A 70,045-nucleotide genomic window follows, 5' to 3' on the forward strand; every position below is an offset into this window, starting at 1 on the left:
TAGAAAGCACTGGTGTCTTCCTTCTAGGCTCCCTGACTTGGCTTTCTCCAGGGGGAGTGTACCAAAATGCCAGTGCAGCCCCAGCTTAAAATCTGTCCACGTGGCAGAAGGACAGACAAGTAGATCAATGGCACAGCACTGAGTCCAAAACTAGACGGGCAAATGATGTTCGACGGGGACGCTCCTAAGGATTGAATTGTGCTCCCCCAAAAGAGAGATGTTGAAATCCTATGCCCCAGTACCTGTCAATGGGACCTTATTTGAAAATAAGGTCTTTGCAGATGAGATCAAGTTACGATCAAGTTACGATGCGGTCACACCGAATTACAAGGGGGTGCTGATCCAATATGGCTGTGTCCTTATAAAACAGGGGTTCTTAACCCTTTCTGTTCCAGGGACCCCTTTGCCATCAGGTGAAAACGACGGACCCCGTCTCAGAATGTAGGAGCAGACAGTTTACGACAACTACTGGGTCTAACAACTACCGCAATTTCGAGGCATGGAGGAATGTAAGAGATTTTTTGAGATATGCAACAACCGTAAAGTGATATGAAATGAATACTACTGTAATTTATTGCATACATTCATAAGCGAAGGAAATGCTGGATTTCACTTAGAGGTCAGAGAAAATAAAGATAATAGCTGTTTTTTTTCAATTCAAGCTCACAGACCCCCCTGAAATCTTTCCACGGACACTTTGGGGGTCCCTGGACCTGTTATTAAGAGGAGGAAAGACCCAGACACAGGGGTGGGAACCCTGCGAAGGCAGAGGCAGAAGCTGGAGTTACGCAGCCACAAGTCACAGAGTACCAAGAATTCCCAGCCATCCCCAGAAGCTGGGAAGAGGCAAAGAAGGATTCCTTCCCTAGAGCTTTCAGAGAGGCCGAGGCCCACCTGGCATCTCCATTCAGACTTCTGGCTTCCAGAACTGTGACACAAGACATTTCTGTTGTTTCAAGCCACATGGTTTGGGTAATTTGTTAAAGCAGCCCCGGGAAACTAGTACAGATGCCAAAGCAATCCCACGGGGAAAAGCAAATCACTTCACCATGCATCCCAGATACACGGGAAATAAGGACTCTTACCCTGGCCTCATACTATATATGAAGTTAAATCAAATTGTATCTGAGTAGTACACCTGATGCAGAGTATGGACTATAGTTAATGGCAATATTTTAATATTCTTTCATCATTTGTAACAAAAGTACCACACCAAGCTAAGCATCAATAATTGGGGGGGAGGAGGCAGTATATATGGGGGATAGGCTTTTGGTTTCTTTTTTTTTTTTTTGGAGCAATGAAAATGTTCTAAAATTGATTGTGGCCATGAATGCACAACTCTGTAATTATAGTGAGAGCCATTGTACATTTTGGATGGATTGTATGGTACATGAATAAAACAACTTAAATAAATATGCAGCCGTTTTCTTACAAACACACACACAAAATGCGTATTGTAATTTAAAAGTTAAAACCATAAAGCTGATAGAAGGAAGCATGACCTTAGAGATGAAACAGACAGCACTTAGCATTAAAAAAAAAAAATCACCTTGGCACAATGGACTTCATGGAATTTTAAATCCTTGGTGCTTCAAAAGGTACCAAGAAGGAAAGCCACCAACAAGGAAAAAATATTTGCAACATATGTCTGTCATATTTGTCAATAATAAAAAGACAAGCAACACAATAAAAACTTGAGCAAAAGGTTTGAACAGACATTTCACCAAAGAAGATCCACAGGTAGCAAATAAGCACATGAAAAAGATACTCAACATCATTTGGGAAATAGAAATTAAAACCACAATGAGAGCTCACTGCACACGCACTAGAATGGCTACAGTTAAAAGGCAGACAGTGCCAAGTGTTGGTGAGGATGTGAAGGAACTGGAATTCTCACACACTGCTGCTAGGAGGGCAAAGTGGTACAACCACTTTGGAAAATAGTTTGATAGTTTCCTAAGCAGTTGTACTAGTCAACCAAAGGGGTGCCGATGCAAAATACCAGAAATGTGTTGGCTTTTTTTAATGAAAGGTATGTATTTGGGGTGGACGCTTACAGTTACCAGGCCATAAAGCCAAAGCGACCTCCCTCACGAAAGTCTGTTGCCACATGTTGGAGCAAGATGGCCACCAACATTCAGCCTCCCTCTTCCTCTTAAGACTCTGTGGTCCCAGCTTCTTCCAATATCAGCTGTAGGCTGGGATAAGTCTTGTCGCTCTCCCAGGGCTCATTCCTCTCCAGGCTCAGCTGCTCGGGTGTCTCCACGAGGTTGGCTGTAGACTATCAGGCTCTCTTCCCGGGGCCTCTGCCGTGTCTGTGGAGCCATCGCTATTCCTCCATGCTCTTCTCCTGGGTGCTTACTTCCCAGGCTTCTGGACCAAAACTGTCTCCTCCGCCTTGTCGTTTTCTCTGAGTTCCCGCCCACCAGGACTCTCTGGTGTATCCACACAATGAAATACTACTCAGCGATAAGATGGAAAGAACTGCTGACACGGGCAAACTTGAAAGCATCGTAGAGGGCGAAAGAAGCCAGATGGAGTAAATCCATGCTCTGTGATTCCGTTTAGAAAACATTCAAGATTCAAGAGCAGGAAAAAAGTAACCAATGGTAATAGAAATCCAAGCAGTGATTGCTTTGGGGGTAGAGGAGTTGACACTGAAGGGCAGGAGGGAATTCTGGGCGGAGCTGGTTGTGTTCTATATCTTGATAGGATTTGGGTTACACAGGTGTATATATTTGTGAAAGCAGATCAAAATACACTTAAGGCCTGGGCATTTCACCAAACATAAATTACACCTCAGTTTTTAAAACGCAGAAAAGGAAGGTGATGCTAGGATAAGTAAATAAATAAAAAACATCCTCCCAAGGCTCTTGGGGTACCTCATCGGGCTGTGTTAGAATTGCAGCATTAGGATCTTTCTCCTGCCCCATGACACCGTGTCATAATTGCAGGATTTGGTGTTCACCCCAATCACTTCCAGGTCAGGCCAGTGTGCTCTGTCTCCTCTACAACTTGATTGAAGTGCCCTAGAGTGGAGTCCTCCAGGACTCCATAGGAGCTGTGGCAACCTATGGTTCACTTTGGACTTGGGATCCTTTTCTAATCTTTTTAAAATGAAAGAGTGATGTGAACAGACATTTGCACACCAATGTTCATAGCAGCATTATTGCCAAAAGATGGAAACAACCCAAGTATCCATCAAACAATGACTGGATAAACAAAATGTGGTATATACATGTGATGGAACACTATGCTGCTGTAAGAAGAAATGAAATTGGGACACATGTGATAACATGGATGAATCTTGGGGACATTATGCTGAGTGAAATAAGTCAGACACAAAAGGACAAATACTGTATAGTCTCACCAACATGACCTAGAAATGAAATTAGTGGAGATAAACCCTAGAGTATAGGTTACTAGGAGATAGGATAAGGAAGTCAGTTAGCTTGACTTTGAAGTGTGGAAACAAAAGAGTTAGTGGTAACACATTAGAGTAAGGTTCACTAACACAGCTGGTTTATAAATGGGATTGTGGCTGAAGGGGGTAGTCTAAGGATGTAACTGTCAATTGAGAGAAAGCTAGAGAAGAATCTAGGGACTGAATAACTCAGGAGCCAGAGGTGGATCAGGATTGTAGTTAACAGTACAAATACAAGAATGTTCTTCTTTGAACTAGATCAAATGTACGTCACTCTCACAAGGTGATGGACTATAGTGATGCATGGGCAAAAGACAGCTAATGGACTTATGGACTATAGTGACCAGCCATAGTGTAATATTCTTGCCTCAATGTCCAAGAAATTACTACATCAACACTAAGAGTCAGTAATAGGGGGAAGGAGATTTTTTTTCTTTTGGACAAAGAAAAACATTGACCGGTTTTCTGGGGCAATGACTGTACAATTCTAATGATGAAAGTGAGCGCCACTGACTGGACACGCTGGCTAGAATGTCCACGGCGTGGGGCTGTATAACACAGCGGCCCACGGCGCGGAAGACGGGCTGTGGCTAACAGGGCAAATGTGAGTGTTCTCCGTGAACCCTGACAAATGGACAGTACTAATGCGCGGTGTTAATAATGGGGGTGTGTGGGAAAATACCCCAAGCGTACACCACAGACCACAGTTAGTGGTGATAGTCTGATCGTGTTCTCTCCTAACGTGTCACAAACGTTCCACAACAATATGGAGTGTTGGTGGGGGGTGATGTTTGGGAATTCTGCACATTACGCATTATGGTTTTGTAAGCTCACAACGTCCCTAAAGAAAAAGGAAAGAGGGGTGGTGTGCCCTTTCCTGCTCTCCCCCTCCCCCAGCTCTCCAAGAGGGGCCACCCACCCCCGCCTCCATCCCCTCCCCGGGGACTCTGGGGCCCTGCTAAGGTGACCTCCTTTGCCGCTTTCCTCTCCTTTAGCTGCAGAACATCCTTCCCTCTTCGGTGGGCTGTGGCCGTGGGCCCTCTGGGCAGCCCCTACCTGCCCACACCCAGCCCAAGGCACCCAGAACGCAGCCACCGACAGTGATTTAAGGAAATCATGTGGTCCGACTGCTTCATTTTACAGATGGGGAAACTGAGGCCCAGAGGGGTAAGTGCTTTGGCTCCACAGCAGTGAGTGGCAGAGCTAGGCTTCAAGTCAGTTTGACAGGTTGAAATCAATAATAGTCATAATACTCACCATTTATTGCACATCTACTGAGTGCCAGGCATTGGGTTAAGAAACACTTTTATGACCGTTATCTCTTCCAGTCCTTCAGGAGGGAAGTGCTGCCATCCCCAACTCAGAGTTGAGGGAACAGAGGTTCAGAGAGGTGCAGTGACTTCCCTATGGACATACAGCAGTTACCCAAAGCCCCACACTCATATCCATTCTGATCTTCCTCTTCAGTCAAAAGAGGAGTAGCCCTCAGGGCACGATTCAGAAGTCTCTAGACCAGTGCTGTCCAACAGAAATAAAATAAAGATGCAGGCAACATACGTAATTAAGATTTTTCTAGCAACCACATATGTGGACACACCCCAAGGTGACCGCCCATGAGTCACACTCTAGTATAACCCCCTCCCCTTCAGTGTGGCTTGACGCTGGCACTTGCTTCTAATGAACAGAATATTATATAATATATTAGTCAGGGTTCTCTTGGGAAACAAAATCAACAGGAGAGATCTGTCCACAGTGTGAGATGTGTAAGAGTCTCTCACGTGACTGTGGGGCTGCACAGGTCCAGTTCCGCAGGCAGGCTGCAACCAGGGGCTCCGAGGAAAGTCCAGTGAAGCTCCTCGACGAGTTTCCGGGAGACGTTGGCTGTGCAAAGATGAGCTGGGAAATTGTCTCTGAATGCTGAAATCACTTCCCCTTGTAAGGCACTCAACTGACTGGAATAAAGCGTCACTCGAGCTGCCGGCAGTCTCCCTGGTGGATGTAGATGTGATCAGCAGTAAACTCACCCGTGACTAGAGCCCGTAATCGTCCTCCTATTACAGTTAGCCCGGGGCCGGCTTGACCAAACAGCTGGGCACAGCTACCTGGCCGAGTGTTCCCATTAGCCTCAGCATCCCAGGCGAGATGCCACCCCTTTGAATATGTTTTGCACCATGACAGAGGTGACGGGTGCCACCCCAGGGTTACATGACGTTTATAAAACTCACCTTGGCAGACCAGGGCGAGAGGCTGCCGTGCCGGCCTTGGAGAAGCAAACGGCGTGCCATGAGCTGCCCACGGAGGAGGTCCCGAGGCAGGGAGCTGGGGGCGTCTCAGGGAGCTGGGGGTGTCCCAGGGAGCTGGGGGCGTCTCAGGGAGCTGGGGCGTCTCGGGGAGCTGGGGGCGTCCCTGGGAGCTGGGGGCGTCTCAGGGAGCTGGGGGCGTCCCGGGGAGCTGGGGGTGTCCCGGGGAGCTGGGGACGTCCCAGGGGGCTGGGAGCGTCCCGGGGAGCTGGGGGCGTCTCGGGGAGCTGGGAGCGTCCCGGGGAGCTGGGGGCGTCCCGGGGAGCTGGGGGCGTCTCAGGGAGCTGGGGCCGCCCCTTGCAAAAGCCAGTAAGAGCTGGAGCCCCGCCCATTCAGCCCCAAGGAGGTGAATTCCGCCAACGACCTCAATGAGCTTGGGAGCAGAGCACTCCCCAGTCAGGCCTCCAGGTGAGAACGCGGCCAGGCCAACCCCTCGGCGGCAACCTCGGCAACCTCGTGCATCCCTGAACAGAGAACGCAGTTAAGCCGGGCTGAATTCCCGGACCACAGAGACTATATGAGAAATAAACGTGCATTTTAAGCTTCTAAGTTTGTGCTCATCTGTTATGCAGCCGTAGAAAATTAACATACCCTATTTAAAAAGTTAGGAAAAATCAGTGAAATTAATTTTGTTAACATATTCAAGGTATTTGCAAAACATCATTTCAACAGGGAATCAATATATGAAACTTTACTTTTAATGACTGAGATACTTCACATTGCTTCTTTTCCCCATTGTCTTTGAAGTCTGGTATCTTCCATACTCAGGCCATCTGAATTTGGACCAGCCACATTTCAAGGGCCCAAAAGCCACGTGTAGCTTGGCGGTGACGTATCGGACAGCACAGGTGTAGACACTTAGTGGGCTCTTACTGTATGCCTGCATCACCCGCTCCGTGTTCTCAGCGTCCAGCCCATGCTAGGAAGTGCCCGGGAATCTAGGACTGCCGACGTTACAAACGGCTAATCGCCACTAGCTGAGGCCTCTCTGAGCCAGAAGTTGTGGGAAGCCCTCATCTGAGCCTCATAATGTCCCTATGAAGAGGTCAGGACTCTGGCTCTCCTCCCCAATTTACAGTCCAGGAAACAGAGGTGCAAAGAGGCCCCAGGGTCTGTGATCCACTCGCTGTCTTAGTTTGCCAGAGCTGCTATGACAAATACTACCCAATAGGTTAGCTTAGCAAGCGTTTTATTTTCTCATGGATTTGAAGACTATAAATCCAAACTCCTGATGTCGGCAAGGCCATGCTTCCTCCCAAAGTAGCAGCGCTCTGGCGCTGGCGGTCCTCTGTCCTACAGCAAACTCTCTGGCTTCTATTCTGGCTTCCAGTTTCTTCTTTCATGCCCAGTTTCCTTTTCTTATAAGGACTTTGGTCATGGGGATTAAGGCACACCTGATCTAACTTGGGCTCATCTAATTAGGCTCTTCAAATATCCTGATGCACAAATGAGTCCCCACCTTGACTCGCCTTAATTTAGTCGAGATCCTATTTACAAGGGGGTTCACACCCGTGGAACGTGGATTAAGACTTGAAACTGTCTTCTGTGGGAGACGTGATTCAGACTCCCAAACCTGCCCGCCCCTTACCCCAGGGATCTGAGGCCCACTCTGGCCAGAGCTTCCCAAATCCCAAAGCCCTCCTGCTACTTGCCCAGTATCTCCCACCCCACCCCCCCCATGACCCCCAACCCCGTCCCCAATCCCCAACCAAACTCACCTTTGCTGGCGGTAAAGATGCTGCTCTATCCCCACCTCCTTCTCTAACCTCTCCTGAGCACTGACCCATCTCCACCTGGAGACTTGGCTCTAAATACCTTTAAAAGACAATGTGATAAAAGGGACCTCATCGAAACCAAAAACATGTGCTCTTCGAAGGACTTTATCCTGAAAGTAAAAAAGCAACCTACACAATGGGAGAAAATATTTGGAAACCACATATCTGATAAAGGATTAAAATCCAGTATATATAGAGAAATCCTTCAATTTATCGACAAAAAGACAAACAACCCAATTAAAAATGGGCAAATGACTTGAACAGACATCTCTCCAAAGGAGATGCAGAAATGGCCAGAAAGTACAAGATGCTCAATATCATTAGCCATCCGATATGCAAATAAAAACCACAACTCAGGAAACAGATGTGGCTTGAGCAGTTGAGCACTTGCTTCCCATATGGGAAGGTCCCGGGTTCAGTTTCCAGTGCCTCCTAAAAACAAAACAGCAAACAACAAGGAAACAAGCAAAGAAACCAACGCAGGGGAGCCGATGTGACTCAGTGGTTAAGTGCTGGCTTCCCACATATGAGGTCCCAGGCTCAGTCCCCAGCCCCAGTGCCTGAAAAACAAATAAACAAACAAAGCCCACAATGAGACTCTACTTCACACTCATTAGAATGGCTGCTATTTTAAAAATGGAAAACAAATGTCGGAGAAGATGCAGAGGCACAGGAATAGTCATTCTTGCTGATGGCAATGTGAAATGGTAGAGCCACTGTGGAAGGCAGTTTGGTGGTACCTCAAAAAGCTAAGTATAGACTTTAACCGTATAACCTGGCAATTCCACTACTTTTAATATACTCAAAAGAACTAAAAGCAGGGGTTCAATCGGATATTTGCACAGAGATATGTCTAGAAGCATTATTCACAGTTGCCAAAAGATGGAAGCAACAAAGTGTCCATCAACTGATGAATGATAAACAAAATGTGGTATATCCATACATGGAATAGTATTCAGCCATGATAAAGAGTGAAGTCCTGATACACGCGACAACATGGCTAAACCTTGAAACAACATGTTGAGTAAGATAAGCCAGACACAAAAGGAGAAATATTGTATTATCTCACTTATTTGAAACAAGTAGAATAAGCAAACTCAGAGAGCCCGAATCTAGAATATAGGCTACCAGGAGACCAGACGAGGACAGGAAAAAGGAAGTTAAAGCTTAAAGTGTACAGGGTTCCTATGTGAATGATGGACATGCTTTGGTAACGGATGATGGTGACACAACATTGTGAATGAAATTAGCAGCACTGAAGTATATATCTGTATGTGATTAAAGGGGGAAATGTTAGATCGTATATATGGTAACAGAATAAAATAAATCCATGGAACTACTACACAGTGAACCCTAGGTTAAACCATGGACTTTAATTAATAGTGTCATCACAAAAAATGTGCTCTCATCAGTTGTAACAAATGTCCCACACCCACGCGAGGTGTTGGGGTGGGGTGGTGTACAGGAATCCTGTATTTTATGCATGATTGCTCTGTAAGCCCACAACTTCTTTCAAAAAGAGGGGAGAAAACCACAGTGTGATCCTGGCATGAGGCTTCTGAAACTTGCAGTTGAAGCTGGAGGAGGATGGGTCAGAAACCTGGGACTCAGGGGAGCCGGTGGAGCTCCGTGGTGAGCACGTGCCTCACACCTACGAGGTCCCGGGTTCAATCCCCAGTACCTCCTCCAAAAAAAAACTTTTTTTTAAACCCTTGAGACTCAAGGCTTAAGGACATAGAATCACAGATGCCAGAGGTCACAGGGACCTTGCTCGCCACGTCTCACCCACTGGGGGGCCTTCCTGATGTGGCCCACTGCAGAGAAGGAAAAGCCGAGGCCCAAACCAACCTCTTCCCAGGTGGACATTTCCTACCTTATTCAGTCCAGAATCTTCCTGCCGAGTGCGCGGCCCCCTCTGAAGCTGCAACATGGAAACTCATTCACCACCAGCCAGGACAGATCAAGGGCACGCCTCCCGGGCGCCGGGCTCAGTGCGTGGGGCTGGGTCGGCCGCCCTGTCCGGGTAGGAGCCGGGTCAGAGGCCCCAGCCTGCTTCGCCCCTCAACCCGAGATGGTCAAGGGTGGAGGGGGACGTGGCCCTGCTGAGGCTGTGTGGCACGAAGTCTGGTTAGGATGGTACTTCTCTCCCTGGTGCCGGACCCCAGACCTGGCCCTCCTGGAGCCAGCAGGCATCCCTGGTGCTGCGGCTCTCACATCCCATGTCCCACTCAGACCCCAGAATCTTCCCATCTGTGTTCCTTTTGGTGCTTGGGCCCTCTGCGGCACAAATGCAGTGCACGCCCTCATCCGCTCATTCCTCTCCAGTCTGAAGTCTCCCAAATGCCCAAACCCAATACCCATCATTCTTTCACCTTTCTTCCTTTCACTGAGTCCTGACCGGAATCGATCATATACCACTGTCAGTTTGAGCGGGAGACCTTTAAAGGTTAAAGAGAATTTTAAGCTCTTCCAAATTAAGATCAATCTGGAGACCTCATCCTTAAAACTTTATATTCTGATAAATATGTCACTGCATTATATAAAGAAAACTTTTTTAAAAGTTCTGCTAAATCAGAATCAATTAATATGTGCAATACAACCACCTGGGGCACTCCTATTCATCCTTCAAAACCCCATCTGGGGAGCAGATGTAGCTTAGTGGTTGAGCACCTCCTCCCATGTACGAGGTCCCAGATTCAATCCCTGGTACCACCAAAAAATCAAAAATAAGCAAAAAAATCAAAATCATCTGCTCAAGGAAGCCTTCCCCATGTCTCCCAAACAGGGTTCATGGATTTCTCAACATGACATCCATCCCTGTACCATCGTGGACTATTGCTATATTCCCCTCATTTTTAATTGTCAATTTACTTATCTCTTCCACTTGTAGACTGGGAGGATTTTAAGGGCGAGATGAGCCTTGATTTCAGACAGCTGGGCTGGGAGTGTTTTCTAACTGCACACCCCTGTACACATCCCTGAGCCTGCTCCCAGTGGCCGGTTCTGTCCTCCTCCCAAGGTTGCTGTGAGAATTAAATATTAAATATTAGTCTCCAAAGGGCCAAGCACAGAGTCTGCAACACAATGTCCTCAACTCACAGCAACTCTATTACTTGGATCCTTGGTACCTGGCACGTAATAAGAACTCAGCAAATTTGTGGGGTTGAAGTGAAATCGTTTGAATTACTGGTGCTTGCACGTGTCCTTTGGTGACTGGTGAGAGACGGGACCCCAGGACTCTAAGATGGTCCCAGGGGGGCAAATCCCCTCCATGGTCGTTCACGGCAAGTAGGCTGTGGGAAGTACTGGCAGCAGAGCACTGACCCTAACTCAGGAGAGCCTCGATGCCAAGGGGAAGGGGTCCCCGGAGGCGGGGAGGGGCCTGGCACTGAACGCTCGACAAAACAGCCCAGGGGGCCAGGTGGGTGCTTAGACCCCCGTCACCGCCGTGGAAACTGAGGCCTGGGGAGAGAAGCCTGCCTGCTCCTGGAGCCCCAGGGACTCCAAAGGCTCTTCCACTCGGGATTCCAGACCCTAAGTCAAAGCAGATGCAGGTGATCATCATCCGAAACGTGCCCTTTTCTTCTGAGATGGGGCATTTGCTGAACACCGTTCAATTCTTTTTCCCAGTTGGATGCCAGCCTGGGGGCTGCTGTTAACGTGCTACGTTAGCGGGATGCTCCTGGGGGCAGGATCTTTATAGACAAAGTGGAAAAGTGAGCGCTGTCCTCACACAGGCTGAACGCCCCGCTCCAGGTCTCGCCACTTCTGCCTGCTGAAGCGGACCCGCCCGGGGCAGGAAAGACGCATAAAACAGTGAGTAAAGCAGGAGCTCAGGGGTCTGGGGCGAGGCCCGCAGTCTGTAGTTGACAAGGGCCCTGCGGTGTCTCTGCTGCTGGCAATCTGTGGGCCACTCTTTGAGAAACACGGAGTGGTCAAGGGAAGAAGGGAGGGGGCGGGGGAAGGGCCTGCAGTGGCCTTGGCCCTGAGACGCAGGGGACGGAGCAGAGCCTCTGCCCAGAGAATAATCCAGGGCACAACCAGTACGTCCGCAGGGCCTGGAACAGGGCAGCACCACCGCCCTTCAAGCTCAATGTTATCTGCTCCCTTCAGAGACAAGGTAAGGGAGGCTGAGGTTAGACCACTAGCCCAAGCCCTGTGGCTACTGGGCAGGGAAGGTGGACACCCAACCCAGGCCAGCACGACGCCAGGGCACGGCCGGCTACCCCGGGCTGCCCGCCGGGCCTCGTGCAAGGCCTTCCGGGTGACCGTTTCCTCCAACGACCCCAGCAGCGAGGAGACCCGCTCACAGGTGAGGCGAGGGCGCGCTGGGCAGCTGCGGAACTTGTGGGCGCTGACCAAGCTGGCCGAATTGCCAGGCTGGCAGAACCCAAAAGAACAGCCAACCCCATGTTGCAGGCGCCTGGGGCCTCCTGCACTAATTAGACACCAATGGTTTTCAGCCCGGGGTCAGCTTACCACCTAGGGGACACTGCAATGTCGGGGGACATTTTGGGGTCTCATGACTGGAAGGGGGTGCTGCTGGCTTCTAATGAGGAGGGGCCAAGGATGCTGCTCAGCCTCCTGCAACGCACAGGACAGCTCCCACCCCAAAGATTAATCACCCCAGAATGTCAGTAGTACCAGCCTGAGACCCTGAGATCCCCCAACTTAGAAGAGCATCGATGCACGCACACACACACACACACACACACACACACACATGCCTGTGTCCTAATTCCCCATGGAATTTGAGGGACTTACGGAAAACGGGGGGAGGCGAGACAAAAATGTTGAAAATGGACCATAATCACCATTAACGTCATATTTATTGTTATTTAGCTGCTCAGGAAAACATATACAGGTATATACAATTTGCATGAATACAGAAGACTGCACTTTACATATTTTTTAAAAAAAGAAAGAAAAAAATAACACTCAATTTCATGAGCTATTGTCACAGTCTTCCAACCAAGCATCTCAGAAATGAATTTTTTTTTTTAAGAGTCAAAAAAGATTACAGGATTGCCTAACACACAGCAGAGTTAAGTTCTCATATTTTACATGTGCAATAACGTTTTCGTTTTCTTTCCAGAAGACTTGGTTATGCGGTACCGATTACCAGTGTTTGGAGTCGCATGTGTTGGGTGTGTTTCTAATTTGCTTTTATTCTTTCCATTAAACCAAATTTAATGAAATAACATCCTTTTGCTTAAGGCTATTTTTAAAGCTGTTCCATTCTGGGGTCGTGGGGAGTGAGAAAGTTTAAAACGTCAGGGGTTTCCGAGGTGGCCGGGACCACAAGCTGACAGCCAAATGCCGACCGACTCAGCGCCGGGCAAGTCAAGAGAGAGAAGTCGGGACACTTGGCTCCCCGGGCCTTAAGCAATGAAGGAGAAATCGTTCCTGTTTGGAAAAATAAAATGGTGACACTCTCAAACAGCTGTACATTGCAGAATCGGAGGGGGCGGCGAGCTGGCGCCCAGGGTGGGGTGCACGCTCCCGCCGGCCGCGGGGCCCTGTCCTCCCCCTTCCTCGCGCGTGGCCGCCGAGGTCCGGGCCGCGTCACAGCGGCCGCGTCACAGCACACCTTCTCGCGGGTCGATCCACGCCACCTGCTTCTGCCTGCCCTCCGCGGGGGGCGGGGGCCGCCCCTGGCCAGAGCCCCCAGGAGGACCGCAGGGCCCGGGAGCAGACTGGAGCCGAGAGGGGTCAGCCGGGGAGAGGAGGAGGGCCCGGGAAGGGGCGGGCTTTCCCTGGCCGCGCCTCTCCCTTGGCTGAAAAAGGTCTTTGAAATAAACCATGTGGGTGTCTGGATGGCCGGTCCAAAGCCTTCAGGTCACTTGCTTTAGAAATAAAAAAATAAAAAAGCCAGCTCTGAAGACTCCGGGGGCCCAGCGGGGAAGGCTCGGCCGGGAGCATTTGCTTGAGATGCACCCCGGAAGGGAAGTGGAAATAAAATCTGCTCAGAGTCGCTGGTTTGGCTGACGGGCTATCTGTCACTTCTCGGCCGGCCCACCCTGGAATCTCTGCACCCCCGCCGCACCCCCGTAAGTCATAAATGCCCTCTGCAGGCAACGATAGCGCCCAAAGGTGCCCGTCTCCGCCGACACGGGGCCGCGGGTGACAGTCCCAGGCGACCCCCCCGAACCCCACAAGGGCCCTGCTCGCCCGGCCACCCCCGCATCTCCACTCAAAGGGAGAAGTTACTCCTTTCTGAGATGCACGGGACATGGCTCCAGGTTTGCAGAGGGCACGGGAACCCTTAAAAAGTGGATGGGGTGGGGGGATTCTGAGGTTGAGTAACGAAGAGCCATTGGTTACAGCCCCTTTCTCCCTCTTCTGTGAGTATGCAAACTACTGGGAAAACACACTCCAGCTCCCAGGAGGGCGGCTCTGCAGGCTGAGCCCGGGCTCCTTTACTGAGTGAGCCCTTGGAAAAGTGCTAGCTAAGCCCGCACGCCTCCCAGGCAGGGGGAGGGCCCTATGGGTGGCCCAGGCTGGAGGCAGGTGAGAAAGTGGATGGGGCGGAACGGGAGGGGTGGGGGGGGGAGACATGTGTCCCCTCCCACCTCCTGCGGAGGCCTGGGCCTGCGTCAGCTGCCAGCTTGGCTCAGGGGCCCAGGGCTCATCCTCCTCCCATCCCAGCACTCCAGACCTGGGGGAACCGGCTACAAGGAGAGGCAGGAACCCGGAGCCCCCAGAAACTCCACAGGCTCAAGGGCACTGGCCCTGCCGCCCCCGGGCACCCCAAGGCTGCTGAGTATCGTGTGGAAATTCAGGGGGCCTGGGCGTTTTGCATAGAGGCCCGGAGAAGGAGAGGAAACCCCACTGTCAAACATTCCCGCTGCTTCCCACCGGGCCAGCAGGACGCAGCCTCACCTCCAGCCCAGAGAGGGGCAGCTGCCGGCAGGAGAGAGGAGGCCGCTGAGGGCTGCGCGTGAGTTTGCAGGAAGGGAAATATCTATCTCTATTTTCTTGGGGAGCAGACAAAACAAAATCCCAGGCGGAATACCTAAGGGGGGCATTAATTGTTTGTCGCCTGCCTGACTGATGACAGGTGGGTGTCAATATATAATATTGTGATGACAATTTGACTTTCATCCGGCAATATTCCAGAACTACTGTTCTCCAGGATTTCCATTTTAATAAGCAGTGAACAAAGCAAAAAGAAAAAAAAAAAATAGGGAGGGAGAAGAATAAAAAAAGAATAAAAAAGGAAATCAACTCTTGTCTTATTATGAAATAACAATACTTGGACATACAGCAGCATGAAAATAAAATAAGGAAAGAGGTCATCTAAAAAACGTATGCCAAGATTACGAAAAAAAAAATGGGGAATTACCTAGCAAGAAAAAGGCTTAAGCAAAAGTTTGCTAACAGCAAATGCAGAAGGGTTAACACTGGTAACATACTGTGGCAGCCTTCTTTTTTTTTTTTTAAAATAAAAAAAATTTTTTGAGGTCACCCCCCTTTAAATTAACCCTTTCCAGTCCATATGCCACTAAGCAGGTACCAACCTAGAAAAAGAAATCACCCACTCAGCACTAGTGGCCCTTTCAAATGGATGGGGGGGGCAGGAAAGGAGGGGGAGAGAGGGAGGCCTGGTGGGAGAGGGGCGATCCTTGTTGGTTCAGGTCAGGGCGGCCACGAACGTCCCGAATCTGTTGGAGATGTCGGAGTGCAGGGACCTCCAGCTGGGGACGGGGGCACGGGCCTTGGCGTCGCCCACGTCATCCGTGCAGTGGACAGACAGGCACTGCAAGTGGCTGCCGGGCTGGGAGGCCAAGGCCTTGTTCGCGGGCAGGTCGTGAGCTGCCAAGGAAGAAGGGAGAGAGGGCATTAGCGGGGCGCTTGGCCACGGGCGAGGCTCTGACGGGGGCGGAACGGCAGAGGCACGGGAAGAGAGTGGCGCCCGTGCCCGCCCTTCCCGGCCAGAGGCGGGTCCAAGGGGGTCTAGGGACGCGTGCGACGAAGTCACCTGCTGTTGCTCGGACTTGGCCAGGGGACGCGCTTGTCACTAGGTCTCGTTTTCCCCCTTGTAAAATAGGAGAGGGGGGCAGGATAAACGCGGGGTCTGCCCATCTCTGATGAACTAGGGTGCTGGGAGACAGCTCAAGGGCAAGGGGAAAAGGCTTGAAGGAGACTGTCCAGGCTTCCTGGATGATGGCAATCTAAGCTGGGCATTGAAGGGTGTGTAGGAGTTCTTCAGATGCCGTGAAGGTGTCGAGAGTAGGCTTGCCCGGTCCCCAGAATGCATTCTCATCCTCCTGACAGACATTATGTGCTGGGGACTCCCTTAAATAGTGTCAAAGCACATATCAACCCCAGAGGGAGTCGCGTTTACAGCCAGGAAAACCGAGACCCAGAGAGGGGCACTGAATTGCCCTGGGTCACACAGGACAAAGCAGGCAGCACCCTCCCCAGGGAAGCAGGGAAGCAGGGCGCGTGGGGACGGTGCCTGTGCGTGCCCAGCTCAGCACAGCTGCAGGGGCCAGGGAGTCCACAGTCTCTAACTTCTTTCAGTCCCCTCCTGGTCCCCACAGGCTCAATTGAAGCAGCTTCAAGTATAGGGGGAGCAGGGAGAGGGGGCGCCCTGGAGCACCAGCTTTTCTCCCTCTCCCTCTCTGAGCTTGGCTTTCTAGTCCCTCATTTTATAGATGAGGAGTCTGAGGCCCAGAGAGGCAAAACAACTTTCCTGAGGTCACACAGCTCCAACCTGAGGGCTGAGATTCGAGTTCTAGCCTCAGTCAAATCTGCTCCTCTGAAAATGAGTCACTAACGTGCACAAGAGTGGTTGTGTAAACTGTAAAGTGCTATCCACACAATGTGCAATCCACAGAGGGTGAAGTACACCAGGCAGTTGAAACTGAGAGTCTGGACTCCCCAACCAGACCAGTACCTTTGCCCATCCCCAAAGGCAGTGTGAAGGGACTTTTTTTTTTTTGGAGGGGAAGAGAATGTTGCTCTCCCATCCCCTCAGTGAAAATCCCCTCAATTTCTTCGTACTCAGTCACACATCATGAGCATCACAGACCACCATGGGGACGGTTACAGACTGACCCAGATGGCCCAGTGCATTGGCCATCCTGGAGGAGGAGGAAGCCTATCAGCCATTCACACCTTAGTATGAATTAGACCAGAAGCCTGTGCTAAACAAAGGCAAAAGGGAGGACCTTCTTGTACCAACCCCCCCACACACACACACATATGCTGTGAGCAAGAACTAGGAGTTCTGAAGCAGGGAAGGGATGGAGCAGTCATTTTGGAAGACTCCTAATTTGCTGCTGCTAAGCACATGCTGATTCAGCGCCGAGGCCTACTGAGTATCAGCTCGTAGTTTCCTTTCTCCCCTTTTCTGGAACCAAGGTCACACAGTCAGGAAGACGCAGAGCCAAGTTTGCAACTGGTGAGATGGTGAATTTCTCATGCAGGAGAAGGGAGGAAAACCAAAACTGGGGGTGAAGGGCCAGTTCACCCAGAAGTCTGCAGGCCCAGCCAGGGCGCTGCACCAGGCGCGAGCCAGCCCACCTGCCCTGCCTCCGGGCCTGAGCGGGAGGCCTCCCCCAGAGCCGAGCCACAGCCTGCAGAGAAAATCCTCCCGGGGGGCGGGGCCCAGGCACCGCGGCCCGGCCGTGACTACGTGGGCTTGGGGCCCCCGGAGCCCCAGGGACACCCAGACTTGGGGCCTCTCTGCTGGGAGGGGCTGGCCGGGAGCCCTTGCCTTGCTCCTGCCCTCGTCCATTCAGTGAGGCTTTGGTGAGTCTAACACGGGGGGGGGGGGGGGGGGGGGGCGGGGGGAGGAGCTAGCCCCGTAGCCCCGGCAGGGAAAGCAGAGCCCACGGTGAGGCTGGGGGCTGCGTCACGGCACAGTTACTCTGGAGTCAGTCTGGGGCTCAATCCCACTGTGCGGCCTGAGTCTGCCGAGCACCCTCTCTGAGCCTCGTTTCCCCTTTGGAGAAATGGAGGCCTCGGTGCCCTGGCCCATTGGGAACATCTGACGGGGCCGCTGAGACGGTCGTCGGAGTCGGCGGGGAGGCCCCTGAGGCCGCCGTGCAGCAGGAGGCGCCCCTCTCGGCGGCCCCTGGCCCAGGAACGAGAGCGGCCGCCCACCTAACGGAAGGAGAGCAGGCTCCGAGTCAACGTGGCAAAGCTGGTTGTGTCTCTGCTGATGCCACACCCAGGGTTTTACCCCCAAGGGCCCGGAGACGCCAGACCTGGGGCCCCCCGAGTTTGGCTAAGCAGACCCCGGGACCTTGCTTTTGAGCCCATGCCACCCCACCGCTCCGTCCCGCCGGAAAGGGACTTTATGCCAAGCATTTCAAGATCGAGATGGGAAGGATTCAGCATCTGCCGGGGGGGGGGGGGTCCTGCCTTCCCTTTCTAGGCGGGATCTCAAGGGGCCGGCGTAGCAGGGCTTGTGCCCACTTTACAGATAAGGGGAGGAGGCTCAGGGGGAGAAAGCCCTCTGCCAAGGCCACATAGCGAAAGCCAGACGAGCCTCAGGCCGGGCTGGTGGCACCTGGCTCCCTGCCCCCGCGGCCGCAAGTCCCAGGAGGGGAAGGGAAGCCGGTGTTTCCTGAGCAACACGCTGGGGCCGAGGAGGCCGGGGGCCCCATCTGGACCCCGGGGTGCTGAGTGATGGTTACGCACCCACCAAAAGGCCAAATGACTCTCAAGTCACGGGCATCGCAGAGCGACGTCGTGCACCAGACGGAGCCCTCCTCCTCGGGGGGCGGGCCGGGGAGGGCGCGCCAGAGGCCCCGCTCGACACCCCCAGGCATTACCTGACTTCACACGCAGCACCGGGACGACCCCTCTCCCCGCTTGAGAGGGCGCCCGGGGCCTCGGCGGGGGCGAGGGGCCCAGCACGGGAACGCCCGCCCGCCTGGCGTCGCGGAGAGACAATGTCGTCCCCCGGTTCTCGACAACCCCAGCATGACCGAACTCATCCCGCGCCGCATGCATTCCCGCGGGGGCACCCGCCGCGCCCCGGGACCGCGGCTCCCCCGTGCCACGGAAGCCGGGCTCGAGTCGGGGCCTGCCCGGCTCGGGGAGAGGCCCGCGGCGCCCACCCCCTCCGCTCCTCCTCCGGGTGGTGGCGGCGGGGGACCCAGCCCCCCACGCCAGGACCCGGGCCTGAAGACACCCCTCCCCCCAGCGCCCGCCGAGCTCCCGGGGTGGGGGGGCCCCGGAGTTACTCAGCACCCGGCGTCAGCAGACGCCGCGGGGCCGGTCGGGGGCTGTCACCTTTCCTGCTTGTTCGTGGCCCGCCTCCCCTGTCGGCCTGTGGCTGAGGGTGGGGGGGGGGGGTCCGGGACCCGACCTATGTAATGGGGAGACGGGGGTCCCGGGTCAAGGAGCTGTGCAGGGGCCACCCGAGGGGAGGGGACAGGTCACCCGCTGAGCGCCAGCCCTCAGCTCTCAGCTGAGGATTTCAACAGCTCGCCTCCGTCCTCAGGGCCCCGGTTCCCTCACTGGGTGGAACCGTGTCCCCCAAAAAGGTCCATCCAAGTCCTCACCCCCAGGCCTGGGAAAGTGGCCTTACCTGGAAAGAGGGTCTTTGAAGATGTGACTCCTTAAGACAAGGGCAAACTTATCCCAGTAAGACGGCTGTCCACTCTAAGAGGACGCACGGACACAGAGACAGACAGACGCGGGGCGAGTGCGCCGTGTGACGACAGGGGCAAAGACCCAGGTGCAGCAGCTGCGAGCCGGGGGACGCCAGCGCCTGCCGGCACACCCCGAGGAGACAGAAGGGGCAGGGACGGATGGGCTCCTGTCCCCTGACAATCAGCTGCTGTGGTTTCCAGCACCTGGTTGGCGGTACCTTGTCACAGCAGCTACAGAAAACGAAGACCCCTGGGGACGGTGATTCGGAGCAGCTAGGGGGACCCCACAGGACAAAGAGGCAGGGGGCATCGTTATCCCAGAACGGGAGCCCACCTGCGCCTGACCCCACTCCGGCAGGACAGGAGGCTGGGGGGGGCCTCGATCCCGGGGGCGGGGACCACAGGGCAGGTGGCAGGAGCACCCGGCCCACTGGCCGGAACCGGCCATCGCCCTGCAGCCCTCCAGCTGCACAGTGTCGGGGCGTCCCTGCCGCTCCTGCTCCGTGCTTGCAGCTCTCTGGCCCCTCAAGCCCCTTCCTCCCCACCACCCCCTCTTTGGCCGCCACGGCTCTGTCCTTCCGTCATCCCTTCGGCAGCCAACTTCCAACCATGCTAGCAGGGTCCACGCGGCCCCCTGCCTCTCCCACTGGCGAACGGGAGACCCGGGGCCAGGTTTTGTCCTCCCGCTTCTCCACCAGCAATGGGGACGATAAATGCCAGAAACAGAAGGAGAGCACCACGGGCAGGTGCCAAAAGAGTCACAGCGTGAGCAACGAAGGGAATTCCACTTCTCTCCCTGAGCTCAGCGATGAGAGCGGCTGCCATTTATGGAGCACAGGACCTTGGCCCACATTGCTTCGGCTCTCGGAACCTCAGTTCTAGGAAACGGGGGGATCATCGGGCCAGCCGGCCAGAGGCAGTGAGGAGGGTGAGGGGAAACGACCTGCACGGGTGCTCAGCGCGCAGCCCGGCCCACGGCACGCCCGGCCACGCGGCCACGCTTCCCGCCGCTCCTGGTGGCTGGCGGGTCTGCAGAGGCCGGCGCAGGGGACGTTCCAGCCTGGACCCTCAGGGCTGCCTGAGGAAGGGAGAAGGGAAAAGGCACGCCCTCGTGGACTTCGGGAAATTTCATTCTTAATTTCACTTGTGGAGATGCTGCCACGGCGGAGATGGGGTTTTCTTTTTTTTTGAAGGTCGACAAAACAAGCCTTATCACTACCCTGCTCGGCCCTAAAGTCTCCGGGACCAGCTTCCAATTTTGGACAAGTCACGTCTTCAGGGGTTGTGACCTCCATGGGGGCGGCCGCCACCCCCCAGGGCCAAGGGCTGCAGCCGCGATTCTCCCCGGCCACAGTTCTGCCCTCGCCCCTCAGGCAGGGGGCTTCCAGCCTAGCCATCTCCTGTTTCCCTGCCCACCCAGGGGTACGGAAGAGGGAGCCATGGGTGTCTGGGGGGGCTCCAATGAGCACCCAGATCAAGAGGAGTGGGCCGGATCATAAGAGGCCAGACGCTTTGCCCCGGAGCACTGGGGAGCCATGGAAGGTTCAAGCAGGGGAGGGGGCTGCTCTGGGCGGTTCAGGAAACTCCCTGAGCCCAGAGAGGAAAATGGGCTTTGGGGGGTCAGCGTGGAAGCAGAGGGAGCAGGGTGCTGACCCCGTCCCTGGCTCTGTGGCCCAGGAAGTGAACCTACCCCACGGCGACAGGGGGTAGCTGTGAGCTTATGCGGTGGAAATCCTTAGCCCAGGAGGAGCCCTCGGCAGAGCTGACTGCGCGCACGATTGTCACCACGGCCATCGTCAGCAGCCCAGGGCTCCGGGGGCAGCCAGAAGGCCCTTGCTCACCCTCGTGCCCCGGGACGGTTTCCTGGCTTCCGCGGGTGCCGGGGGCTGCGGGGCCCACCCCGTCCCTGCCGAGGCTGGGGGCCCGGGGTGCGATCCCGGGCCAAGCAGGCGAATTAGAATTCCATGCGTATTTTTAACTCAGAGCTTATGTAAGGAGCCGTGTGGGCCCAGGAACACAATAGCGAATGACTCTCGCCCCACTCGCCCTCGCTGGGTTCCCACAAAGGGGAATGTATTTTGGGTTTTCCTTTATTTGGCCCAGGCGGGGGGAGACGCCGGTTTCTGTGGCAGCTGTCACTCAGCGGCGGGGCTGGGCCGCCGGGCCTCAGAGCGGGCGCTGCAGGCTGGGCCACCCGCGCACCCAGGGGCACCCGTGTCGGCCGGTCCCCGACAGCCCCAGTTCCCCAACCCTGGGAAGGAGCTGGCCGCGGCTCCCAAGGTCCCTCCGGACACCACCAGCCGCTCCCCCCTCGCCCCAGTCCCTGCGGTCAGCCCAGGCACAAAGGAGGGCAGAGGCTGCCTCCAAAGACCCCCTGCCTCCCCCTGCCCCAGCTCACTGCCACCGTCTCCCTCCTGCAGCAGCTCCCTCCGTGCTCCTCCTGCATCCGCACTGGCCCCCAAAAGCCCATTTTTCCCCATGAGCAGGGTGAACTTCCTGAAGCACCAACCAGAGACGACCAGTGTCTTGCTTGAACCTTCCTGGCTCCCCAGTGCCCCAGGTACAGCCCCTGGCCCACCGAGCTTCCTTTCCTGTAACGTGAGCCCCGTTCCCGATCTTTCCCACCTCCATGCCTCTGCTCCTAGAAGCCCCCTATTCCTCACCCCTGCCGATTCCCACCGTCGACGTGACGCCGGCCTCGCCGTGACGCTTCGCCAATGCCCCTGCCCGGACCTATGTGACTCCTCGCAGCTGGTGGAGGCGGCCCACCCCTGGTTGTCATGACAGTGACGGGAGCGCCAGCCCACTGAGCTGGCGCAGGGAGGGGTGCCACCATCTAGGTCCACATAAGGCCACCAAAGAGGGGAAACAGGGGGCTCTTCGGAGTCAGACGCTCTGTAGCTCAGTCCCCGGGGCTCCTCCCGGCTGGGTGACCTTGGGCAAGTCACCTTCCATCTCTGAGCCTCGGCTGCGTCCTTCACCAAAGGGGAAGCGCCCAGCCCCCGGCGAGGTGGACCAAGTTACACTGCGCCTGGTATACAGCTGGTGCTCAGGAAGGGCTCTGGTTATCTAGTCCCACACAGAGGAAATGCAGGTCTCCCAGCGGCTTAGCGCAGCCCTGAAGCCTGCTTCTAAGGAGGCGGCGCTGGGATTTGGGGAGACCGACCGGAGGGGGGTGGAGCCCCAGCACCCAACTGGAATCCTGCCACAGGGCCCCCCAACCCCGAGGAGGACCCCGCCTCACTCCCTGTCCGCTTTCGACCCGTAGGCCACGTCCCCTCCTCCAGGGAGGCAACGGGGTTGGGAGGCTCCCGGGCTCTGGGCTCAGAGAGGGGGAACAGCAAATCTAGGCCAGACTTGGGGGCAGTGGGGGGGTCTGCACCCCTGCCCATCGCTCAGGAGAAGAGTAGACCCCAAACCCCACGGCGGGCTCCACTCGACTCCCGCCCCGCCGGCGGCCCGTGGGGAGCAGGTCGCTGGGGGAGGCCGGCATTCGGACCCACGGCCGCCCTTCCCCAGCTCATGACCTTGGGCGGGCGAACTTGCTGAGCCTCGGTTTCCCCTCCAGTGGAGGTTTCAGGGGAGCCCAGCCCGGAGCCCAGGGGACAGACACGGCTCCCGGCCGTCTCTCCACCCCCCCGGCAGAGCAGGCACCTGGGACGTCGTGAGAAAAGACTCACATTCACAGCCAGCTGTCACCTCCTGCTTGCTGGGTGACCCGGGTGAGTCCCCACCCTCTCGGGGTCTGCGTGCTCCTCTCTAAAAGAAGGGACACACCGCGTCCCACCCACCCGGCCCTTTGTTTGTCTGGAGGAATCAGATCTTTCATTCAACGCAGGCAGGAGGCTGGGGCAGGAGGATCCCAAAGTGGGAGACCCTCAGGCACCCCGGCCCAAGCAGGGAGCCCAAGGGAGCACCACCCACCAGCACCTAGGGACGAGGCGGTGGCCTGAGCGAGGGGCCCTGCCCGCCTGGCCTGGCCCCTCTCTGCCCTCTCGCCTCGGCCGGCTTCTAGCACGTGGTGACACATGGAAAAGGAACCGGGGAAGCTGACCACGTCCCTGTGTCTGTCGGCGCCGAGGATGGAAAGCCAACACGGACTCGTGGGCACCCTGCGAGCCAGACCACCCCCCCACCCAGGGAGGCAGAGCCCGACACTGCGGCCCCTACTACGGGGCGTGGAGGAGCCCGAGGCTCAGGAGGGCACCCCTGGCCCACGGGCACACGGCCGGCCGGCAGCAGAGCCGGGGTCGTTCCTGCATGTGGCTGTTAAATCCACATGGGAAAAGGGCAACCACATGCCTGGCCTTTCCCCTCTTTCTTGAAGACCCATGCTCTCGCTGTTTAGAAATGGACCATGAGGCTCAGAGAGGGCATGAGACCTGCCTGGGGCAACACAGCAACTGAGACAAACCCCTGCCCCATTGGATGCTTTCTCCACCAACGCTGCCGGAGGGTTTCAAGTGTGCCATGGCCCTGTCCGACGGGAGGTGGCCCACGGGGCGGCGGGGGGCTCCCAGCAGACGGGGAGGGCCTGCGCTTCCAGGCTTGGCACAGTGCCAGACATGAAGAGGCCCCCCTGGATGACTGGGGGGCTATGTGAGGATGGAGACTCACACCCACCTGGGTGCTCGCCCAGGGCCTCGGAAGCCTCGAAATTACTGTGGGTGACTCGCCCGAGGCGGCCGTCACTTGGACTGGGAAGCGGCCGAGGGAGCAGCGAGGGCAGCCCAGCCGGGGGCAGGCCCGGGGAGCGTGGGGGCACATGGATTTCCAGGGTCCCTCCTCAGCCCGGAAGGGCCCGTCTGCCGGGGTGGTTGCAGGCCGAGCCTCGGGACGGCGCCTCCGGCCGCGGGGCCAGCAGCCTGCGGCACAGGGCGCCCCCCGCCTTCTTGGCCGATGGGCTGCCCGGATGTGACGGGGCTGGGGGCCAGACCCCAGCCTGCGGTTCCTCCCGCCGGGGTCCACGGGAGCGGGGAGAGCACTGCACGGAGCGTCCAGAGAGTCACGTTTCAGCTCCGGGCAAGTCACACGACTCCTGTGCCTCAGTTTCCCCATCCGTGAGATGGGGAGGGGGCAGCATCGTTCTCCTAGGGCAGCTGGGAGGGCCCACGAGATAATGCACGCAAAGTCCGAGGATGCACCCGACAGCGTAACCCCGCTATCCGGGTTACTCTCTTCATCATCGTCACTACGTCGGAGGCCCTCGCCAGCCCCGCCGAGGGCCCAGCCTTCCCGCTCTCTAGCCCACAGTTCACCGCCACAGCACTGGACCCGACGCTGGGTGGCCCCGGGCAGGACACCGCCCCTCTCTGAGCCCCAGTAGCCTCGCCCGTCAGCCGGGTGCCGCCCGCCGACAGGACCCAGCCCCCGCCGAGCCCCCGGCCTTCCGCCTGGCTCGCCGCAAGCTGCTCCACGAAGAATCCTTTTTGTAAAATAAGACAAACACATGCGTGCGTCATCAGAACCCCGTCGCCGTCAGCTGACGGGAGCAAGGACAGGATTCAGCGACAAACCTGGACCTGGGAGCGGTGGGTGGGAGTTCTCGGGCGTCTGCCCCTCCCGCCCATCCGAGGGTCTCCGGGGGGCCCCGGGAGGCTTCTTGTCCAACAGGTGTCAGGGCAGAGGGGCCGCAGTGGCCGGCTCGCCCAGCTATGTCCCCGAGGAAGTGTTTGCTCAGGGAGCAGTCATGCACTTGGGAGCCGAGGCCTGGGTTCGAATCCCAGCCCTGCCACTGCTAGGCTGGGGCCCAGCAGGGGCCACTCTAGCCCCCAGGCCCCTTTCCTTGTCTGAAACCTGGGTTTGGCTGTTCCTGCCTTGCCGAAACGGGGCTGAAATGCCTGGCGCCCAGGGGGTCTCCACGCGCTTTTCCCAGCCCTTTCCCCAACCCTGGACCTGTTGCAGCCTTTGGGGGGGGAGCACTGCCTGGAGTCTGCCGAGTTTGGGGGAGAGAGACGGGTGGGCAGCAGAAGCTGATCTGGGCGTGGAAGGAGCTGGAGGGTCACCCCCATCAGAACGGCAAGTGTGCCCTGCACCCGGCCCGCCCGGTCTCAGCCCCCACCTCCGGAGGGTCCCAGCACGTCCAATCCTTCAGCTTTCTGGGAAGAAACAACCCCAGACTTGCTTTCCCTTCAGCCTGGGCTCTCCTCCCGCCATGCCAGGACACTGAAGCCCGACTCTGCTGAAAGCTGGCTGTGTGTCCTCGGTTGCCTTACTTGCTCTCTCTGGGCTACCGTCTCCTTCGTAAGAGGCGGGAATCCCAGCTGCCAGGACTGTGGCTCCGTGACCTGAAGAGGCCACCCGAGTAGGTGTTTCCCACCCCAAATTATCCTGTGGGCTGATGGGCAATGCTGGCTAGCCTCTACTTTGCAGTGGGAGATGGGAGAGGGGCTCGGGCGACCGCATCAGCCTGGCTCTGTGTGCTCCCATTGGGCCCACAGTGTCTGGAGTGGGTGTGAGCCTCGGTGGGGGGTGTGAGCAGAGGTGGGTGTGGTCCTAAGGGTGGGTAAGTTGACTCTGGCCCACCTTCCGTCAAATTTTTCCCAGCCAAGACACGTTTTGCAACACCCACTCCCCACCTCCAGGAAGGATTTTCTGGCTTTGGCCGGTGTCTCCAGGACAGAGAAGCAGGATTAAGATCCAGCACCTCTTGGAGTCGGTGTATACTCAGGAGACCTGAATCTCTGGACTGTCCATGTGCCAGCCGGACTCTGAGCTGCAGCAGACTTGCAACTCCTACCCTCTGGTTTCTTGGACTCACCCAGGTCAGCTCACAGGGAGGTGAAGAAGGTCAACCACCACACCAGGGAGCCAAGAGTGCCTACAATTGCAAGCAGGAGAATCGCATCCATCAACCACGTGGGTCTAAGCCCCCTCTCAATATAGAGGTAGAGAGGACATCAGCATCCCAGGGCCCACCAAATGCAGGAATAAAATATGGATTAGAGCGGACTTGCTGGTGTTCTACTATGGAACTATTGTGATTAGTAATGGAAGAAATAGTAGCACTGATGTGGAGAAAGTGGCCACGGTAGCTGCTGATGTAGGGAGATGGAAGAAGAGATATGACGTGGGGCATTTTCAGAACTTGGAGTTGTCCTGGGTGGTGCTGCAGGGACGGATGTGGGACATTGTGTGTCCTGCCATGGCCCACTGGGTGGACTGGGGGAGAGTGTAGACTACAATGTAGACCACTGTCCATGTGGTGCAGCAGTGCTCCAAAATGTATTCACCAACTGCAATCAATGTCCCATGATGATGAAAAAGGTTGTTGATGTGGGAGGAGTGGGGTGAGGGGGGTGGGGGGCATATGGGGACCCCATATTTTCTTAATGTAACATTTAAAAAAAAAAAAGAAGGAAAAATAAATAAAAATAAATAAATAATGTGTAAGAAATACTGAAAAATCAATCAATCAATCAATAAATAAATACCCAGCGCCTCGCCTCCCCGGGCAGAGGTCACAGCCCCTTGTCCCTGTGGTCTGCTGAGGAAGGCAGAACTGGGCCCTGGGAAGACCGGGCTGGCAGGTGCTACAGGTTGAGCAAACTGAGGCCAAGAGTCTGGCTATGAATCTAAGCAGCCCTAGGTCGCCCCTTCTCACTCAGGAGGCTCAACCATGAAGTTTGTGGTACGCTGTCACCAAGGGTTGGCAACGTCACTCCTGCCAGCTGCCCCTTTTTCTGGACCACTCTTGCCCCTCTCCCTTCACCTGGCTAACTCCTCCACGTCCTCCTTCCGCAGGGGTCCCGCCAAGCCCCCTCAGTGGGCTCCAGTGCCCCCATACACCTTTACCACCCCATGCTAACCCTGACTTTTCATAACTGCCCTGCTCTCTGCTGTGGCCCCTAGAATGAGCCTTCCATGCAGCCAGGGGCTTTGACTCTCCCGTACTCCACTGTGGCCCCGGCACCAGGCACATAGTAGGCCCTCAGCCAAAATGCACCGAACACACGAATTCCCGAGGGCAGGAGCAAACCCGAAATCATCGCTACAACGAGGAAAACTCAAGCCCCCTCAGCTGGGCCTCCAGGCCGAACCGAATTAGAACTTTCCCGGCTCCCTGGGCACCAAGGACGAGAGCCCCTGCCCCTGCCCCTCCTAAAACGCACCAAGAGGGGCCCCACCCCTCCACGGAGGACCCAGAGGCCCAGGGGTCCCAGCCACTCCCCTCCCCCAAAACCCAGCCCGGCCCAGCGGACGGCCTTCCCCGTGCACAGGTAGAGCTCCCCGCTGGCCTGACACTGTGCGTGACGAAGTCCCTCACTGCGGTGGGAGCAGCCCAGCAACGCAGGCGCCTTCCGGGGACAGAGACCCAGGGCGCCTTGGAGGAGGCCCTCGGCCGCCAGCCCATGAGCAGGGGCAGAGCTGGCCATTCCAGCCCCCGGGGATGACGGCCCGGGAGGGCCCTTCTCCGACACACCCCCCCACCCCTGCCAACTAACCCCCACGCCCAGCCCCGCTGGGTCAACTCTGAGAGTCTACGGGCATTGGCTAGATTACCCGCTGGTGCTCTGAAGCCACCTCTCTTTTCTCTTTCCTTCCAGAAAGGGCACCACATCCCAGACACAGTGTACAGGGCAGCATCCGGTCCTCACCCCACTCTTCAGACGGAGGGGCTGTTATTCCCTTCCAGGTTCAGAGAGGGAGGGTCACTTGCCCGGCCCCACACAGCTAAGGGAGCGGCAGAGTCTGCTTCCAAGGATGCTCCTACATTTCCCACAAGGAGAAAGGGGGGAAAAGAAGGGAAAATGATTCTCTCTCTCCTCCACGCTCTCACCCTGCCTTCCCTCTCAGCTACCCACTCTGCATCTGAGGGTGCCCCCGTTTCCTGGGGTGCCGTGGGGTGATGAGAGCTGGCCGTGCATGGGGCAGGTTGGGGCGTGGGATTCAGGCCGGGCCTCGCCCGCTTGCGGGGTCTGAGCCGTGGGCAGCCAGGGCCCCCCGGGCAGGCGTGCCCTGCAGGAAGGAAAGCGGAGCTCATCCCCCTGAACAAAACCCCCGCAGAGGCAGCCCCAGCTGCCTGGCCCCAGCTGCCTGGGTCCAAGGCTGACCAGCCCACTTTCACCCAGCGCCCACCCAGCACGCAGGGGTGCTTGGGGTATATAGCAAGTAGGCGATCTGGGGGTGGGGGGCTCCCTCCAGGATCAGGGCTCTGTGGGTCTAGATACGGTAGAGGCTTTTTAAATTTAAATCCATTAAAATTAAATGAAGTTTAAAAATCAGGGAGCGGATGTGGCTCAAGCCTGCTTCCCACACGGTAGGTCCAGGGTTCGGTTCCCGGCGCCTCCTAAAAAAAAATACAAGCAACAAGAAAAATGAAAAAACCAACTCAGGGAAGCCGATGTGGCTCGGTGATGGAGCACCAGTTTCCCACATACGAGGTCCCAGTTTCAACCAGTGTGTCACTCGCACCAGCTGCATTTCAAGGGCCCAGGAACTGCCCGTGGCTAGTGGATACCGAACTGGACGGAGCAGATGTAGGCCATCTCCAGCATCACGGGCAGTTCTAGTGGACGGCGCCGGTCTAGAATCATAATCTACGACATCTCTCCCCATCTGCGCCCAGCGGCCACCACCACAACTAGCTTTCTTACCAGAAGAGCAGGCCCCGCCATTTTCAAGCAGGAAGGTTCCACGGATTGAGGCGACTGTGGGTCACCCTTCCAGGATTATCCACCCCTGGGACTGCCACCAAAGCACATTTCCTCTTGAACCCGTGGCAGACGCTGCTAATCAATCGCATCACTCCCTCCTACAGAAACCAGATGCAGCCTCAGAATCCTTCTTAACATGATACTCCAGGCAGCCAGAACCTGGGTAAAGTGCCTTGCCGGCCAGACGGCAGATCGCGGCAAGGCCAGGACTAAAGTCTAAGGCTTCTGCCTCCTCCCTCCCCACCACGCCTCCTCCAAGCTCAGGACAGCAGGAGCCCAGAGTCCCCAGAATCCTGGGAAGTGGCTGATGATGATACCGGCAGGAATAACCGGAACGATGCCAGCTCATCGACCCAGCCTCGGGTCTCACAGGCGCCTTCCCTTTATCCTCCTGACGGTCCACAATGCACACACTACTATTCCAGCTTTCCAGATGATGAGGAGAGGGGGGTTCAAAGAGCCAGGAACCCGCCCGAGGCCACCCCGCCGCTCAGGGGCGATTACAACGCGACATCGGTGCTCGCTATCCGGGGCGTTCGGCACGGACCACGCGCGATTTCAGAGTCCTCATCGTACCCCAGCCTCAGCGGACACGACTCACCCCCAGGTCCCCCCGACCGGGGCAGGGGACAGGGCGCCACGATCCTCGGCCACAGGGAAAGCAAACATCGGTCAGTTGCAACCAGATTCTAGAGCCACCAAAAGGAGGACGGGGAGAGTCCAGCCACCTACCACGCGGAGTCGGAGACTCCAGTGGCAAGTTGGGGGTTGTAGGGCAGCCATTTCCAGGTGGAGAAACTGAGGTTCAGGGAGGGGAGAACCTTGGCTCTCAGGCCTCCAATGCACAAATCACCAGAGGGGACCCCAGAGTCCTTCCAGGGGAGCCCCAGGCCAGGCAGAGAACCACTGCAGGCTCAGGTCCTGCCTCCATGTTTTCCCAGCTGTGTGCTCTCAGGCAAGGGACTCTCCCTCTCTGGGCCTTGTTCTCCCAGCCATGAGGGTATAGGTCAAAGAGCACAAAATACGTAAAGGTGCTATGAAAACAGTCCAAACGGATCCATAGCAACTTCATCCAACTTTACAATACAAAATGATCTTTAACTTGCTCTTAAACACACCCAATAAAATTACTGAGTCCAGGAAAATGTAATCATTTAATGAGCAGTTTCTCCGTGCCAGGCTCAGTGTTAATCATTTTTTAAGTATTAACTCAGGGGTCAGCAAACTACGACCCGTGGGCCAAATCTAGCCTACGCATTTTGTTTTCTTGTGATTTGTTTTCTTTCGTTTCGTTGTGGCCTGTGAGCTAAGGATGCTTTCCACATATTTAAATGGTGGGAAAAATCAGAAGAGTCGTATTTTAAAAAGAAAATCAAATGAAATCCAAATTTCAGCATCCATAAATAAAGTTTTATCGGAGCACAGCCACGGCCAGCCGTCTGCATCTTGTCTGTGGCAGCTTTGAGGTTACAAAAGCAGAGTGGAGAAGCTGGGAGAGAAATTGCAAGGCCCGCAGAGGCCAGAATAGCTACTCTCTGACCCTTACCGGAACGAGTCTGCTACCCCTGCATGAGCGCATCGGGCGGCCCCACAGATCCCCATTTTACAGATGAGAAAAACCAAGGCTCAGGGAAGGCGGTGACTTGCCCAGGATCCTCCTGCTGGGGAGCGGTATTGCTGGGATTTGAACCCCGGGGAGAAAAAAGCTAAGCCCTGGATCCTCTCCCTCGAGGTCGAGGGTCGGGGTGTCCCGGAGAGGCCGTGGGACAAGACCCTCGTCGTCCACCTGCAGACACCAAGCCCAGGCCCATTTGCTGAGGCTCCCCGGAAAGAAAGCGAGAGAGGGAGGGGGCCGCGTCCCCTCTGCCCGGGGGCACGCTCGCTGCTGCAGGTGTAAGGCCTGCTGACGGGGTTCCGGGGTGGCGCCCACCCAGCACCAGGCAGCCCAGCTCCCCGCCGGCAGGTGCCAGCTCTGCCCTCGTCGCCCCCACTGCCTCGCCGCCTCTCAGCAGAGCGATTGCCCGGGACTAACTGCAACTAACACTTAATTTTATCAGGGATAATTACATGAAATTAGTTCGGCTTCTACCTGGAAGCACTTGGTTCCACTCACCTTTCGAGGGATCAGGGGAGAAAATCAAGGCGCGCAGGAACAACTGGGGTGCGGGGAGAAGGGAGACGTCCCGGGATTTGGACAGGCATCACGGAGGACCCAAGACGGGATCCTGGCTCGCACCTAACCGAGCGCCGACTGTTTGCCTGTGGCAGAAGCTCCCCGGCGAGATGCCATTTAACCTCGGGCTCACCCTGCGGGTGACCTTCCCCCCCACCCCCGACAAGGTCACAGGGTCCCAAAGGGTCAAGAGCAGACGTCTGCGGTTGTGGGTGGAAGCCCTGCCCGGCCGCCTCCCGGCTGCACGGCCTTGGACGAGCCGGCCTATCCCTACGGGCCTCAGTTTCCTCACCTGTCGATTGCGCATGGCAATGGGAAAGGGCTCCGGCGGCTGTGGGAAGTCGGCGGGAAGCTCAGATGACATGCTGAGCACGGAGTCTGGCCCAGCAGCCAGCCCTCGGCGGATGCTGCCTTCACCGTCAGCAGCAGCATCCAGCAGGGCCGCTGGCTGGGCCTCCCTGCCTCCCCTGGGACCCGTCTGAGGCTGGGGGTGGTCGGGGAGGAGCTGGAGGATTTGGGGAAGGCCTCTCTTGCCCCAGGCCTTTCTCGGCCCCCCCAAGGAGGCCTCACGGGCAGAGCCTCCGAGCCAAGACGCTCGAACGAGGCCCCTACAGGCCGGGTAACTGATACGGCCCCTCCCCAGGCTCCAGCCCCCAGCACGGTCCTCCAGGAGCCCCACTGGGGAGGTACGGGCTCCCCCAGGAACCACGCCTTTGAAAAGGGGGCCCCTCTCCCCCAGCTGCCGCGGCTGCCAGCCTGCCTGAGGCCCGAGGGGCCTCGAGCGGCTCTGAAAGGCGGCCGGGCGCTGGGGCCTCCATTCAGCTGGTTTTGGGTGGCTCCAATGAGTTCATTTTACCGCGGCGGAATATTAAACAGCTCCCGGGGAACAGATGCTGGGCTTTGGTTTCAGGAGGAGGGGAGACGGGAGGCCGCGGGCCTGGGGGGGATTCAAGTTCCCCTGAGGCAGCCGGGGAGGCCTGCGTGGTCGTCGCGGAGACCAGAGACCCAGCGCCTCGCTCCATGGGGTCCTCGTCCCAGGAGGCGGGGACTCTACAACACCCATTTTCCAGGCGAGGAAACTGAGGCACAAAGGAGCAACCTGACTCATTTGCAGCCATGAGAGAGAGGGAGTCAGAATTCGAACCCAGGACCCGAAACATCCTCTCGGTCCTTTCTGTCTACTTGCAAGACCTTCTACTCCCCAGCCCCAAAGCGCCTTCTCAAGGGCAAACCAAACAAACAGACCCCTGGACAGACCCAGGCTGCCCAGTGCCAGGCCTCTCCTGTGCTCAGATTTCCCTCGACTCTGCCAAGAAAGGATTCCATTTGCTCTTATCCTAATGGTAATCTGTGATGCTTGAACAGCTTTCTGGGAGGCTGCAAAAGGCGTCGGAACTTACCGCCTCTCTGAGCCTCACCACAGCTCTGTGGGGCAGGCAGGGACCCATTCCACAGATGGGGAAACTGAGGCCCAGGCAGGCCGGGTGGACTTCCAAAACCACTGCCCAGTTAAGGGCAAGTACATGATGCAGTTCCCACCGCCGCCGCCACCAGGCAGACCTGCAGGCTCCTCCCCTGCTGGCTTCAGAGAGGAGGTGACCCCCCCAGGGTCACGCAGCTCCGAGGCCCCGGGGGCTGGACTAGCGCAGCCTCCGCTCCCGGCTCTCCCTAGCTCCCACGGGGGCCCACCCACTCCTGCCTGACCTGGGGTTGCTGATCACACAGAGTGGCTTCTCTTTGCACTTCATCTGCGCTCACATCATTCTCTCTGCACCCGGAAACAAGCAATAACCGCAGCTAACGCGTTTCCGAGCCTTACACACGTGAGCCACTGCTTTAGGGGTATTCACAGGTTCAGTCCCCGCAGAACCCTATGAGGCAGACACGACCATTATCCCCGTTTTGCAGATAGGGAAACCGAGGCCCGGAGATAATAAGTTTGCAATAACCAGCCCTGGGCTCCCGTGGGCTGGGTGCAGCTCTGCTGGGCCCACTGTTCCTCTGACCACACCGCGGCCACGTGCACCCTCTCCCGAGCCCATGCCACAGACCATCCACATCGCCCAGGCCCGCGGGCAACTGACAGGGGATGGGAACCCGCAGGCAGTGAGGCTCGAGCCCTGGCTCTCTGTGCAAGTCCCGTTTCCACAAACTGGCATCGCCCCCCCAGCTCCTGGCTCACCAGGCAGAAAGAATGAGACCAGCCTGGCTGCGGCCCTCTATCAGCTGCAGCCGTGAGCAGGTCTCCTTCCCTCCCTGCCCCTCGCCCTGCTCAGCCATAAGACAGGAAAGCTTCTCGGGTCCGCGAGCCTGGCATAGGCGTCACGGAGCAGGTACCAGCATGCAGTCGGCTCTCCAAAATGGCGCCCCAGCCCTGCAAATGCGGGTGGTGGGTGGAGTTCCCAACGCCAGGCCTGAGTCGGGTCCCCTCCTCTTGCTGGCCTCGGGAGCTCTGGCACAGAGGATTCGGAGCCTCAGCCTCCCCAGCTGCAACGCGGGAGATCAGTGGCATCAAAGCAGGTGAATGTGTCCAGGTCGGTAACGGGTAACCCCATCGCCAGCATGCGGTAGGCGCTCAATGCATGCTGTTAGGACTCGAAGGCCAACTCGACATTTCCAAGTGGAGCTGGCGTGGCTGGCGTTGCTCAGCTCAAGCCCACCCCACCGCAGCAGGCGCTCCCCCGGCCAAGGCCCCCTATTCTCCAAGAGCCGGGAAGGAGGCGCCCAGTGCCACTGAACCCACGGGCAGGGGCTGGGCTCCGAAGGGTTAACCTGCGCTCTGATTTCTCCCAAATGGTAGCGACTGCAGCTGAGGCTGCCCCTGCTCCCTGCAGCCTGACCCCTGACATTTCCACTCTCAGCCTTGCTGGCGATTGAAAAAAAGGGAAGGGAAAAAATTTAACCATCCACAGGGCACAAACAGGTTGGGGAGAAGGGGGGCGGGGGGAGGCCGGGTGGGGGGGAGGCTGGGGGGGGCAGGGGGGGCAGCGGCTGTGGATTTCCTTTAGCAGAGTTCAGTTCACCCGGGAAAAAAAAAATTTTTTTTTCTCAAAGATCTTAAGAGGGGACCGGCAGACGGGGAAACAGGAGAATTAAAAGGTGGCAGACAAGTTCTCCAGAATCACCGGGCACCGTTAAATTTTCTGATTAATTAACCCTGAAAGGGGCCTCTCCCCCAGCCCTTGCTGAGGGAGGTTCTGCCTGGAGGAGCCCGTTCGCGGAGCGGCTCCTCTGGGGGGATTCACTCAGAGGTCCCCGGGGAGCTCAATCCCGTCCCGCACTGTAGTTAAACGCCGAGGATGATAAGGAATTTATCAAATGAGATTTACACAGGGAAACCCTAATTAAGAGGTTAGTCTCCAGTTTAATTGCCTTCAAACCTAGGTGGGCAGGCCCAGGCAGATGGATTTTCAGTCTGACCTCATTAAAAAATAATAATAACCCAATAGGATAGAGAGTCAAATACAAAATCCACCACGGGGCTGGGGGGGTGGGGCTGGTTCCGAAGGGGCGGGGCCTGGCGTGACCCGGAAGTCTGCCCATCCCCCTCCAGGCTGGACGTGCACCCCCACCACCGCTCGCCACCCCCCTTCTCCCTCCCGCCTCTCTCCCCCACCCCGCCTTGAAATGTGGTGGTTCTGGGCTCCCCTCTCCTTGAGGCTTTTCTCCCCTGCTCCCCTCAAAGCTGGCATGCCAGAATATAAATTGGAAGCATGCACGGCCCTTCCCCGGGCAGACACCACATACCAGACAAAACGACTGCAGGCCTGGTCATCTGGGGTTAAGAATGGTTTTTGTTTTTTGGCAGGGAATGTGCAGGAGCCCAAAGGGACTCAGGCTGGGACGATTGTTCCCGGAATGAAAGGGAGAGCAGGAAAAAAAGAGGAGGGGGAAGCGGGGGAGTCGGAATGAACACCTGGGGAGCCACAGCCGGAGATATTTTTCTGTCCCCCAGAGACTGGCGTGCACAAAGTTTTTGCAAACGGTCTTGAAAAACGCAAGGGGGGGGGAGACCTTCTCTCTGCACCACTCTGCAGATGATTCTGCTTACCCCCCCCACTCTCTTCACCACCCCCACCTTTGTTTGATTAAACCGTAAATGAATGCTCCAGGCAGAGAGTCAGGAGAGATTTCTTTCAAAGGCAACATCTAGAAGAAACCGCCACGCAAACGGCTCGCTCACTTGCCGTCGCAAGGATGTGGGGAGAGAAGAAGCAAGAGGCAAAGTCTTCTGGGCCGACTTGGTGACCCAGAGCAATGAGGAAGCAGCAGGTAGCAGCTCCTCAACAGGCAGGCGCTGTTTTCCAGGGCTCCACGTGCTTGGTTTTGTAACTGCCCAATGAGAACTCGTCACCTTCTGTGTTCAGAGAAGATAGCTGGTGTGATGAATGGTCTTTTCAGTATTATTAGCACCATGGTCATTCTTTTTAAAGTTTCCTAATACTTGCAAGGGGCTGATTTTCCAAACCCTACACAGTGTCTAACAAGTGGGTATATGGGGCCAGTCGATTAAAACTCTAGGGGCAGAAGGGTTGCAGCTCAGTGGTCGAGTGCCTGCTTTGCGTGTGTGAGGTCCCAGGTTCAATTCCTGGTACCTCCTAAAAAAAAAATTATTAGTCATTATGGGAGCGTTTATAGTTCAAGTGGTTGAGTGCCTGCTTCCCGTGTATGAGGTCCCGGCTTTGATCCCTGGTACCTCCCAAAAACAAACGAAAAAACCAACAAGATGTAGCCCAGGGGTTGAGCACCTGCTTCCCATGTGCTAGATCCTGGGTTCAATCCCCAGTACCTCCAAAAAAAAAAAAACTCTAGCACTTTCCAGAAAAATCTACAATTTTTATGCCAGGTCCATTTTCTCAAGGACTTGCCGTCTAAAAATTCTAGCCATCTGGGGAGTTTCTGCCAACTGCAGCAGTCAGCATCTCTGCCCTCCACGGCACCCAAAACCATCCTTCGAAACTTAGCAGGCAAATTTCTCCCTGCCCAAGCAGGGCCTGTCCACCCGGAAATGAGCGATCCCATACGGGGTGCCCACCTCCCGTGGGGACACCCCCGCCCCTAGTAGGTTCCCAGTTCCTCCTGTGGGAGGTGGAAATCACCTGTAAATGCCTCCCGTGCCGTGCCAGATGCTGGGCTGAGCTTTTCATGATCTGCCTCATGCCTCTCCACCATCCTGTCTAACCCAAATATCAGACAAGGACACCGAGGCCCAGGGCCGTGAAGGGGGCAGTGAAGCAGCCACGGGCAGGGGCAGGCCCTACTCTCTTCCCCAAGGCCTGGGACGTAGAAGCCGACCCCGACGGCCAGCGGCCAGGTGACCGGTGGAGGAAGTGCAGGCATCCTCTCGAAGCCCCCCCAAGGTCCAGCAGCCCCAAGGTCAGCAACAAGGAGGGGGTAGGGGAGGGGTTAGGGGGTGGGCCACTGCACCGACGTGCACGGCTCGCGGAAAGGAGGGGCTGGCCAGACTGGCGTTGAAGGTGGAGAGAGGACGTGGGCGAGGCGAGCAGAGGCGTTCCCAGGCCCGGGGCTCCCTCCCTTTCCCACTCACCTCTGCTGAAATGGGGGGCTGGGATCCCCCCCTGCCCTGAACCAGCCCCCCCCCTGCCCCTCTGGAGGAAACGCCCACCACCCCTTCTAGGTCTCGGGGGCCAGAGATGCCCGAGGTGTTGGGGTGGCCAAGCTCACTGACGTCCATGGGGGACGCTCCCCCCCAACACTGGGACCAGGATGGGGGTGCACCCCTGCAGCTGACCAAGCCCCTTTCCTCCTCCCCTCCTTCAAAACTCTTGTCTTCATTCTGGTCGCGACTCGAAAGTTAGAATGGCCCAGCCAATCCCCCTCTCCTTACTCTGGCCCATTTCCCATGATCACAGTTCTCCTTTGAACCTGTATGTTCCCGGGTTAATTCCGCCCCCTCCCGCAGCACGGTGTCTGTCTTCTTCACAGCTGGAGTCCCAGCATGGTGCTGCACACACAGAAGCATCCAGACACACAGACACCTACCTGGCTCACGGGAGTGCTAGGAGGTACGGCAATTGTCCCATTTGACAGATAAGCAGACTGAGGCTCTGCGCGTCCCCGGCACACTACTGAGCCTGACTGATCTCAGGGCGGCCGCCTCTCTGGGGCCACTTGCCCCGGGCCTGTGGCTATGTCTGCCGTCCCTTCAACCATGGGGACCGGACGGTAAGGACTCCAACAGCCAAGGACTCCAAGCCGGCAGCTGCTGGGACCCGGGGCAAGGCCGGGCGGCAGTGTCTAAGCCCCCGCCTCTGTCGGGTGGGGAGTGCGGCTTCCCAGCGCAGGATCCTGAGTGGCTCGGGGCTGAAATCCCCGAGCTCAGCCTCCCGTGTGCCCTTGGGCAGGTGGCTTCCCCCCTCTGAGCCTCAGCGCCCTCCTCTGTAAAATGGGCTTGGCATGGCTGGCACCGGGTACATGTGGCCTCTTGGGATTATTTTGCACCTCACGGAGTTGGTGAGGAAAGCAAAGGAAAAGCATCTGGAAAGTGGAGCCAGGCCTGGGTCACACGGAGGCCCCGCCCTCCCGCCCTGCCTCCTCCGCCTGGCCCGGGCCAGGCCTGCGCCTTCCTGTCGGGGTGACCTCTGTCAGGCTCGAGAACAATGGCTGGGAAAAGAAGGAAACGGAGTCTCCCTGAGCCGGGACATAAATCGGGACCTGCCAGGTTCGGGCAGAAACAAGCACCCCCCTCCAACAAGGCCCGCCCCGCCCTCGGCCTGTGGCTGCCTGCGCCCCCCCACCCCCTACTTGGGAGCTGAGCACCCTGTACTGGGGGTGCAGGGAACGCCCCTTGCCCCAGCACTGGCAAACCACTGGGAGAAAGTTTCTGGTTCCTCAGCAGGGGACACACGCAAGCGGAGGGAAAGGGACACTTTCTCACCTACTTTAGGCAGAGTCAGCGACCGTTAATTGTGTATCTATGGTGTGCTATCAAAACTCTGAATGATCCTTCTGCAAATTTACAGCTTCTCTAATTTAAAAAAACTTCTATTTCAAATATATATATACATATACATCCTTCCAGTGCTCAACACCCTATGCCGGGCTCCCGGTCGAGCTTAGAATAAAAACCAAGCTTCCGACAGGACCAACAAGCCCAGTGCGGTGAGACCCCTGCTGCCCCCGCGGCTTGCCACGCCCACTGTCCTGGACCCCTCCCTTCTCCCAGGAGGCAGCTCAGCCCTGCCTCAGGGCCCTTGCACTTGCTGTCCCCTCTTCCTGAAAAACGTTCAGGAATGCTGCAAGCTGCCTGATGGCTGAGAGCATGTTGACCCAGCTTGAAATGAGCCTTGGTAGGAGGATTAACTCACCAAGGGAACCAGGTGACACTACAAATCAGAGCCTGCCCCCCCACTCGGAGAGCCGAGGGTTCCCAGCACACCCGAACGGCTCCTTCTCGTTCAGGGCTCGGCTTAACCGTCGCCACTTCACAGGGACCTCCCTGGTGGTCCCAACTAGAAACGCACAAATTAGAAACCGCCACGCGTGTCCCCTTTTCCTCTCCCTCAGCCCAGTCCTGCTCGCTCTGTGACATTCCCCTTGTTTGCTGTCTGTCTGTCCCCGCCCCTGGAAGGAAAGCTGCACGAGGGCAGGAGGTCTGCTCTGCCTCCCTTCTGGATCCCAGCCCCGGGAACCTGTTTGCTCAATGAATGAATGTGCCAGGCATTTCTGATTTCATACTTGGCTACGTTTTCTGAGTATTACTTTGTACTTGACCTCAACCCCTCATTGTACTTGAGGGTTTCTCAACCTCGGCACCGCGGCCATCTGGGGCCGGAGAACTCTCTGTGGTGGAGGGCTGTCCTGTGCAAGAGGGGATGTTCAGCAGCGCCCAGGCCAGCAGCACATCCCTTCCCCTAGTGGCGACAACCAAAAAGGTCTCCAGGTGTTGCCAAATGTCCCACACAGGGCAAACACGGCCAGGATGAGGACCCTGCTACAACCCCGGGGGGAGCGGGCCATGTTACTCTCCCCGTTTTGCAGCCGAGGAAACTGAGGCTCAGAGAGCTGAACCAACTGGCCACCGTCACACAGCCCCCAAGTAGCAGATCCTGGAATCAAACCAGGCTCACCTGACTCCCAAACCTCTGCCCTCACCTGGGCAGGGCCACTCACAGCTCCCAAGCTCAGTCTCTCTCTCTCTCACACACACACAGTTAAGCCCAAGCCTGCCAGGTTCCCGAGGCCCCACCTGAGGCGCCAGACGCAGGGGTTTAATTTTTCTATTGCCAGCTCCCAGATTGTTTATGGCTGGCGCGGGCTCCTGCCAAAATGCTCAGAGGCCAGGGCCGGCTCATCTCATGAATTCCTTCAACGGGGAGGCTGACCGTTACTCACGCATATTGGGGAACTGTTCCTCCGGAAAGCCGGCAGAGCTGTCAGGCCGAGAGAATTACCGCGGCGCTGCCAGCCAGCCGCCGGCCACGCGGGCCCAAGCCCCGGCCGCAGCGCGCCCACCACGGTCCACGCGGGTCCCGCGGCCCGGACGAGGAGAGGGGCTGCACCCCACCTGCTCTCCAGACCCCACCCTCCGGGCACACGCGTCTGGTCCACAGTGAGGCCTGAGGCTGCCTGGGACGGGCAGCGGGTTCCGGCGGCCCCCGCCCTGCAAGCTGTAACGTTTCCTGAGCAAGTCCCAGTGCCAGACCCGGGACTGAGCATTTTCGCTCTAGCCCGCACCGCTCATGAGCTGAGCACAAGTTACACGGCCTCTCTGTGCCTCAGTTTCCTCATTCCTGAGACGGGACAGAGGAGAGCAGCACTGCCGTCATACACCTCCGAAATGGATCAAGACCCTCCCAATGGAACACTTGGCATGCAGAAGGTGCCTAATGAATGCTGGTCCTGCCCTAGTGCTCCCTCTGTGTCAGGCAGTCTTCTCAGTATTCGCTCATTTATGTATTGACTCACTGAATCTTCCCAATCCCATGAGGTAGGACCTATTATTATCCTATTTCACTAATGAAACAGAGGCACAGAGTGGTTAAGGGACCTGCTCAAGGTCACACAGCTAGGAAGTGAAGTTGAAACCAGGGAGTCTGGGTCCAGAGCCTGGTTCTTAATCACATCATGATAATACTGCCAAGCAGCATCCTATTTAGTCTTTATAATACTTCTACAAGCTAAGCAGTATTTCCTTTTTCCAACTTTAAGGATGAGGGAACCAGGCTGAGAGCAGTATAGTCACTTTTTAAGGTCACACAGCTCCTAAGACACACAGGCCTGAAATACGGATCACCCACCTGGCAGAATTCGGTGCTGCTGTGGACTTCCCTGAGGGCAAGCCTGGTCCCCTCTGTCACCTGGCTCCACCCACCTTCAAAGGAGGAAGGGGAACGAGTGCTGATATCAGGAGGATGTGCAGGTCACGGTGCTTTCTAAAAAAATCTGGAAACTTCCGGGTTTGAAAAGACCCAGACTTTAGTTCTGTGCAAAGCTTAGCCAAGTAAAACTGGATTCCTACTCCCAGGTGAGGGGGAGGGGCAGGAAGGGAAGGTCAAAGCCAAGGGCTGTGTGACCCTGGCAGAGTTGCCTGTCCTCTCTGGGCCTTAGTACACACAGCTGGAAAAAGTTGTGGGGAGGGGGTACAAAAAGAGAAGATCTTTTCTGTTGGGAAACGTTTCCCTCATCTTTCACCTTGGTGCTGTTTGGAGACTGAAAACTACAAGTATGTGCTTTGGGACCTGCAGTGACTGCAACACTGCAGTTTTGACCATCGTCACATCCGGACATCCGAGTAGCCAGTGCAAGTCCACCATCTCCACGTACACGCGCCGGGCAGGGAAAACTGGGTCAGCAGACACTGGCCCGTGGGAGCCAGTGCAACCAGCTCTCAGAGCCTTGCCCCAGTGATTCCACTCCAAGTTTCTGCTGGTGTGCCTGAAGTCAGCCTTCTAAGAAGTTCCAAATTTCCACTCCCCTCTAAAGGGCCACATAGGCTCTGGCGGAGAGCCGGCCCACGGAACACCCATGAGCGGATGGTCAGGGGCTGAGAGCCATCACTTAGAGGGGACAGGGCAGTGTGCACCTGCATCTCCCCTGCAGCACTGCAGAAGCCGGGAAGAGAGGGATGCACCAGGAGGATTGTGAAAAACTCCCTGGCACAAGAGAGGGGAGGCACCCTCCCAGCACAATGAGCTCGAATGTCTGGAGCAGCTCCTCTGCTTGTCGAAACCACCAAACACCCCCAAACCTTCCTCCAGGAACAAGGAAGGAAGGGACGGGTGTACCCAGCCGCCTGGCCTACTGTAGGTCTTAAGGTGACAGTCAAAGGGCCAGAACCGCCCTTACCAACTCCTGCACAATCTAAGTTTTTTTAAAAAGTGGATGGAGTAGGGAGGTAAAGGGCCTGCTGGAAACTGGGACACCAGTTTTGCAAGCTTAGAAATGGATCAATTTCACTCTAAAGTGTAAAATGAAAGATGCTCCTGTTTGGGAAAATAATTTCATTAGGGGAAAAATATAATATAAAAATACCCATTTAGAAAGAATGTGCTATTAATTCTTAGCACTCTGTGCAGAAGGGAAAATTGCATTTTTATCTAAATGGTTTTTCTGCATAAGCCATTTACAATATTCTTTGCCTCTCTGTAATAGGCCCTGCTACCATTAGTACTGGGACAACAGGGCTGAAAGCTGAAATCGCCCTCAAACACATTTAATACATAACCCCTGGAAATCTGTTCCAACGGGGACCTCGGCAAACAGGCCCGGCATTCCTTTTTTTTAAGGAAGAAATAAATATTGCTGTGGGAGGCTGGGGGACGGTGGGGGGTGTAGGCTTGGGAGCAGTGTGCGGATGCGCGGGGAGGGAGAGGGATGGGACAAGATGGTTTAAGTTAAAAGCAAATGCTCTGGGTCCCTTTAGCCAGCTGTAAAATTGCAACTGTTTTTGGTTGCACGATTGCAACCATTTGACCGCCTGCGTGTATAGAGAGACGTGTGAGCTGGCATCTCTCTCTCTCTCTCTCACACACACACACACACATACACACGGGTTTCCATCAAACAAGGCAAGGATAAAATTCGGGATATGAAAACAAACTATTTTTAAACACTAAAGCAAACACACCAAGATAGAAATCCTGCTATTTTCCCATTAAACGAAGTTTCTCTCCATTTGAAAAGCAAGAGTAATCTAAATAGTACTTCAAACAAACGGCACGGAATCCAAGTGTTGTGGTCTGTGCCATTCTTAACAACAGGGAGAGAAAAAAAAATTCCTCCGCGGAGGAGCGAAGAACACACAGGCAGGGAGAGGGCAGGCTGTTTTGCCACGTTCAGCCACGTCGCACCAAACGTGTCCTCCCCATCCGCCGCCGAGTCGTCTCAAACTTCAAAATGCAAGACTTTGCCTTTCCTAAAGTTAAAAAAAAAAAAAAAAAGTCTTCCAGCTTTCTAGCTCTTTTTCTCTTGGATTCCCAAAATAGCTACTTACTTAATACCAAATGTCGGGGCGCTAAATTAATTCAAAAAGAGAATGCAGGGGCTGTGGTGGGCACCGAGCGTGAGGGGCTCGTGCAGTTTCTCTCTCATGAGCCAGAAAGCCTCCGGCTGCTCTCTTCCGGCATTGCCCGGCCCGTAAATTCTTCCTTTAAAACCAGGAGTCAAGAAATGTCATAATTATAGCTGACACAGGTAACAGGTGTGCCCCCTCTCCCCCCGCCCCCTGCCTCGGTCCTCCAGACAACCCTCTGGAAGATTTAGTGCTCTGGCCTGGGCGTCGTAATTACCGGAAACGACTTTGGGTTTTCAGGGTTAGATAAAGACCCTCTCCAAATTTCAGGCCAGACACCACTGTCCATTAGACTTTAACGGGCCCACATAAAAAAAGAAATTGTATCCTCATCTCTCCAAATGCCTGTTTCCTCAGCGCCTCAAGTTCATTTCAGGCTGGCTCAGCGCCGAAAATCCTCCAGCCCCGGCTCGGCAGAGACTGATGTGCAAGGAATTAAGCGAATGGGGGATGGGGGGTGCTCAGGAAACCATTTGCTCTCAAACTGCTATGGTCAAACCCGGTTTAAAAAAAAAAAAAAAGTGGAATTTTAACCCATCATCTGGAAGGAGAGACAGAAAGGCTGTGGGGAGCCCAGAGAGAAGGGGGGCCGGGGGTGGGGGGGGATGGAGGCCCAAGCCAGGCTGTCGGGCCCGCGCACCATCAAAATGCCACGCACCCCCCTTTCGAGACGCGCTGTTGGGAAAGGCCAAGGCTGCCGGCTGCCTGGCTTTGTTTTTCCTTTGCCCGGCTTTTCAGGACCGAGGCAGACTTTTTCTTCCTTCTATGGAAGTCAAACCATGTGCGTCTCTAAAAGTTACAGGCTCCATCACCACCACGGCCGCGCGTCAAGGCCGTGGGGCAGGAGGTGCTCCAAGAACGGGTGGGGTCCCGAGCCCCCCACGGAAGGCACGGGACCGCGTCTCTGTGTTGGCACCCAGCTCCCGGTCAACTGAAGCTCGGAAACTTTCAGGGGTCCGAGCACGACGGCACCGGAAGGGACTCCAGGGTTGGGACTGCTAAAAATTCTTGGGCTTCTCCTACTTCCGCGACAAGGGACGGGGGGAAGCACCCCTCGGCCTCTCTGTCCGACCTGGGGGGTGGGGGTGTCTTTATTCCGTGGTGGGCAGGCGGACCCATCCGTGGCACATGCCCCTGCTCACACGCACACAGCTCCAAACTGCACCAGCGGAGTGTCACACACACCGAGCACAAAAGAAATGCTTATGAACCAAACTGCCCCAAAAGAGTGGAATGCCCAAGTAAATGAATCATGCCTCTCCTGGAGGCCTAGCCGGGATGACAAACTCAGCAAAAACTGACCTCGCTGAGATCAATAAGCTTCTACGTAAAACTGAAAGAGGCCAAAACTTCGAAGGAGCTTCTTCTTTGGGGGGGGAAAAATTATTTTCCCTTTTTTGTTGTTGTTGTTGTTGTTCAGACTTCTCGGGCCCGTGTGTGTGTGCGCGCGAGCGTGCGTGCGCGGCCAGCCAGAGGCGTCCAAAGCTTTATGCCCGGACAATTTAGAAATAGTCACGGCATAAGGATCGTGAAATTGCTTCTGTTTAAAAAAGCCAAATTTTGGTCCGCCAGCCTCCCTCGCCTCAAATACTAAACAACCACCAAAAGTTACATTGCAGGGAATGAAAATAGCCAACTTTGTTTTTAGCCAATTAGGCCTCGTTACAAAAGCATGAAGGGCTCCTGATGGCGGGAGCACGGGTCCCCCGAAGGGGAGGAAAGAGGAGACTCTCATTTCTCCAGCTCCTTTCCACACTTGGTTTATCTCCGGCCCGGGAAAGCTTCCTCCTAATGCATTCATTCCTTACTTTAGTTCCCTTTTTGCCTGCCATTCAGAAAAAGGAGAAAGGAAGAAAAAAAAAAAAAAATATATATATATATATACACACACACACACACACAGGGTGGGAGGTCACTGAGGGGCACTCCTGCATTTCTAGGCTGCAGGACCTGCGACGTCTGTGAAAGCAAAGATGAGCCTTGGCGGGGCTCAGCGACGGCAGGGAGTCCTGGTGGCCCCACCAGTGTCACCAGGAGAAGGGTCGCTCCCCTTCCCACCCCCACCAGCCCTCTCATGGAAAGATCTGGGTGCAGCTCCGCAATCAACGAGTCTGCGACAGGCCAGGTGGGACCGGCCCCCCGGCAGGAGAAGGTGGTCACGGGCATGCTGCGTGGCCTCGACCCCCCCTGCGCCCACAGTGGTCTCCATCCCCCGCCGCACTCTGCCACCCGCCGCTGCCGCGCGCCTCCCTCGGCCACTAATGCACCCACGACGCGGTCATCCGGTCCCGGGCGGGTCCTCCCCATAAACCTCCCAAAACATCTGTGGTCATTTGAGAGCCCCAGGCCCAGCAGGGACTGCACAGGCAAGACCTCTCCACCCTTTAGGCTGGCTGACACCCACCCCCCAACGATTGCCCAGGAGGTATCATTATAAATGACCTGCACGTTTACAAATCATTGTCCACTTCTGAGCCCCAACTATCAGTAACCATCGTTTTCGACTCATAGAGTGGCATCTCTCGTCCCCTCCAGCTAGTCTCCTACCTCCTCCCCTTCCCAAGAACGTCAACAGCACCCCAATCTCCATCCGGCCTCCCTGACTCGGGATATTTTCCTTCCAGCCACATCCAACGCGTGGGAAAGGACTCTGGCCTCAGGCCCTAAGATATTCAAGGACTTCTGCAAGCCTCGCGTGCGGCCAGGGTAGAACCAGCTTGCGGCTCAGCAGCTCTGCACCAACCCTCGTTGTCCCTGAGCGCCTCAGCTTGGGGACCTCAGAGCAGGCCGGGAGACGGCCACCTCCCCCGCCGACCATAAGCTGGGCCCTCAGAAGTATTTTCCTCCTCGTGGTCCTTGCCAATCATTCGACAAGGCTTGTGCCCCGAGATCCAAGAGCATCTGAAAACGCTGCTTCACCATGACCGGAAAGGGTCGTATCTTTTTGACACCTCACCCCGCTCTGGATGAGCAGTGAAGGATTTGCGTGTGTGTGAGAGAGAGAGAGAATGCGTGAGGATGGCTTTGCTCATTAACGGCCACCTCACGTCCCAGGAGCTCCGAACGCAACCAGGAGAACTAGACAAGGCAGGCCCCCCGGTGCCCTCAACTTTGGGGTAGACAGGTTCCCCCCGTCACGCCACGCAAAGCCAGAGGCTCCAAGGGGCCCCGAGACCTCGACGCATGGGAGACGTTTTTGTCCTGAGCTTTCAGATGGAACCAACGCTTTTTGCCCAAACGCTCTTCCACATACGATCGGCAACGAGAAGCATAAAATAATTTTCGATCCTCAGCATCGAACGCTTCTCCAGGCTACTTAGCTCTCCTAAGACAGGCTGCTCAAAGAGGGAACAGGGACGGAAAAAAAAGGCTGCTGAGGTACCTCAAGTACCGAAGTTGGGTCGCGGTTCCTCCAAAGGCCTGACAAAGGCAGCCTTTCTCTGAGTCACGGTGGGGACTGCTTTGAGGTGGCCGGGATGAAAACAAGACCTGGTTCTCCCCTCGGTGTTTTCGAAGCACCCAACTTTCCAAACCCGTCAACGGCGATGAGACCGAAATAGGCCTTCGCCAGAGAGTCTCGCCGTCTCCCCAAACCATTTCCCAACATGCCTTGCTTCACCCAAACCACCGCCAGCACAGGTAAGTCAGATTGCAACCTAGAAAACCGAGAACGCCGAGGGACCGGGATCCCAGGGCTAAAGCAGGTTGCGAGGAGTCCAAGATTTCCCACACGGAGGTCAAAGACAGTTAGTTAAGATGGAGGCTTCAGGGGAAGCAGATGTAACCCAAAAGGTTGGGCGCCTGCTTCCCACGTACAAGGTCCTGGGTTCAATTCCCAGTACCCCCTGTAAAAAAAAAGGAGGATGGAGGCTTGGGATCCCCCAGCCAATCCTCCCAGCTCCAGAGGAAATGAAGCGACCTGAGTTTACTGGAACCCCAAGTTCTAAAGAATGTAAAAACTGGCTTTTCCCATAACATCTTTAAGTTGGGATCGGGGTGTTTATCAGGTCTTTTGCCCCTGTTTTGGACTGTTCCATGTACGACGTTCCTCCGGGGACATTCAGCGAGAGCCAGCTTGTTATCATGAGCATACTAAGACCTCCAAACTGTTCAATTCAACCACCTTCTGTTTATAGGGCATCTGGGTCCCCGTGACGATGTATAAATCATGAAGGGATGCACAGAACCGCTATAAAGTTCCCGCTCTGATCCTGCTTTGCAAGGGAGAGGTGATTATGGAAACCTACCTGCTTTCTCAGTCAAGAGGGAGAGTGGGAATTTGGTCTGTACCTGGGATGCCAGTCCACTGTGGCCTTGTCAGGGCCTAGACTCTCGGTCATCAGGAACCCAAACAGACCCTGATTTCGGGACGGGGCAAGCCTGTGGGACTTGCATCCTTCTGCCCTTTCTGGGTAAGCACCATGTCGGGGGGACCAACTCGCCCGCCTGCTTCCCACACCTCCGAGGCCGCCAATTAAAATGCAGGCTGGTCAACAAAGCGGACAAGGCAGCATCCTGTAAAAATGACGCCCCAAGAGAATGAGGTCTTTCAAACGTCCCTCCCCACCCAAGTAAATTAAACTTAACTCCGTTTTTCTATCCCGGTCACAAGATAAGTTGGGGGTTTTTTCCCCACGAGAAGTTCACGTGCACAGGGCATCTTCTCATCCACACCCTACAAAGTAACTGGCTGCCGGGGGGGAGGACGTGTGCTGTTGTGTCGGCAGAGGGACCCCTCCAAAGGGTCCCAGACCCATTTCTTCCTTCAGGTTCTGTTCACGGCTTCTTGGGACCCCAGTGGCACCGACTTGGCGACTGCCAGCCAGGCTGTTGTGTGTTGGGACACAGAGGGCCCAGGGAAGGCCGGGCTGTGACTAATTCGAAAGCCTAGTGTCGTCTCAGCCACATTGTTGGTACCAAAAGATTACAATAAAGGAGAGAAATGTGAAATTTCCATAAACGAGAAGCAGCGCCGGCTTCCCACAACTGGCGGGGGGTGGGGGATGGGGGGCGGCGGGGGCGGGCTGCGGAGAGGGGGAAGAGTGGCTTATTTAAAGATTCCACTCCTGGCTGGAAACTGGCATTAGCTGAGCCCAGCAAAGAGACGCGCCACGCAGAAAACCCTAGCGTGGGGCACCGTGCGTCCGCTGCCGAAATACACCGTCTCCAAGTCACCCACAGCCCGGGAGGCCTGGGGGGGCCAAGATGTGTAATTAGGATCTTCAAAATCCTCTATTTTTAGGGCTCGCGCCCATTCAGTCCTTCACAAAATCAGAACTTGTCAGCTGAGGCCATTGAGACGGAAGGTTTAGCTCCTTTCCCCACTCGCCCTTGGAAAGCCGATGGAAGGGAAGATAAAGTTGCTCATGGGATGGAAACCCGGCCCTGTATATGTACATGTATATGAAGTGCGGATGCTGGGTGGGTGGGAGGAGAGGGGGAGAAAGTGGGGTTCCTTCACAGGCTGAACTGCACGGGGCTCTCCTCTCCTCCACGGCGGCTGTAGACTGAGGCCGGACACCCACCACGCCACAGGGCGTTCAAGCCGACCCCTGGGGCACTCCGCCTTGCTCCGGTACACGCGAAATGGCGAGGAAACTTCAAAAAATGTCCCCCAAATAGCTCTCTTCTCAATCATGCACTCATGTCTATATCAACATCTCCGCCACTAGCAATCAAATCCCACACTCAAATCTGTCCACCCAAGACGCGCCTAAAAATAGACACCGTCCTAAAACAAACACATCGCGGGCAAGTCCAAGTCCCGGCTGCAGTCAGAACGCGGAGGCTGGGCTCCTCCAGCCCCTCCACCCGGAAGACCGGGGCGGAACAAGTGGGGCGGGGGACCGCGAGGAAGGACGTAAGGTGCACCCACGGGTTTCGGGGGCCCCAAGAAACCCACATCCCCTGTGGCACGAGGAGGGTTGGCGTTTTTATCTCGTCTGTACTTGGGAAGGGCTCCCTGACCTCGCACACTCCCCCTGACACCGGATCCTATCACAGAAAGTTACAGCTTTTCAATCTCCAAAATTGACCAAACGGAGGTAAATGCAGAATGCCTTATTAGGGGTATTTATCTCCCAAATGCTCTCATCAAAGACTAGAGTCCAACGTTGTCGCTGAAATGGAGAGAAACGGGGTCACGAGCCACGGTGCTCCATTTTCCAGCATGGAGTAAATTCGGGAGATCCTGAGAAATGCCACCTATACATCCAAGCTTGCCTTTCTAGAGCAGGGAGGATTTCCCTGCTCTAATTTCACCCGGTCCTCCTAGACTGTTTATTAAAGATGTATATTTTATATCAGCAGAGGGTATCGAGTAACTTCTTGGCCAGGGAGGCCGTATTTTTGGTACCTATTAGGATTCTTTGCGGAAATTTAAATACCTCTGTCAGGCAAACAAAATCATATCAGGAATCACAGAATTTCATTGCTAGAAAGAGAAATTAGATTAACCAGCCCTCACTCCTTTCCTAGAAACCTCAATAAAATAGGAGTACATTTCAATAGCCTCTTACTTCCTGTCTGAAGGAGAAGAAATCTAAATGAATTCCTATTAAAGAAAGCTATCCTCGAGGCAAGCCCTTCCATCTAAAAAAAAAGTATATGTGTATGTATCTGAATCTATAAGTATATATATTCCAAAATAGAAGGCAAATGGCTATTTAAAGTCAAAACTGCCAGAAAAATCCAGTGGCAGAAAACCATGACAAGTTCAATACCGTTAAGCTTCAGCCCCGAAAACATGCCTGTCCTTTATTAATATTTAGTAGAAATGTATAATTGCAGATGTGTGCTAGGTTGGGGCTTTTATGTCGGGAGGCGGGCAAAGAAGACAGTTTTATTACAGTCATGAAATATTAAACAAGCACCGAAGAACAGTAGTTGTATGTCCTGGGCTTGCCAGGGAGCGCGGAGGCCCGAACTTCAGCTGCACAAAGGGGGCCCCTATCTGTTTATATTACCGCTGATTAACACCTGCAAAGTTTTGGGTTACATCTTCCGGAGGCCCCAAAGTCACAGGAAGGCATGCATCCCGTGCTGGGCGATTTCACTGGGAAATGAGGACTGCAAGGCTCCTTGCCTTCCCAAAACAAGTTGGGGTGAGCCAGAAAAAATTCTCTCCGTGGCGTGGACAAGAAGAAAGATGACTCGGAAAAAGGGCGCTTGGCTGTGAGGCTAGGACCACCTCCCCCAGCTGGCCCCATGTCTAAAGAAATTCCATGTGCACGTTGCCTGCCTAGTTGTTTCTCAGCATTGCGTACTGTGTTCCGACTGGAACATTAGGAGAAGCAAGAAATTCCAAAAATTTCTTCTGCATCACAGTAAAAATATCATACTTCCAAAAACGGTAGGATCGCAGGCAGGGTGACCCAGAGACCTCTCCCAGTCCAATGTGCCTGAAAGCGCATTTCTAGACTGCTCCGGATTTCAAGATAGAGGGCAACCAACGGAAAGGAAGTTTGGCAAGGATAAACTGATTACGGAATACTGTTAATTCAAGTTTTGAAAATTCTAAAGGGTAGGAGCAAGGAAACATACTTTTCCAGACTTGATATCCATTATCGTCTGTCATTATTTCTCTCTCTCTCTCTGCTTTCAAATTCCTCCAGAGCCGCACACCCATTACAAAGATAGGCGGCTGGTTTTGGAAACTATTTTTATATTCATGTAATCCTCATAGATTTAAATAGGCCCAAGCCGAGGCTGTTTTTTTTTAAATTTTACTTCTCTCCACAACCTCACCCTTCCCCCACCCCAACTTTGTGCAAACAGAGCCTGATGATCAGATGGGAGAATTTCATTATACAAAAGTTGTTTGTGGGGTTGATTAAGAAGTTGGGGGATGGCAATTAGGAGAAGCTCGCTATCCTGGTTTAAAAAAAAAAATCGTGATCACATGTGATTCTGGCCTGGGCTCTGCAAGAACCGCACCTTACCAGCGGAGTCCCCTCTCCTCCCAAGGACATCTAAAGCCCATAAGACAATCCGGGCACGTCCTCCTGGCTCCATGCCTTATGCATTTCTGAAGACTTATTCCTTCCCTCCAATCCCAGCACGGATCATTTTGTTAAATACCGACTAGTATTTTGTCATCGGAGCGAAGAATTTCAGAAACGGTGTTAATATTTAATCACATTAGTCCTGGCGTGTTTTACTGCGTGACAAAATAAAATATCATTACAAAAACGGGGTCTGCCTGAAAGGAAGGCAAAAAGAAGCATTTGCTGGGGCTGGAACCTCGAGAGGATAAATTCAAAGCCGCTGGACATCACTGCTCCGTGGCTGATGAGACCACGCGCTTTTGTTTTTGTTTTTAAAGGAAAAGTCGAACGTTTGGCTTTAACATTTTTTTCAACCCTATTTCGACACTTCAGTCTGATTTTCAGCCAGGGGGCTCGGGGGGCCTGGAGAAGGCTCTGTGTACCTATTTATACAACGCACGCAGATGGAACTGCAGGGTGTTATCATAAGGAAAACTTTAATCATCTTTATTTACTACCAGTGAGGGAGCAGGAATCGGATGCAGATACCATATAAAGCCTTAGCTAGCAGCCACAAGCTGCAATGTCCGTGAGTGACCTCAATTCCCGGCTTTATCTAGGAAACTGTCCTTCCCACATCACAGACTAGAAAACAAAGGAGGTCAAGTGGGTGTCCCCTGGATGCTTCTAAGGCAGCCAGTCCCGTGCCCTGCCCTGGAGGAAGTCCCTCTCCTCCCCTGTGTGCAGAGGGAGGGCTGAGTTTAGCTTGCAGGGGCAATCAACCCTAAAGTGACTAGGGTCTGTTTCCAGAATTATTTCTGATCATCTGACTGTAAAAATGAAACAAACAAAACATTTCTTTAATGACATTTCTTCATTCATAGCCTGCATCATTTAATTTTGTTTTTTTTTTTCCTGTAAAGGGAGATTAGCTGGACTAGGAAAGGGGGGTGTGAAGACACCTTAAAAAAAAAAAAACCCTCATTAAACATCACCCTATACCTTCCCACTAGCTTGCTAAGGCCCTTCAGAGGACTTGCACACGGAGCGCTACCGGTTTTTCTTATTAATTCCCCAAATCAGGTTTGATTTTTAACACTTTTCTCACCCCAATTCAGCCAATAAGTTCTAATTATTACGGGGGGGAGGGGGTCGCAGAGAAGGAAGGGGGAGGGGCAGCCAGGCCAAGCCAGGTAGAAGTGATAGAGGCTGAGATATGTGCTAACCAGCTATCGATCGGGCCGGATCGAGATGTTGTGTACAAGAAAATAAAAGAGAAGGGGGGCCAAGCAGGCAGGGTGCTGTGTCCAACTCCATTTTAAAAAGGGGGGGGAAAAAAAGGAGAAGAGGCTGAGGGTCCCAAACTAACCAATTTATGGCCTTTCCTGGGAGAAGCTTGGAGAATGCTGATACTGGCAGAGGCATCTGCTGTGCATGCTAAACACCCAGCTTCAAATGAGAGAGAGCGTCCTGAGCTGGGCAGTAGCGGCGAACAAAGAGAAAAGCAGCGGGCCGCGTTCATGAATGAGCAACCCTAAGCAGGAAAGCTACGCCCGGGGCCAGGGCGCAGGGCAAGCCCCAAGTTCTGAGCCCCCCGACTCCCGCCCCAGGCCGCCCTCCCCTCTCACCCCCGAGCTCATTCTGCTAAAACCTACCCTTCACCTTAAACCCAGGGTTAAGAGATGACGGGACATGGGGAAGGCTAGAAAAAAAGGAAGGAAGTGGAGGAAAGAACTATCTAAGAGAGGGCAAGAATCAGGGAACGCATTTTTTAAAAGGTAGGGTTAAAGCACCATGGAATATTCTGCCTAGTCAAACTAAGGGAATTCAACTAGGGTTTAAAAGAAAAAGGTAGGAAGGGGGGAGAGGAAATGATGTTGCCTAGTTTTAAGAAATCATTAGCCGAAGAAAGAGAAGGGAAAAAAGAAAGAAGGGAAGAAAGAAAGAAGGGAAGAAAGAAAGAAGGGAGGGAAGAAAGAAAGAAGGGAGGGAAGAAAGAAAAGAAAGAAAGAAAGAAAGAAAGAAGGAAAGAAAGAAAGAAAGAAAGAAAGAAAGAAAGAAAGAAAGAAAGAAAGAAAGAAAGAAAGAAAGAAAGAAAGAAGGAAAGAAAGAAAGAAAGAAAAGAAAAGAAAAGAAAAGAAAAGAAAAGAAAAGAAAAGAAGGAAGAAATCCGCCCCCCTTTAAATCAAAACAGAAACCCACTGCAGCCCAGTCATCTTTTGGTTAAAAAGAACTGTTATCACTTTAACTGGAATGGAGATCTATATACTAACCCCCATGCCCACCCCCCCACCTAAAAGGCCTCCAGGCCTGGTGGGGAGTGGATGCTGAGAATGCAAAAGAGAGCTGGGACCGGACATCTGTCACCAAAGCCAAGCAAGATATTGACAAACGTGGGTCCTTTGTGTCTTAAGAATATATATCCATATCCCTGTACACAAATGATGCCCTGGTTGAGTGGTCTGGCCTCTGTCAGACAGACCTCACCCAGCCCCCGAATGTCAAGGAGATGCACCGGGAAAAGGCTGGCTGCCTCCTACAACCCTGACAGGTCTCCAGTTTTTTTGTTTTTTTTTTTCTTCAATGAAACTCTAATAGTTAAGAAGAGACAAAACAGCTATTCATTGGGAACAAATGTCAAATTAGGCAGAGTCTCTGAGTGATGCAGCGGTCACCCAAACTAGGAACTTTTTTTCCAAAGCTGCTCCCACCTAAAAGAACTCTAGCTGGGGCGATGGCCAACGAGGAAGGGGTGAGGGGGGAATGGACACAACTTCCCAGGTGTCCTACCAGGAAGGCGGAGGGGAGCAAAACTCCTTTAAAACAAATAAAAGTGGCACGGCCTGAATTTTCCTGGTGGAGGGGGGTCTAGTTTTCTGAGTGTTACAAATGAGACAATTCGTCTGCAACTGGAAGAGCTGGGGAAGGCGGTCTGCAATGCCCCCCACCCGCACCCCCCAGCCCTACCATCTAAGTTCTTCCTGCCCGGTAGTACTTGAGGGTGCCTGGAAGCACCTGCGGGGTGGGGGAGGGATGGGGGATGACGAGGGAGGGAGGGGCGGGAGGGTCCGGCCCACACGGCTCTGAACTGGGCATTAAGAGGGCGCCCAGGTGCCCTCCCAACCCCAGGGTGCCTTGCCGCCAGCCGTCCAGGTGGAGGCCAAGGCCTGCTCTGGGGCCTGGGGCAGGTCACAGGGCGGGGAGAAGGGGGCGCGCACATATACCTTCTTTGCCGTTGGGGTTCTGGGGTTTGGCCTTCTCCCAGGGCGCCAGCGTCTTGTCGTCGTCCACGCCGTCCACCAGGGCCTTGTCGGCGGGCATGTACCAGGTGGCGCTGTGCTCCGCCATCAGCGAGTCCAGGTCGATGGTGCTCATGGCGCTCTTGACCGCCTCGGAGCAGCAGCTGCCCAGCTCGCTGTCTCCGTTCTGCGCGCCCGAGGCCCCGACGGCGCACTCGCCCTTCTTGGAGCCCTTAAGCCCCAGGGGCTGGTCCTCGGAGATGCTGAACTGCTGCCTCTGCAGCTGGATCTGCGCCTGGAGGATCTCCAGGGGGTGGATCTCATCGGGTGGCGGTGCCCCGCTGCTGCTCGTTGGGGTCCGGACCTGCTCCAGGCCGGGCGTGCCCGGGTGACCCGCGCCCCCGCCGCCGCCGTAGCTGTCAGGGGTCGAGGTAGAGGTAGACAGGATACCCAGGCCAAGCGGGGGCGGGGGCGCCTTCGGTCCGTGTTCCCCGGCGCCCACCCCACGGGGCGCGAGTTTGGGCGAGCCGGTCACCAGGGGACTCCTGCTCGCTTTGGCCAGGGCCGGGGGGTTGTCGGAGCTGGACGACACCTCGTCCTCGTTGGCGTAGCTCGTGCTCACCTCGTCCGAGGCGAACTCGCCCACGTGCGGGGAACTACCATCCGACTTGGCCCCGCCGTCCAGGGACGCCATGAGATCCGGCTGGTCCCCCAGGAGCAACTCGGCCCCCTTCCCCCACGACGGGGACGTGAGCGCTTTCTCGTGCGGCGTTGGCGCCCCGCGTGCCTCTCCCGCCGAGCTGACTCCCACGGCCGCGCCCGGCGCCTGCTGCTGCCCTGGGCTCACCCCCGGCGCGCCCCCGCTGTCTGGCGCCGCCGCGTACTTGTCGAAGAAGGTCCCGGGGCTCACGTGACCACTGTCCCTTTTTCTGCGACCCCGTCCCCGGCCACCGCCCCCGGGGACCGGCTTGCCGTCGTTCCCCGCTGTGGATTCCAGGGTGTAGTTGGGGGAGAGGCTGGTGCCGTCCCCTGGGGCCGGCGGGTTGGGCGGCCCCGAGGCTTTGGAGCCGCCGCTACTGGTCCCCGACGGGCCTCCCGGCCCGGTTACCCCAGGGGCGGTCCCTCCAGGGAAGTAATCCGAGCCCGGGTTGCCGGCCCCCGCTGCGCCGTCCGCCTCGTTCTGGCTCAGTTTCCTTTTGCCCTCGGGCGGGTTCTTCTTGTTGAAGGTCACGTTGAGGTTGGGAGCCCCGAGGCTGGCGATCATGTTCTGGCAGGCGGTGGAGAGCGCAGCCAGGCAGCTCTGGCCGAACAGGTTGTCCTTGGAGCTGGGCTTGCTGAAGGAGCCCAGCGAGAGCGCGCCGAGCTTGCTGGCCGAGGCGCGCTGGCTGGGCTGGAAGTCGGGCTGCGGCGGGTAGGCGCCCCCACCGCCGCCGCCGCCCGCGCCGCCGCCGCCCCCGCCCGCGCTCGGGGGCGAGTTCACGCCCGGGCCGCTGTGCGGCGTGGCCTGCCGACTCGCGGCGCCAAACGGGAAGCCCGGCTGGCCCCCCAGCGCGGGCGCCGCGAAGTCCGGCGGCGGGGGCCGGCGCTCCGAGGGCGCGCTGGGCAGCCCCACCCCGGCCCCGGGCGACTGCATCTGGCCCAGGCCGGCCAGGCTGCCCCCGAACTGCAGGCCTGGCGAGGGCAGCGCGGGCACGTGGCCCTCTCCGGGCATCCTCAGCGACTCCTGCAAAGGACCCCGGAACAGCACCCCCGAGCCGCCGGGCGGAGGGGGCGGCGCCAAGCCCGGGTCGTGTGGGCCGCAGTCAGCGGGCAGGCCTGAGCCGCCCATCCTGCGGGGAAGCAAGTCTCCGGGCGACGGGTGCGGGCCTGGGAACCACGCGCTCTCCTGCGCCAAGTGCGGCGCCTGCTGCTCGAAGGTGCCCAGGCGGCCCGCGCCCGCGCCGCCGCCTTCGCGCTCGAAGTTCGGCTGGGCCAAGCCGCCCACCGGGCCGCCGTGCACCAGGCCGCCCTGGCCCACGTCCCCGGGGTGGCCGAGCTGGGCCAGGTTGGGCTGGCGCAGCCGCTGCTGCTGATTCCGCGACGCCATCTGCTTAATCATGAGGGCCGCGTTTTGGCGCTGCTGCTGCTGTTGCTGCTGCTGCTGCTGCTGCTGTTGCTGCTGCTGCTGCTGCAGGGACTGATGGTCCGGGGCCGGGTGCTGCAGGGGCGGCCCCGAGGGGAAGCTGTCCGGCACAGGCGGCGTGAACTCGCCCGGCAGGCCGGGGTAGGACGAGGGCGAGAGGTGGTTGTCTAGAGCGCCGTTGTGTAGGCTCCCGTTCCACGAGGCGCAGCGGTCCACTCCCGCGCTGCTCGGGAAGTCGAAGCGCGGCCTCTTGGCCACGTTCATGTAGGGGGGCGCGTCGAAATGCTGCAGCCGCTGGTTGGGCGCCTGCTGCGGAGGGGGGTGCTGCATGTTGAACACAGGCTCAGAATAAGGGTGCATGCTCCGGTTCTCCAGCCGGTGGATGGGGTACTCGAACTGTGCGTGGTGGCTCGGCAGCATGGGGCCCCCGTCCTGCAGGCCGCCGCTGGGCGTGCCCGCCTCGCCCTGCTGGGGCCGTGGGAGCGCAGGCGGGCACGAATTTTGTCGGACCAGAAGCCCGGGCTGCGGCGGCTGCGGCTGCTGCGGCTGCTGCGGGGGCTGCTGCTGCGGGGGCGGCGGGGCCTGCTGGGGAGGCTGCATCAACGGGTGTCGGGAGCCCACTGCCGATTCCAAGCCCACGGGCATTTTCCGAGCCCCACCGAACCTCTCGAAGAATACGCCGTGCTGCTGCTGGGGCTGCTGGGGCTGCTGGGGCTGCTGGGCGTGCATTTTGGATAAGCCCACCATGCCCGCAGCTCTGGGCATGGCCGAGGCGCCCGGGAAAGCGCCCCCGGGAACCTGGCGGCCAGCCGCGTAATGAGGCAGCTGTCCCTCGGAGTCGGAAGGCGAAAACATGTCAAAATGTCCCGAGGGCGCCTCGCCCGGGTAATTGTATTCCAGCGAGTCGACAGCTCCTTGGTTCGCCACCCTCCGAGGCTCCAGACTATGGGAATCAGAGCCGCTGGAGGCGGGCAGGCCGTGGAAGGAGGCAGCCCGGTTGGGGCTCTGGTCCAGCGGCAGGCAGGGTGCCGGCACGGCGTGGCCCGAGGCGCCCGAGCTGTGGAAGTCCGGGAGGTTCCCCGGCCGCTGTGGACCGAAGCTCTCCGGCCCCTGGCTCTCCGCCATGTGCTCGTAACCCTCGGCGAAGGGCGGCTGGCTGCCCAGGCCGCCCGCGCCGCCGTAGCCGAGCAGGCGCCCCCCGTGCAGGCACGAGGCCCCCGGGTCCGGGCCGCCGAAGTTGCCCCCGAAGTGAGGGTGGTGCTGATGGGGATGGTGGCCGCCCGGGTGGCCGTGGTGTGGCTGCTGGCCGCCGAAGAAGCCGTGCACTGGCTGCGCCTGCAACCCCCCAGCGTGCAGCTCCGAGTGGCCGCGCGCGTGGAAGCCGTAAGGCTCCATGTTCATGCCCAAGATTGGGGGCTCGCCCAGCGCGCTCATGGCAGGGTCCACGGAGCCAGGGGGGGGCCCCGCGTGGAAAGCCGGAGCCTTAAAGTGGGCGTTCATGCTCAGTCCGGCCTCGTTAAAGTTCCTCTCGCCCTGGCCAGCGTTCCTGCTGCTGATCTGGGGCTCGAACTGGTCCAGCCCAAACATACTTGGCGGGGGGCAAGGGGGATCAATAGGGCATGACAGCCGGCTCTTCGCGGCGCACCTCTGGCCGGCGACTCGTTCCGGCCCTGGGTTGGGCGCTCCGGGACGCTCAGCGCGGGGGAGCGCAGCGCGCACGGCCACCGCGCCAGGCGCGGGGAGGCTGAGGGCTACCAGCTCCTCTCCCGAAGCCCTGGCTCTGCGCGGCGCGGGCCTATCTCACATCATGCGGGGCCGCGGGGCCGCCAGGAGCCGTGTTGGGGGCCCATGTCCCGGGCAGTTGGCACAGCCGCGGGTGGGTTGGCGGGGAAGGGACGGAGCCGCCGGCAAGCGGAGACAAAAAGTTAAGAGGGGGGAAGGGGGGCGGGAAGAGGGGAGGAAGAACAGAGCGATCACCTTCTTAAGTCCGAAGGGGTCGGGTGGGGGGCCCCAGGACGCCGCCCGCAGCCTCCCGGAGTCCGCGGCGGAGCTGCTAAGGGGACGGGGAGGGAGACCCTTCAAAGCCGCGGCCGGCGCCGGGGCACGGACAGAGCGGTCCCTCCCCCCTCCCCCCAGAGTCCCCGCGCTCCGCAGCCCGAGCCTCCGCCGAGTGCGTTCCGCTCCGAGAGTCCCCGGCGGACCCGGGCAAGCGCCGCTCCTTCTTCAGCGGGTCGGAGGGCTGAAGGCTCCGTTCGGCATCGCCCGTGCAGGCCCCCGAGCCGAGAGAGCAGCGGGGCTGGGGAGGCGGCGGGCGTTCGGGGCGGCAGCGGAGGGTCGGGAGGAAGGCGCGGGTCCCCTGCTCCGGGGCGGGCGCGCTGCACCCCGCGCGCCGCTCCGCGGCCACGTCGGTCGCCGGCCGCTTCTGTCCTCCGCCGTTCGGTCTGAGTTCGCGGAGGTCTCCGCGCCCGATTCCAGGCGCGGGCGGGCAGAGAGACGAGGGGTCGGGTGGCTCGGTGGATCCGGGTCCCCGCCTCGGTGCCGCGGCGCTCCGCGAGTGCCTCGGGCCGGGGGGAGGGGGGCGGGCGCGGGCCGGGGGCCCCGCGGGCAGCAGGCTGAGGCGTTCCCGCTGCGCTCTCGGAGCCCGGAATGGGGGGGCGGGGCAGCTCTGGGGGGTCCGCGCTCCCCTCTCCGGGCTGGCGGGGGGGGCTCTGCGTGGGGCGCTCCGAGGGTCTCCGCTCCCCTCTCTGTGTCTGCCTCTCGCCCAGCGCCGGGAGAAGCAGCAACAAGTTTTGCATTTCAGCAATCAATTTCAGCCATTACATTTGCACCAATCAGCGCCGCCCGAGCTCCGGGCCCGGGGCGGGGCTCGCTCTTAAGGTGGTCCCGGGTCCTGGCTGCCGAGGCCCCCGCCACGAACCCGCACTTCCCCAGCTCTGGGGCCCCCCGCTCCCGCCTCGCCTCCGGGTCCGGCGCCAGGGTGCTGGGGCCCTGACCTCGGGGCGCAGCGGGCTGGAGAGGCGGCGGGCGGAGAAGGGCGGCTGGGCTGGGCTGGCTTTGTTCACCCCTCTCCCTCACGCACCACATCCCCGACTCCCCACCCCCTAGCTGGAGCGCGACCCGCCGGGTGGGCAGGGGGCGGGGAGGTGGGCGGCGAGCGGTGCGGGGCGCTCAGACAATGGGGTCTCCAGGCGCAGTCCCTGGACTCACCGAGGAAAGTCGCTCGGGGTGACCGCGCTTCAGCCCTGGGGCGAGCACTCGAGCGGCTTCCAAGCGTGGCCCAAGTTAGCCGGCCCCGGGATTTTCCTGGAGGTGAAACCAGACATGGAACCCCCAAGTTAGGGTTCTCCCCCGAGAGCCCCGGCCGTTTGCTCCTCCTCCCTCACTGGGGTGCGCACAATTGTTCTCATCTCCACTGCCTGGAGCTGCCGGGTTCTCAGCCGCCGGCTTCCACCCGCAGGAGCGGACCACCCCTCGGCCCCTTGTGGCGGGGAGGCACCTCGGAAGAACTCAGCGCCCCAGCGGCTAGGGAGCCACGAGAAGACGCGAGCTTGGAAGACGCCCCGGCCGGCCGGAGCGCCCTGCTCCCGGCACCCAGGCCAGGCCCGGGCCCTCTGCGGGCGCGAGGTGGGCCGCCTTAAGAGATCAGTTAAGCCGAAGAGGCCACGGAATGGAATTGGGTTGTGATACTAAAATCAATAGGAGTAATTTAATATCTGCCCTGCTCTTTATGAAATATTTATCCCAATAATCTTAGTTAAAATGTTTAGATCTTCCTGATCCCCACCGAGGCTGAAATCTATCTTGCAATTAGGCAATTAGAAGTTAGAAGTTAATGCTGGGAGGTAGAAAAGGTGTTTATTCTGGTGAGCCAGTGTGTGTGTATTTTACTCCATAAAGCGGGGGCTGGGGGGTGGGGTGGGAGAGAAGGCCTTTAATTTTCTTTGCCATAAAATAGCACAGGGCGCTTTTGCTAGCAGGCCAGCCTTCTTAGGAGAAGGGGAGAGAAAAAGAACTTTCTTTGAAGTGTCCCTGATATCGCCATTAAATCTAAATAAAATTAAGCATGGTGTATTAAAAAATGCCTTTTTCCCCCACAAAAGAAAGTGTTTATCGCCCAAGTCTTTCTAGCGTCTGCTAAATTGCACATGAAATCTGAAATGAAATAAACGTTATAATAAAACCAACCCCTGAGCCCTTTTTATTTAAAAACCTCAGATCAAGCACTCCACAGTCCCCAGCGCAAGTTAAAAAGTTACCACCGGGTCATGCGCGCAGATTCATTGCTCCCAGGAGCTGCTGCTGGGAAGGCAGGCGCTGGGTGTTCCAGAGCCCACGCGCCAGGCAAATGGGCACGACTTGGGGCAAGGGGGGGGGCAAGAAGGGGGTCTGCAGACCCTTCCAAAGAGAAGCCCCCCCCTTCCGCATAAAAACAAAGACACAATAAACCCCAGCAACTGTGAAACTCAGATTGTTGCAGCAGACCCAGATCCCAGGGCCGCCCTGGGGGGGGGGAGGAGGGGGGGGGGGCGAGGCCTCCGTGGTCTGGTTGTCTGCGCTTTTTTTTCTCTCTTTCTGAAATTAAAAATGAAAATTACCCCCACCAAAAATGGGGTCCATAAATAAGCGGGTGGGAAGAAGTATTTGTACAGGGCGGTGGAGTTTTAAAAGGATTTTTCTGCAGGATCAGGTTGTTGGTCTGTGATTAAATATTGATTTTGTGTAATTAGTTTTCATGTGAACTATCCTCTTGCTGATAGCTTAGAGGTTTCAGAACTAGAAAAGAAATGGAATTGGACATGGAAATTATTACTTAGCAAAGTGACAGGGAAGTGAGAGCCGGAGAAAAGACTGAGGTTTGGCTGATTTGGGCACAAAGAAAGAAGGGCCTGGGTAGGCCCCCAGTGACACCACGACCCTCCACGTGCCCCAGGGCACCGGGGCCTGGAGCGGGGGTGGGGGCGCGCCCCAAGCCTCCTGGAAGGAAAGGGACTGGTGAGGAGAATGGTTTCCACCCCTGCGTGGGCAAGGGTTTGCGCAAAGCCGGGGTCTCCTGAGTCACCCGGGTGCACAGCTGGGGATCAGCAGTGAGAAACGCGGGCGGGCCTCCGTGTCTGGAGGGAATCTGGAAAGCCTGGGACGCGTCTGGCGCCCCAGGGTGGGCCGGCGGCAGGAGGGAAGAGTAGCTCAGGGGTCTGCAGTTCGGGAGTCCCGGGCTGGGAATGCACAGACCCGAGGGCTGGATGGGGGTCCCCTGCGCCGCTTGCCTGTGGAACGCTTCTTGTGCAGTCCAGGGAGGGGCGTGTGCGAGTATTTTTCTGGGGCTGCTTCCAAGAGTTAGGGTTCCGAGGTGTGTGCATGTCTGAAAGGAGGGTGTGTTGGGGCCCGGCTGTGTCTGGGTTCAAGATGTGTGTCTGGCTCACCGTTTCTCGGCCCTGAGAATGTTGTGCTTGTGCCTGCGTTTGTGTGCAGGTGGCAGGACATCCGCTTGCGTGTCTGCATGTGTCCGTGTGTGTGCACGTGTCTCTGGGCGTCCCCGTGGAGGGGTGCTGGGCATCCCCCTACCCCGCGAATGTGTGTGTGTGTGTGTCTGTACCTGGGGGAACCTTGCCTCTTGTGTGCCAGCCTCACTGCTTGCATGTGTCTCTTCCCTGTGAGTGTGAGGCTGTGTGCCTCTGCCTGCGCCCATCCGTGCCCGAGTACGCATCGGGGTGGGTGCCTCCGCGGCGTGGGCGCCCCTGCGTGTGCCTGTGTGCCCGTTCGCCGGCGAGGGCTCGCTGGAGTTTCTTTGGAACAGACACAGTGCCCCCTAGCGCTCAGACGAATCCAAAACCCCACCGGCGGGACCAGAGCCGCGCGAGCTGCAGGGTCCATCCCCTGGTCATTCTCCTGCCGCCTCCCCTTTCTCCAGCCCTCCCTGGGGCAGTGCGATGCCACTCCGGCCAGAGAGTGTCTCCTGGGGGGCGGGAAGGGGGAGACACAGCTGGACTGAAGCCCTGTTCACCGGAGCTGGAGAAAGGTGCCCGGAGCTGGTGACAAGCGGGAAATTCCCTGGAATGGCCCACGAGCTGCCCAGAGCCCTGTCCACTGGGGCTAAGAGCCTGGCATCTGCTGAACCAGCCCTGGAGATCTGGTGTGAAAGGGAGCCCCGCGAGGTCTTGACTCATCCTCCAGGTGACGGAGGCTCAGCTGGTCATGGGACTTGCGCAAAGCCGAATGGTGGCAGGTGTCGAGTGAGCGGTTCACTAGTCAGGGATCCCCTTTGGACCAGATCTCGACCCCAGCGGGTCTCGACACACAAACACGAGAAGGCGACACACATACATTGCCACCTACACACACACCCAAAAGCCTCAGCCTTCTTTCCCCAACCCCAACCCCTTTGCAGCTTGGAAACTATTGGGAATCACAGCAGCCCAATCCCTCTTGCAGGCAAAGCTCCCCAGGAGGGTGTGAGGCGCCCAGGCCTGGCCTAGGGCGAACCTGCTTCCTTCGGCACCTGGGGCAGAGTGTCCACGGAATGCCCTCTGTGGTGGAAAGATTATGGGCTTTGGCATCTTGTCTTCACCATTTATGAGCTGTGTGGCCTTGGGCAATACATTTTCCTTCTCTGAGCCTCAGTTTCCCTATTGGAAAGGGGAATCATTGGCAATTCCCATGGACTGAGAGAAATGGAGACAATGTTTAGACAGTGGCACAGAATGCAGCCTATTGTATCACACTGAGTGGTAGCTCCTCTTGTTACCATCATCATCATCATCACCGTTGTGGTCATTATTATTATTATTTTCTTTGGAATCCAGGGAGGTGGCTCCCAGAGGAATTTGTTTATTTGAAAAACCAGCCTTGCCTCACCAGCCAATCTTGGAGAGAAAGGGTGCCCCTCTTAGATGGTTGCTCCCACCCTCCCTCGCCACAGTGCTGGTGGAGATGGGGTGCGGGCTCAGTGTCTGTCCAGGGAGCGCCCAGGGATGGAGCATCCAGGGGAGTTGCAGCTGTGAGCAGGGCAGGGAGAGTGGCTGCCTGGATGTCAGAAAGAATCCAGGATGCTCATGCAGTCACAGGCTGCCGGTTGCTAAGCAACAGCATCCCTTCCCTCTCTCTACCCATGATGCCTAATACATTTTGGGGTGTCTCTTCCATCCATCTATTGAATAAGTACATATTGAGTGACAACTGTATGCCAGGGCCTGGACTGAGAACTCAGAAAAAAGTGGAAGAAGATGCAGTCTCAGCCTTCAAGCCGGATCAAAGCAAACCTAGTATTCAGTGTGAAATGGACTACATGATGCGCCTATAAGGGAAAAAATAACTGTGCCGGGGGAGGGCAGTAGAGAAGGGTTCCCAAAGGTGGGTTTTGAAGGTAGAATAAGAGTTTATCAACCAGAGCAGAGTCAAAGGGCTTCCCAAACAGAGGAAGAGGTTAGAAAGGGTGTGGGAAGATTCGGCAGCAGTGAGTTTAGTGGGGGAGTGGGACAAGGGCAGGACCTGAAGCTCGAGAAGTCAGCAGAACCCAGATCAGGAGGACCTTGAAGGCAAGTAGAAGAGTTTGGACAGGGAGGCAGATGTGGCTGAAGCGGCTGAGTGCCTGCTTCCCACACAGGAGGTCCCAGGTTTGGTTCCCGGTGCCTCCTAAAAGCAAAAAACAGGCAGACAAACACATGAAAAAAACGACTCAGGGGAGCCAAACTGGCTCAGTGGTTAAGCACCAGCTTGCCATATAGGAGGTCCCGGGTTCACTCCCTGGCCCCGGTACTACCAAAAAAAAAAAAAAAGTGTACATTTTTCCAGGGATCTTTGAAAGGGTTTAAGCAAAGCAAGTGATAGAGTCAGAGACAAGTTTAGAAAGGTCCCTGAAGACCTGACACCTGATATTCTCTCCTTTCTCTACCCTTCGAGGTGGCCACGGAAGCTGCCTTCCTCGGGTGTCCTGGAAGCGGGGACAAGGAGAGGGCAGCTTCCCCAGTTGGCCGTGGACTTGTCCCCCTGAGCAGCTGGCACAGAGCAGCAGCGCCTGCAGGCTCCCCCTCAGGGCTGCTTTTACAGCCAGAGGCCTCTCCGCCCTCAGCCACCACAGGTGCTGCTCCCCGCCCAGCAGGACTCCCCTCCCTCAGCTGGGGGTTCCGAGGGTATTTACAAAAGAACCAGCCAGCCCTGGTTCAAGACCACTTCCACACCCCTGGCCATGGGCAACGCCCTGCCCGGAGCGCCAATTTGGGGGCCTATAATAATACCTACCTCCAAGGGTATCGAGGAGGCTGAAAGGGTGGGAAAGCACCCAGCCCACATGCTCACTGCTATTCTTATTTCGTTCTATTTTTTCTATTATATAGCTGCCCTGTGAGGAATTTGTTTTTTAGATTTTAAGATTTATTTTGTTTATTTCTCCCCACCCACTCATTGTTTGCACTTGCTGTGTCTGTTCATCTTCCTTGTTTCCTTTGGTTCCCAGGAACCAAACCCGGGCCCTCCGAGGGAAGGAGGCGCTTAACTGCTTGAGCCACCACTACCTGCTTTGTTGTCTCTCTCATTATGTTTTTCCTCATGTCTCTTGTTTCATCTTCTTGTTGCGTCAGCTCACCGCACCTGCCTGTCACAGCAGCTCACTGTCTCCTTTAGGAGGCACCAGGAATCGAATCTGGGGCCTCCCATATGGTTGGTGGGAGCCCAATAGGTTGAGTCACATCCGCTTGCCTGATTCCCATTTTATAAAGGAAGAAATGAGTCCAGAGAGGTGACGGGATTTGCACAAGGTCTCACAGCAAGTGAGAGGCAGAGCCAGGAATTAAAACTGCCTCCAAAGCCCATGTACACTGCAAATGGTGCACTGCCGCTGGCCACAGCCCCCACCGTGAGCCCACGTGCCCGTCACAAGCACCACCCTGCACTCCGGAAGGAGAAAGCTCGAACCACAATCTCTGCAGCTTGGGGCTGGGTCTTAGTCATGGGGGTGGGGACGGCATCTGAGCAGCCTCCCCTCCCAGCCCCAGCGAGGGGGCCCCTCCTCCTCCACTCCTTCCTACACTTTTCTGCTTCCCAGGAGCCTCCAGGGCCTGACGACAGGGCTCCAGGATGGGGGAGCCACCAAACTGTCCCTTGAACGACACTTGGAAAGATACGAGGCTGCGTCCCAGCTCATCTGGCTGGAAGAGCCTGGACTAACCTCCTGGCCTGGGGATACCTGCCCAGGAAAAAGCTCTCACCACCACCAGAGGGGATTTCAACTTCCCAAGTCCCCAGACTCGAAGGGGCTCGACGCCGTGGCTTCCAGCTTCAGTCTCCCCCTGACAGCCCGACTTTCCCTTGCGCACGCCCCGGTTTCACGACTCGAGCTCAGAGCCAGTGTCAACATCTGATGTGCACAGCAACACGCTTAGATTGTGGCCCAGAGGATCCGAAGAGGGACCATGGCTTACAAGCGTGAATAACGACATGGACAGAGGCTGCCCTGGTCCGAGCACAGAGACTCGCCCAGTGTGGAAAACAAGTCCAGGAGGTCGGCACCCCCATTATCCTGGGGAACGGAGGCTCCCAGAATTGCAGTGACTTGCTCGAGGCCCGACAGCTTGAACAAGGCCGGATCTGGTTTCAAACTCAGTCCCATCCGCCGGGGTCTCCATCCGCGTGGATTTCTCCTCCCCAGCGGGCATCCAGCGAGGAGCACCTAGTTTCCGCTCTCTAAGTGGAGGGCACTGACCCCAAGCCCCGGTCCCGAAACAACTCAACCCAGCCCCACGGCTGGGACAGGCCGCTGCGGTTCCACGGCCCGGTCCAGCCAGCCTCCCCTCGAGAAAGTTCACACTCAGAAAACAAAAAACGGGGCATCGCACGGAAAGCATCAACGAGCCACATGATTAGTCAGAAAATGCAAAAAATTGGTATAATTATTCAACAAACCTTTTTAGCCCGATCCCCCCCACCACCACTACAACCTCCTCATTTTCTCTCCCTGAAGCAATGAGGTCTGCAGCCCAGAAAAGCAGCTTCAGACACGGATCCAAACAAGCGTGTATGATGGGGAAACTCCGGGCGAGCCGGTCATTAGGCAAAGCCTCTCAGATCACGGGCCATCTGCTGTCCCCTGCCCCTCCGCGGGCCCCTACTTCTGAAGGTTTGTCAGGGCTGCCCCGTGGCAGTGCCTCCATCTGGGTTAGGAGGGGGAGCCGGGAAAACCCGTCCCAGGGCCAGGAAGAGATCACCCAGGCTTGGCTCCCTGGCACCCCAGATCAAGGACTCGTGGCCCCGAAAGGAATCCCACAAGCCGACTGGACTCCGAGACCAGGCCTCTGGGTAACCGCAGCGGTGGCCGCCCAGGGCCGCACGCGCTTGCCCGGGACCCCCGGGTGCGCAGCCCTGTCCTGATTCTCTCGCCGCCCACCACGGAGCGCTGCTGGGCGTGGCTCACACAGCTCCGGGCTCCGCGGTCTTGAGCAGGGCAGTCCCCCACCTGTGCCTCAGTTTCCTCATCTGTAAAGTCAGCTCACAGCAGTATCCCCCACCCGAGGGCACTCGTGGGGATGGAACGAAATGAGGGGCGTTGCGTGCGCAGCGCTGGGCTTGGTCCATGCCAGCCTTCGGTGAGTTGTAGCTGCCACGGGTGTGATACTAATTACTGCGACCGTCGTCCTGCTCACGGTCTCCCTACACCCCTCGGAGGTTAGAAGAGGGGGTGGTTGTCAGGAAAAAGAGGTTGAGAGACGTCCACGTGCGCGACGGGGCTTTTGGAGGCGTGAGCCGGTCTGAGCCCTGGCTGTGCGCCGAGCTCCCCTGAGCCCTCCCTTGTGGGTGATTTTTAGTCCTCTCGGCAGCCCCACGGGGGGATACACGGGCGCCCACTGTGCAGGAGGGCACACCGCTTAACTGGGGGCACCTGCTTTGGGAAGGGGCAAGGAAAGGATCTTCCACCTGATGCCCAAAGGGCCCACGCAGTGAGCAGAAGTCCCCTGGGCAGCCCGGCCACCCCACCCTTACCCACCCCCTACTTCAACCCCCCCCCCCGCCCCCGCCAAACTCCTGGCTGTCTAAGAGAGCGCAGAGCAGGCGATGGGGCTGGAGGGCTTCGAATGCCCCTCCCGCTACCCGGATGAGGGTACCGAGCCCAGAGAGCCCCAGTCACGTGCCCATGGGCTCCAGATCCTGGGAAAAGCTCAGGAGCCCTCGCTGCCGGGCCCGGGACAAATGCGACCGACTCTTCGTGGGAACGTTGTTTGGTGCCCAGCAGGAAGGCAGCTCAGCCTCAGGCTCGGCCGTTCATGATCACTTTCCCTCTCTGGGCCTCGGTTTCCCTATCTGTCAAATGGGGAGAATTATAGTTCCTCGGGCTGTCAGGGGAGCCAACTGGGCACAGAGCTCTTCGCACGTAGTTAACACTCCATAAACGGCAGCCCGTGCTACTACATGGAGCAGGGCCCCGGCAGGGCGGGCCTGGCTCCCACCGGGCAGTGCCGAGAAGGATTGATGAGGTGCCTGGGCCGTCACATATCTGGAGCCCCCCTCGGGTCCTGGCTGTGCCAACCCGCTGCCAGCCGGCCAGAGCTCCAAGGAGGAGCGGCAGCCAGGCGTCCCCGCCCCCACGTTCTCCAGGCCAGGCCCCAGCTGGCCGGGGCCAAACCCTGCCCCCCACCCGCCCCCTCGTTTGCCACCGGGCCACCTGGTGAGCTCGGGGCGGGCTCCAGGCGCCAGCTGCCCCCACCCCTGCCTCCGATGAGCTCATCTGGGTTTGGTAACTTCCAGAGAGGCCAGGAATGTTTGCTCAAATGTTCCAGGCCCAGGGAGCATAAAGAGCAAAACGGTACCCTCCGCCCCTCTCGCATGCAGAAAGCAATCTGCTATAACTCAGCCGGGCCCACTTCACCCAGCCCAGGAGATGGATGCGGCGTTTTGGAATCTATATCACCCAAAAGGAAAATGCCTCTTAAATCACGGGGAGCCGGGGAGAGCAGGAGGTGCAGGGACCTGATGAGGCTCCAGTGGGGCTGCGGGGGTGGGACCACCATCAAGACCCCTTCTCTGGGAGAGACTGGGGGGGAGGGAGGGATGCCTGGCCCCCCGGGCGTGTGCACATCGCAGGTCCGTCCACCCCCAGGTCCTGTAGACATGGCTCCCCCTCCAGTCCGTCCCCACCCCGTGCCCTCTGCGGCTGGACTGCTGCACCCCTCCTCGGCCCGCCTTTGCTTTCTCGTGCCAGCTGCTAGGATGATCTCAGTCTGCTCAAACCCCGCGGCCCACGTTCCTTCCCACCGGGCTCCCCGTACACACATAGCCTCCAACAGAACCCTGAAGCCCATTGCCAAGGTCAAGATCAAATTCCTCGCCTGAGCTGGCCAGACCCCGCGTGCCCAGGCGACTGCTGCAGCCTGGTCTCAACCCGGGCCCGCCCCCAGCCCCGCCGCACCGACCCGTAGGGCCCCGAACCCGTCTTGCCTGCTCCCTCCCCAGGCCGCGGCAGGTGCCGTGCCCACGGCCGGAGGCCTCTTTCCTGCCCACGAGCCTTTCACTGCCACAGCCACCCCATCAGCTCAGCTGCCGCATCCTTCCAGAAGCCTTCCCCGGTCACGCCCCCAAGAGCCCTGACCTGGGCTGCACCTCGCCCGGAGGTGTCACGAGACACCAGCAGTGTTCCCTCGAGGAATTCTTGAATGACCCTCCGGCCCCCCCACTCCACAGCAAGCAGATGGCGGGCGAGGGCGCGGTCTGTTTCTGGTCACTCCTGTTTCTGGCACCATATACATGCTCAATACGTGATCACCAAAGGAATGAAGGAACGACTGAATGAAGACAACGTGCCGGGCGGGGAAACGTGGCAAGGCCGGGGGTCCATAACAGCCTTTCTAAAACTGTTAGATCAAGCCCAGGACCTTTCCCTGACCGGCAGGTCTTCTCTGTTCAGTCCCTCTTCCTTCTGGGATCCTCATCACTAGTATCTCTATTGTCCTTCTCAGCTGGATAAACTCCTATTTATCCTGCAAAGCCCCACTCGGTCAGCGTTTTTCAAAGTACAGGTTGTGACCAATTGGTAGGTTAAAAACCCATTTAGGAGGGACTGGACCAGCATTTTTTAAAAACGAAATCAAATAGGCTAGGAAATACTCTTTTTTCTCTATCTGGTTGCATCATTGTCTTTTGGTGTGTCACTTCACTACATGGGGGCCTGCACCTCTCCACACTGCACAGGTCTGGGATGATGTTTTTCTTTTTGCCAGGAGGTCCTGGGGATCGAACCCGGGTCCTCCATATGGTAAACAGAGGCTCAATTTCTTTAGCCATAGCCACTTCCCAGGGTAGGAATTATTAAAGTGTGTAGAGCATGCTTGGTATACAGAAAGAATTATCTGGTAAAAGCTTTTGTTTTATTTGCATGTGTTAGTATGAAGTATATTTCCAACTTTGGGTCAAGATCAAGTAATTTTGAAAAACCCTGCCGTCAGGTGTACAGATCTCAGCAGCCCACCCCAACCTCGGGCAGAGCGACACCCCCTTCACCAACTCACAGCACCAGAGAAAGTTCTGCCTTATACGCTCATCTCATGTTTGTGGTTTATCACAAGAATTAGGGGCCCGACAGTGTCTCGTCTATCTTATTCATCTTTGTGCCCCCAAAATGTCAAGCTCTGTGCCTGGCATCTAGTAGGTACTCATCATTTTCTAGAAATGATCCAAGCATAAGTGAGCTCAACAGTACCAGGTTTGGAAGCACCCTGATGGCAAGCCTCCGGTCTGCCCGTGACACGCTCTGTGAGCTCAAGCGAGTTATTCCATTTCCCTGGCCCCCTTTCTCCGTTTTAATAATAATAATAACCTCTGGAATTTATTGAGCATTCACTACATGTCAGGCAAAGTGCTTTGTAAACATTGCCTCAGTCATTCAACAGCTGTTTGGAGCACCTGCTCTGTGTGGGGCACTAACCTTCGCAAAATTATTGCCTGGTTTGTGGAATCTATTTACTATGTGCCAGGCATGGTGTAACCCCTGGGGATTGAACGGTGAGTGGTTCACTGGTCCCATGGATCTTTATCACTTAAAATCCTCACAGCACCCCTATGAGTGGAGACATCACCCATTCTGCAGACAAGGAGACTGAGGTAGAAAGTTCTGTCCAACTCTGAACCTGGCCTCTGTACCGCCACCCATCACAGCACCCAGGACCTAAGCTAGGTCAGATTCTTCCCCCAACTCACGAAGGCTTTCTGAATGCTGCTGTGTACCAGGCCAGCCCTGCCTTGGCGGCA

At 56.7% G+C, this 70,045-nt stretch overlaps 1 protein-coding gene across 1 annotated transcript; it reads right to left on the minus strand.

Moving 5' to 3' along the window:
* Window positions 1–12,309: 12,309 nt before the first annotated feature.
* MN1 (MN1 proto-oncogene, transcriptional regulator) lies at window positions 12,310–58,545 on the minus strand. The gene is made up of 2 exons (XM_004461697.5): window positions 53,683–58,545; window positions 12,310–15,314 (listed from the first exon to the last, which is right to left on the minus strand). Exons 1-2 carry the CDS (start codon window positions 57,404–57,406, stop codon window positions 15,133–15,135), a joined length of 3,906 nt encoding a protein of 1,301 aa, XP_004461754.2. The 5' UTR covers window positions 57,407–58,545; the 3' UTR covers window positions 12,310–15,132.
* Between the last annotated feature and the right edge of the window lie 11,500 nt (window positions 58,546–70,045).

The sequence above is a fragment of the Dasypus novemcinctus genome, chromosome 19 (assembly GCF_030445035.2).
Source record: "Dasypus novemcinctus isolate mDasNov1 chromosome 19, mDasNov1.1.hap2, whole genome shotgun sequence".
Lineage (NCBI taxonomy): Eukaryota > Metazoa > Chordata > Mammalia > Cingulata > Dasypodidae > Dasypus > Dasypus novemcinctus.

Coding starts and splice junctions, on each gene's coding strand:
- MN1 (XM_004461697.5), bottom strand. CDS start 57,406: ATGTTTGGGCTGGACCAGTTCGAGCCCCAGATCAGCAGCAGGAACGCT. Junction 15,315..53,682: donor GAACCCCAACGGCAAAGAAG/GTATATGTGCGC, acceptor CTTCCTTGGCAG/CTCACGACCTGCCCGCGAAC.